Genomic DNA, 72,089 nt, shown 5'->3' on the forward strand with positions numbered 1-72,089 from the left:
GCAACCCCCAACACCCCCCATCGACCACCAACTTGAGCCCCATTTTTTTAGCCTATATTTGTTTACATTTTAGTAAATTATCACTATGAAAAGTATGCCGAATTAGCTATAGTATTAGTACTTCCTGATTGCAATGTAGCCATGGATGTACATACAACTATCACTGGACTACTTTGATACTGATGAAAACTTAGTAATGTTAATATTCTCAGGCAAGTTCTGCAGTTATAGAAGTGTCTTTTTTCTATGATTTCTAGGCTGATTTATAGACGTTTATTCACAATGCTTATCCTCTGGAGGCCATTTGATTTGTTTGTTTATTTGGTGTAAATACTGTAGTGACTATATATTTGTGAAGGTGTGTAACTTTATGCAAAAATGTAAAAAATGTGTGATGCAAACAACTGTAAACTCAGCACAATACTGTATGAGTCAACAGATAAAAGCAAAATGCATTTGAGCAGTGTAATTTATTAGATTAATTTGACATTGTTATGTTAGACCTACCAGAAAGTCACACTGAATCTAAAAATGTATGTATTATGTTTGTGTGTTTGGATTTTGCTAGGTTATGACTAAGAGTTTTGATGCAAACTGGGGCTCACATCTCTCTCTCTCTCCATGCCCCTCTGGGCAGGTATTCCTCATAGTTTGAAAACCTCTGCTCTATAATAAAATCACCTGATTTCTTCTGGCATTTGAAGATATGCATGTGTCATTTTGGGGTACTTGCTCAAACAACTGATTCTGTCATTTTATTTGGGAGGAAAGTCTCAAACTGGACTTCCTGAATTCTACTTCAAGTAAGTAGTGCTCTTTACAGTCTAATCATGGCCTGAACCCCAGGTTGAAGGTATACTATGCAGGATTTTCCTAAAAAACAATGTATAGACTAAAATAATCCCTCACAATCATCACTTATAACCCACTAGCAGTGTGTGGCGGTGTATGTATCTACAGAGACGCTGGCCTCTGTCTGTATTTTCTTAGTATTTTGCTGTGTTCAGGATGTTTCAATCTTTGGGCAGTGGGTGTGTAGCCCCCAGCCAGTGCAGGGTGTGAGGTTGGTACTCTATAAAAACGTAGTGACCAGGATCTCATTTATAACCGTTGAGTATGCACAAAACGGGGTGTGAAAGACACTTCCCAAGCAAAGGTTGTGATCTATAAAAACAAGCTTGACGGGAGAATGTGCGCACCTGTACGTGAACTCTGACCCATGCATACAAATATTTTGGAGACAGGGGAAATGGTGAGGTGATGAATTGAAGCCAGATTGTATAATGATCCTTTCACACATTTAATTTCACTTCACATCACACATACCTATTCCAACACCTTTCAGTTTGAAAAGATATAAGCCAACTCAAATCTCAAATCAAAGTCTGCTCAACATTTCATCAGCATTATCACACCCAGAGTGCAGAGGTGCGGGTCAGTTGCAGAGCAGCACAGTGCAGCTGAAATGAATGTTTGAAGGATTGTGGAAAGTCTTGTTTGCCTTTCCCCAATACTAACCCAGAATATACTGATTTCTGTTCACCTCAACCATGTTGACTAACTGACCTTGTCTTCGGTTGTATAAATCCAAGATGACATCAAATAACTTTAACATATATTGGCTGTGTAAATGAGAGAAACACCTGTATGCTGGATTTTATAGTAAATATAAATAAATACAGTGTTTATTGTATTTTAGATATTGAGTGTGTAGTGTAAAAGCTACTTAAAACTGGTTAACTGGAGACTGGTCTGCTGCAGGGTGTCCAGTAAGAACATAATCAGAGATGTGACTTTACGATCCACACAGTTTATTGAAGTTGTATATGGTTATTTTGGGTTACACACATAACTTCAAGAAGTCCAAAAAGAGGGAAATAAAACAGTACAAGTCCATTCATGGCTTTTGCGGTCCTTCCTCTTCAGCTGCCCGAGCACAAGTGGGCTAATACACTTGTCTTGATGAATCCAATTGAAGCCCTGTCCTCACAAGTAAATTCATGGAGCCAGAACCGCAGAGCAGACTTTAGGAAGGAGGAAGGTTGTTGCCTGCAGCTACAGCGACATTAACATTTCACCTCATGTTTCAATCATTTAGACTAAATATTCTCTGCTGTGCCGAGGACTGTCCTCATCCGTCATACTCAGAAAAACATATTAGCTTATGTTTTTGACTTGTGCCTCAGTATGAATTATTCAATGGGCTATTCATTATCCTGACTGGACCTGCACATGGAGGACAGATCCCATCTATGACACAAGCTCTTCTTCTTTCTCTAAGGAGTTGGGAAAGCACTCAGAATAATTGAATTGTGGTTTTAGGAAGCTCTTTCCATCTCACAGTATTAAGCACAAAGACTGCACTTGTCTACCATGACTGATTTAGACACAAGTTATCTTAGTTTGCTGCCAAAACCTGCTCAGGACCACACAAGGACGGAGGCAAGGCTACATGATTGTATATAAAAAAACTTTTTAAGAACCACTCACAAAAAGGGAAAAAAGCACCATCGGCTTTTTGATTTAAAACATAATTTGGCAAAGCAGGCCTCCCTTTTATTCACTATGTAAAAACTAAATGAGCACAAATATGTTGTTTTCAGCTTCCTGCCCACACAGGTCATACTTCAATTTACTGCTCCAGTATACAGACATTTTGTATTATCTACAACATTAAAAAAAAAAAAAAACCTGAGGTTGAGGTTGAGACTGAGGCTGAACTGAGGGGCTGCATAAAGGGCCAGAATAAGATAAAACAGGATTTTTTTTTTTTTAACTGTGACTCATGCAAAGCTACTCTAGTGGAGTCTCAGAATGAAAATAAAGAGCTGGAAATGAGCATAATCTGTCTCCTGTAAAACTTGCTTATACAGCTTCAAATAGCTGTAATGAAGCAGTAAAACAAGAAATGTTTGGTTTTCATCAGTGGTAACTTAACACAAATCTGATACAGCTGTCCCTCAGCAGGCCTCCAGAAAGCTGGCCAATCAGAACAGACAGGAGCTAAGACTGCCTGTTAGAGACAGAGGCTGAACTAAGGGGCTGCATAAGGGGCCAGTATTAGATAAATAAGGAGCTTTTTGAACTCTAGTGGAGTCCCAGAAGCATAATAGGTCCACTTTAACCATGTTGTTATTATTGTAACCATGATGACAAAGGTTGACTAATGTTGAGTAGTAATGTCAATCCAAACCACAATGTTTCTCTATTCTTAACAAAATGATCATTTTAACCCAAACCATGAACTTTTCCTAAATCTAACCAAGTCATGTTTGTGCCTAATAGCATTGTCATAAAATGAATTTTTCAACAGTGATATGAAACAGTTTTGGAAGGTAAAGACAAACGATGCTGTCCTGCCAGTAACTTCTCATGGTGTAAGATCAGTACATGAGCTGTGTACATGAACCAACATCATGTTTTGTTGTTTAATTTGACTTGAAATATTTTCCCATCTGAAACCTCTATAGGTAAAATATGTTCAAGTTTAGGCAACTGAAACATGGTGAAGTTTCAGGAAAGATCATTGGTCATGGTTAAAAGACACAAGTTAGACAGGGTGCAAATGGCGGTCACCAGTGTAAAAGTCACAAGCCAAGATTATCCAACTGACCACCCCAACCTCCTCCCAAATCATAGACTGATTGCTTGTTAAACCATGATACCTCATTTTCTCTTTCTACACGTTAAATAGAGGATATGTAAGATGTTGGTGAGGCGGCTTTGGAGTTGTTGGAAGACTGTGACAGAGTTGAGTGACAGAAATAATTCTACTTTAATAAGTAATGAATAATTGATTACACTTTCCAATTGGTCCAACACCGTCAATTTGCTTACAGTAACACCCCTTTAAAAACTGAATGTGTATTTGCTGCAGATTTGAAAGTACACAACACACAAGTAGTCATCTATCAGTCTTCTCTTCATCCACCCACACCACCCCTGTCCTTCCCTATGCCATCAACAACCTCCACAATCTTAAGGATGGCATCCTCTGATTTAATGTGAGTCAGTCTGCTACAGAAATCTGGATCACATTTAATGGACCAGGAATATTTAGACACAGACAGATGCACATAGAGTGCTGCTGCTCGAGGTTATTCAGCAATAAGACAGCCGCAGCAATGTCAGGATAAATAAAATTAGATTGTCACTACACTGAGTCTCATTCTGTGCCACATCTCTTTCTCCACTGTGGCAATGTCAGTCAGACAGGATGAAAATGAAAATCTTTGCTTCACAAATTGGTTTTGCACCGATGAAGGTCATTTCATTGGGAAACAAAGAGCAGACTAATTCATGAAATGAGGATTGATTCTGAACGTCCTGCAACTCATTTCTTCTACTTCAGTCTGTTGTCTTCCTGCTGCACAACCACCCAGGCTGATACTGTTTTTCTCATAACTCCCAGACAATATTTGACAGTTACTCTAGTTATGTTTAGCTGACAGACTTTCCCCTCAAGGCCCACAAATGGAGTGTCTGGCTTCAAAATTGGATCTTCAAAATAGTCTTTAGCATTCAAATAAAAGTATAAATAATTTAAACCTCATAGCTAATCTTTGACATCAAATAAGAAAATATTAAAACATGCCGGGCAAATGTGGAGTAATATTTTCTCAATCTTTGACATTATGTATGTGGAGATGACATGTGATGTATTCAACATTTAATTCTCTAACTTTAAGAGAGACTTTGCCAATGACAAGACCATCCAAGACCTCATCACCAACATCAATGAGACAGGGATATGGTTACAGCTGCACACAGACACCATAGTTGGAGCAGCACGCCAACATCTCTTCCTCACAGATGCACCACTGAGAGTCTCTTGACAGGTTGTATCCCAGTTTGGTATGGCAGATGCTCCACCCACGACCTCAAGGCTCTCCAAAGAGTCGTGAAGACAGCTGACGTCATCTCTGTTGGCACGCAAGATCACTGAGGACCATAGCCACCCTGCACAAAAACTGTTCACTATGCTACCATCTGGCAGGCCGTATATGAGCAGATGAGTGTGCACCTCCCGGCTACTTTCATCTGTATACACTCCATACTCATTGTATCTAATGATGTTGTTTTTTTACTATTATTTATTTTTACACTGGTTACTTTATATACTGCAAATTCCTTATCTGTAGTAGTTTTTCTTGTCTTTTGTTTTACCTTATATTTATTGTTTCTTTTTGTTATTTTGTATATTTACTTTTGCCTGTCCCAAGCTTCATCTTAAGCATTTTTTTGTACATATTACATATGTTACAGTATTCTGCACAAGTGACAAAGTTGAACTTTAATACAAGTGTCTGTTCTGAAGTTCAAGTTAAAACAAATTCTCTGATACATTTGATTTATTTTTCATCAGTAATGTTGGATACATTTCATATTACACATGAATTTGTGTGTGTTTTGTTAACAATTTATTTTTTTTGGTTCAACCATGTTACTATGCAAAGTTCAAATTGCAATGGGTCATGGCAATTTCCAGAATGACCATTAACATCCAGGTCTGAATTAGCAGCTTTCAGCTGTGGGTCATATTTGTAAATGGGGACTTTCATGCTTTTACGGTTAATTATAAAATGTCAGCAGGCAGCCACAGGAATATTTACTGGCTTTTATCTGGCTTGTTATACCTTTAAAAAATAAAAAGGTAATGAAAAGGAACATTGCAGGTTACCTTTCCTGCAATGTAATTTAATTGGTTTCATATCGTGTTTACATTTCTAAACAGCAAACATCCTCCTGAAATTCAGATGAATTCATTTGAAATGTTTACTATCTATAAGTGTCATATAGTTGAGTCTGATATGCTGCATTACTGTGACTAAACACTTAAAATTAAATTTGTGCCTAATTACTCCAATGTGGCAGGTTCATTTTACAAAAAGTAAATGTGTGAAGCTGCTAATTTTTTCCTCAAACAAATTATTCCACTGCTCCATTATAAAGCCTCTTATTCCCCTGCTGGGCCACCCTGCAATGATTTGAAGCAGCTTTTCTTTTCAAATGTCATTTTAAAAAAGGGGCAGTTGAGGGAGCATCTACAAGGATGATACAGGCTGATCTAAGAAGGATTTTAAAAAGGCCTCACTTCCCCTTCCTCCCATTCTCTCTCCATCTCTGTCTCTTTCACCCTCAGGGATTTAGTTCACCCAAGCCAGCGCTGGCACTGAATACACAAAACAGAGAACACAGCTCACAGGGTAAATAGTTACTGAGGCAGCAATAAGAGATATTACAGATCTGCTCAGGGCTTTGCAGCCACACTGTAAAATGATATAGCAAAGCAGCGCTATATGTGTGGCTTTTAAAACTGGAATGGGGTAAAGAAAAGGGGAAGAGGAGCTTGGAGAGACAGATACAGGAGGGAGGATAAAAAGAAGAGTAGGGTGTGTAAAAATAAAGTAGTGAGGACAGGTGGAAGGAGGAGGAGAAGAGGAAAAAGACGATTGCTGAAGCATGAAATGCAAAACAAATTTCTATGCATGCAACGGTAAAGTATTATGTTAATGAAAAAAGGAGAGGTGGTTGAGGGAGCATATCATTCCTGTGAGATCTCCTGGCCTGTGTACCCCAAACGCACCCACTATATTCACATTTTTCTTAATGCTCAGCAGCCTTATCAGCTGGCACCAGCAGGAAAACTCCACATGTACATAAATACAGCTTACATCACCCGAGCCTTTATTTATATAAAACCTCATATACAACATATGCAGCAAATTAAAACATTACAAAGATAACTGATTGAACATGAGAAACATGGAGGAATGTAATTCAAGAAATGTAGTAGATTAATTATAAAAGGATATAAATTGGAACTATTTATGATTTCATTGCAGAGCAACGCGTCTCTTAAGGACTACTTAGAGTTGGTCTGATTTAAATGTCATGTAAATGCTAAGATTGTGGCTGAAGCTGACTGGTACCCTCAGGTTATGCTGGCAGGCTGCTCCGGAGTTCGAGGACCACAGACACGCCCCACACTTTTCCAGTATTGGCACTGGGGGGATTGCATTCAACAATTTATGTAACTTTCTGAAACAGCCAGTCTGACAAGCACACCCATTTCACAAAAGGGTTTTAATTTCTGCCAACATCTTCCTTTTCCTTCTTAAATCAACTAGTTCATTCACCATGTCCTTTTTTACAACAGCACAAACGCCTTCGAGGAGAGACTGAACATATGTATTTGTTTGAGTCATCACGTCTCGCCCTTCTTCTTTGCCTTTAGACGTGGTTGAACAAATTAATTTGTCTCAAGCACACTGATCCTTTAAAGCCATCTGCAGCAAGTGTAGAATAGATCCATGTAGCCAATGTCAACCAAATAGCTGTATGCAATTATTTACTGCCTGCATATTTACTGGTCTGACTGCTAATAGTCTGCAATATGATTTTAAGACAGTATTGTATAGTTCTAGGACATCTGAAGCTCAGAGTGAGACTTTTTGTACATTGCACGTCACTTTCACATTGCGTCATGAACAGCTGTCATCTTGTTAGTTCTGCACTGAAAGGTCATCAACAAACAAGGTCAGGGTTGTGGAAATTGATCAACTTTGCAATCTAGGCGTCTCCTCACTCTCACCTTTGGAAAACAATTGCTCGCAAAGCCAAAAAGCAAAGCAATTCTGCTCATTCTGAGTTGGTCGAAAGCATTTGGGTCAACTTTGAAATATAGTAAATTTCCAGAGCAACACTTTTATTTCAAAGTACCATTTACCAATGCCTATTTAAAGAGGTGCTACAACATGCAGCTATATAGTACTAATAACCTATCAATGCTGGCTTTTTGGGTTACGGTCGCCTTGTATGTCCGTTGACTGTAGCGGTCTCTCCAGAGACAGAAGAAGAAGCTGGCTCCACAACAGGTTGAACAAAACTGACATAGAATATATTCAGCCTGGTTTTACTAACACTGAACACAAAATAATTAAAAAAAAATGTTTTTGCAGTGAATGTCTTATCATTTTCAGCTGCAACTGTTGTATTGACCTGTTCTTTGTATTAGGCCTGTTTTCACATTCTGCCACAAAAATTGTAGTTGAAGTAGTTTAAATAAACCTTAATCAGTTTTAACTGCTGTTGTAATGCTTCTAGTGTTTATTTAATATTGGTTTTTAGACCTAATTTCACTCTCTCGGTGCAATGCTTTATAAGCCTCAGTTGTGCTTGTATTATTTTAGGAGCAAGAAGGACGAGGGTTTTGAATCCATTGGCAAATGGATGGAAGGAAATATATGAAGTGTTAAGTCTGTCAATGTGTGGACCATGACCTGATGTCTAAGGGTGTTTTCAAATCTGTAGTTAGTTTGCTCTGCTCCAATGTGTGCAATAGTTGATTAACTGTGTGTTTTGCCCTTGGTTCAGTTATTTTTCATACTGAGAAAAATCCAAGCGAACCAAAGTGCATCACTACAAGCCATGTGATAACGTTCACTCTGCTTATTGGTCAGTTGTGCCTGCGGTGGGAGCAACATCATAAACACAGGAAGAAGGTCCTGTAGAAGGTCCTCTGGCCAAATACAACTTTTTTGCACTAGTCCAGGTTGGATCTCAATTAATTCTCCGGCTAGCTGCTAGCAACTGTTAAGTTGACTCATCTGCATCTCAATATGCAAAGCACACCTGGCTACAGGAGATGTTTAGCTCAAACTCGCAGAGTACGCCTAGTAGTTGGGTTGGATCGAGTTCAGATCACATTCTTGCCACAAATGAATGGCTCCTGTGTTTGTTTGGGACTAGACCAAGACTACCTCCACTAAAGGGTTTCGATACGGTTGTTTGGGTCCACACCCAAGTATGATTACTGTGTTCAGACCTGTCCAAACGAATGGACTAGTTGGGAACCATTGGTCTGAAGGATGCTTCTCTACTGGCCGTACAGGAAAAGCTACATAAGCTCATGTCAAAACCACATCAATTAAAAATAATATTAGCAACAAATAGAGGTGTATATGATGCATTGCACCAAAATGAATCACAAACCAGAACATGTATTTTCTCGCATTAGACAGTGACGGTGTCTAAACAGTGTCTAGACAGTGTGTGGTAACATAATTTTGAGGAGACAGGGTTGAACAGACAGGTGAGGTGGAGAAAAAAAGCGCAAATTTTTCAATATTCTCTGTATACAGATCAGACGCTGCATGCCTTTTTATTAAATGAAAAAGGACACAGTGTCAGAGACAGTGGTTCACTCCCTACACACATATATCCCTGCAGGCATGTGGTCTCTGAATAAAAAGTTCTGGAGCTCTACTTTGGAGTTCAGTTTGAATAATCAAATCCCTTTTGTTTATTCATTTTCCAAATATAATTTGCTGCTAAAAGAGGCGTATAACCATGAAATATGCATGATCTCCCCCCAAAAGTAGGAAGAGGCAGAGAAAGAAAACAAACACAAAGAAAGTGTGTGGTGGAGATGCACAGGCAGTGAGTATACCCTTCAGGATTTATTGGTAGCCTTGGAAATGAAAAATGGAGGAAAAAAAAGCTTGTAATGACTCACAAGTGATGATCTAATTTTACCAGAGACATCTTCTGTTTTCTTGTCCTTAAACCACTGACACTTTTGTATTCCTCCCTCCCTCCTTTTTTATTACATTCTCTTGAGAGGTTTAAGATTTGTTTTCCCTTTTTACTTCAGAGTAACAACTTGTAACTTATAATGGGGGGTCGATCCATTAGCCATCATTGCTAGAGTAGAGAAGTGGAATGGCTATTTGTGAAACATACATGTAAGCTCACAACAAAATAGAAAATTTTTGTAAAGAACATCATTTTTTTTTTCCTCTTTTCAACAGCAGATCACTTTCACTTTAAAGTTGCATTACCATCCTTTGCTAAGAATTGGTTTTCTTGAGCTATTCCCAAGCTGTTATGGAAAGCTTTCAACGCCAAATGCTCAGCGAGGCACCTACATTTAGAGGGAGAATGGGACAACCAAAGTGTTGACTTTCTTTTACTGCTATATAAAATATATTCCATTTCCTTATGATTTTAGAATAAAGACGAGGTCTATATTTTTAAAACACTGCATGTTTTTTTTTCTTGCACAGAATCATGAGGTGCACACAGGAGTAGGAAGAAAAATGAAAATGAATAGACACAGTCGCTAGTCTGAATCAAATATACAGAATTGCAGCGGTGAGTTTGACTATATGACATTATTGTTACCCAGCAGTGACTGAGACTGATTCCTGCATGCATGTCTACCAGCCTGTCAAGCATGCAACATTAGATCTTATCTGATCCACAGAACACATTTTAACTTGTTGATTATATTTTGCATGTACTTTCTAGTCCAGTTTCATGGTTTATATTCAAGGTGTGATTATTTAAGGACAGTGTGTATTTATTGTTTTTTTTTAAATGTTTGAGTTGTGGTGCGTTTTCCTTTTTTTCTTGTATGCATGAGATGGTCAGTGTTGAGAACTTACAGCTGTGCTTAATTGATGGATTCCACCTCCACCAGCAGGATAGCTCAGAAACTGAGACTTTGTCTACATTAAGCTGGCTTAATTTTAAAATGCAGTTTTCATACAAAATCAACATGTGTCCACAGCAGGAGTTTCCACTTGTTTCAACAAACACCTCTGTCCATATTAAAAGCACCAAAATGGGGAATTCTCAACCTACTGGGCATGTGCGGAGGACAGATGAGTAAGTCAGCCACAGAAAACCAGCAAAGAAGAAATGGTTTACTATTTCCGTTTCTGTGGCGGCTCCCTTGACATTCTGTTTATTGTGAGCAGATTACAATGATTGCAGTGAGAGAAAGGTGGCAGATAGCTTGTTCAGAGTTAAACGTAGCTATCAGGGCAGACAATAAGGAGAACAACACTCGCATGAAGCCGTCTGCAATTGTTATTGTCGTTGCGTTTCTTCTTCCTCTTCCAGTGAAATACAATGAAATGCTGCCACCATCTGTTTGATCACCGATATGGCAGCGTTTCTACAAAGCTCCGTTCTACACGAATACTCTACAGTGCCAAGCCGGTGTTTTCACATTTACACACTCTGGAGGCCATTTTGGAAAAACTCAGTTTTTTGGGGAGAAAAAAACAACAACACTGTTTTAGTCTGGATGGAGGGCCAAAAAGGAAAAAAAAAATGAAAGAAAATGTGTTTACAAATTTAGCCGGCGTAGCGTGGCCATGAGACCCCCGAAAGTGAACCCTGCCCCTTCCCAATGTCGAAAAAGGCAGAAAAAGGCTGAATTGCCGTTCGATAATATGAAAACAACCCACAACTGCTTCTGCAGAAACCGTATCCCAGTTCACCCCAAAGTTCAAGTTTGTGACTCAACCAGTGAAGGTAAACATCCCGAGGCAGAATCGATTCTGCACACACAACATGCTGCTCAGTCACGATTATCATTTGGTACCATTAACAAGTCAGAGTTACCACCTGAATGCAAGGACAGTTTGAATTTCTGTTGGAGCAGAAGGGAAAGTAAATGTGTCAGGACCAGAACTGAGGGGCCGCGATATGTCCGTCACTATGAGTCGACACCACCTACAGAGCAGGCGGAGAAAGCCGAGGGGGGTGGGGCCGCATCTGATTTGTAAAAGTGAAGGGAGAGTGATGCTTTTCTGACAGCCAGGTGTTAACCGTGTCACATCAAGTCCTCACTGGGTAGCACTGCTTCACCCTCTGTCATTCAGTGATTGAATAAAATGACGGAGTAAAGTGTGTGCGTGTGAGTCAGACAGACAGGCCTGAGAGAGAGATAATTACCATCTATAGCTTCTATTCAGACTCCTCAGGGAGAAAGAGAGATGGAGACTAAGAGAAAGAGACTGGAATAAATTGAAATAGATGAAAGAATTAAAAATGAGGGGAAGTGAGGAAGAAAAACGGAGAAGGACAGAGAGTATAAGATCAGTGCTAAGTGCTGAGGTGGTAAGTTTCATTACCCATTATTAAAAGAGCCACATATTATCCAGGTCAGGGCAGCAGAGAGCCCTACACAGACAGGCTGAGAGTCCTTTGGGCCCTTTTAAATTTAAATGGGCTACTTGTAGGTGGCAGGAGACGGAGAGAAAGAGGCATCAAAGGCGAAGAGGGGGAGAGAGTGTACATGACTCGGATCGCTAATGTCAGGAAACCAGGGAGGAGACTGATGGCTCAGGTCAGCAGGAAGAGGAAGACTGACAGCTGCTGATGTTGTTAATTTGTTTGTGGGAAGTTGAGGGGGTGGAGGACTTGGATGCTGTGCTGTAGCCCCCAGATTGTTTGTATAAGTTTTATAAGTTGATTTTACTGTAGTGGTATTATGATTGGCGTGAATGTCACAGGAAAAAAAACAAAACAAAAACAAAAGGATATAATCGTGATTGTGGTTTCCTTTTCATTTTGGGAAGACCTGTTCATTTGATGGAGGACAAAGCACACAACCTCCAACACCACAATCCTTTCATAAGTCTGGTCTGAGTGAATCAAACAAACTGGTCTACGGAGCCCCCAAAGTCCCAAAAGAGATATATATCTATATCTATATCTATATATATATAGATATAGATATATATATCTATATAGATATATAGATATATATATGGATCTTCTGCGCACAAGATATTAGCTCCTTCTTGTTCACACAAATTGTTATCTTGTGCACACAATATGTTATTAAAAAAAAAAAAGCTAAAATAGTTCCTGAGCTCCTCTGGAGGCAACAAAATAGAGTTCATCTGTCAGTAAAGTGTGTAATATGATAGATGGACATGTTCAGGGTGTTTTTTTATGCATCATGGCTCATGGGTTTATACGTAATAATTGTACATATTGTGTAGTGTGTATTTGGTGTCACGTCAACTATTCTCAGTGTTGCTACCGGAGTGCACATCCTGACTGTGCCTTCAGTCCAGCAGCCTCTCTCATCATTTCTGCTGCGCATTAAATTAGAGTGTCCCCTCTGTCTATCGGACTTTACTGCCGTGTCTGATCTCACACACACACAAACACACGCACAAACACCTTTGTGAAGCAGGTTTCTCTTTTACAAAAACTTCCCATATTTCTCACTAAGTGATGAATTTATTTTTCTTTGTAAGCATTAGAGATGGCAATAGCCTAATTAGCCAAGACACTCTGTCACTCACACTGAACTTGGACTTTTGTTATGGTCTCGATGGATCAGATTTTCCTTTGGAGTAAATCATCTCCATTGCTGTGAAATCCTTTCAGAAGACTAAAGCTCTTCTAAGCACATATTTCATATTTTTGACATCAGCAAAGAAACTATAAAGAAAAATGCAACAAAATACTTCACAAAGAAAGTCCAGCACAGGAACAAGGAAGTGCATACAGTAAGAGACAGACCTCTGCTTATCAAAACTGCTAAGAAATCCAATCAGCAGAAAGATGCCTACAGTGTCTAATATACAAAAGAAAAACAGAAATCACTCTGTCTGATTGCGGACACATGTTGATTCAGACGATAAAGAATAGCCCTCATGAGGGCTCTTTCTGATGTAGATCCAAATAGATATTAAAATGTGTAAACATTTTCTGTAATTAAAATAAATTCAGATAATTATGTAGCTCAGAAAGCACTGTTTGGGTTTCAATTATACAATCTTGCATCAAATGTCTTCTCTTTCTCCTGCGGTTCTTACAATTCCGACATTTGGAAGTTTTGCCGCAGTTATGGATTTCCATCCAAGGAATTAACATATCAGTGAACATCAACATGAAAACAAATTGTGATTGAAAAAGAAAAGAAAACAGACAAGAAGAAGCAACTTTGTTTGGATGTCAGTAAACAAATGTGGCAGGCTGATATATTGGTCTAAGGTTTTTACACCTACACACACACACACACACACACACACACACACACACACACACACACACACACACACACACACAAGCATAAGAGCTTTGTTCCATTAGCCAGAAATTATCTCCCTTTTCTGTGGAAAATTTCAGGGATAAACTCTTATTTAAAAAGGTTTGGAAAGAAGCAGATTTCCTTGAACAGAAGGTGGAATAATGTATATTGCAGCAGATTAGCTGTGTTTATTTATGACCACAGAGCTGCAATCAAAGCATTGATTCATACTGCTGCTGGAGAGCAAAACGAGAAACAGGAGGACGGTAAATTACAAGATGCAGTGTTTCGGCTTCTTTACTAATACTTATGGAGACCAACTTTTAACATCAAACTGGCTTGTGAAAATTTTGTGTCTGGAGCTCAGAGTGGTATTAAGGTTCAGGGTTACTGCACTAACACCAACTCTGATTACTAACATTTATGTAATACATGGAGGGAGTTTTTCTCATCTTAAATTGTAAAATGGTGACAGTTCATAAAGGGTGACAGTGTACAAGCCAACATGTTCATATACTTGTTGCCTTTGTGTTACTTGATCACAGAGATTTTGTGATTTTCGTTCACTACCTGACATAAAATGGGCAAATGAACATTTAGTGGGACCTTTTAGGGATCAGATTACAGTAATTTCTTTGTGGCTTTTTAGAAAAAATATAAGTAGATGGCAGAGACACACACAAACACTTGGATACACAAGATTGCTAACAGAAAATCTGAAAGATTATTGAAAAAAAAGATAGAAATCTCTAAATGTGCCCAATTCAGGATTCTCACCAACACTGATTTCAAAGTTAAACCGACTTAATCCAAAAATTCAAAACCCCAAAGCTGTTATGACACTGGTGTATAATAGCAAGAGAGAAATTCAAATCAAAACACTTCACAGCCCAGAATGGCCGACCAGCACAAACACACTGACAGGTGTCATATAAACTCACAGCAGCTGCAGCCAATGATGCATAACGACCTGCTCTGTCCACCAGCAGACTGCGATCAGTATCACAGTATCACACACAAGGTTATAAAGAGGACATGTTTATGAGGAACATGCAGTTATTTTCTCTTTTCTTTATACCACAAACTTTTTGGGCTGTCTCACCTTTGTTATGATAAATTATTAAATTGTTTCTGGTTGTTTTAAATACAATAGTTCTGTTGTAATTGTGCAAAAGGAAATATAAATTATTGTGAATACAAAAGGCAATATTAGAACTTTTTTTTTTTGGTAACAATCTATAATATTTCGTCTTAAACCATATCTACACTTAACATTTATGGACACAGTTGACCTCAGCACATCCCTGCATTAAATAAAATTCATATTAAAAGTGTGTATTTTATTTTTTTAGCAAACCGTGAAATCTGCTGAAATTTACAAAAGAGGTTTGAAGTCTAGCTCTTCACTCAAACCTTTAAGTACAATATGAACCAAACTGTCATTAAACCCTATAAATCATTAAACATTAATTATAATCATACACATACTTACCCACACAGAATGAATGACCCCTGCAGGCATTAATCCACTCAAAGCCTCATATTTTTGAAGAATAAAATGGATTTTTAAGATTCATTTCGATAAGTTTCCTGGAGTCATGTTTTTTTTTTTCTCTGAGGATTTTTCTCACTGTATTTTCTGTATTTGTTTCAGAAAATTGGAATTTGGAGTGTTGTGTGTTTGTGTGAATGAAGAGAGAGAGATGCAGAACATAATCTTTTTAAAACAAGATAAACAAAATCATTATGCATACCGGTGTTTGTATAATCCAACAAACAGACAGAAAAAAAACATCTAAATTCCTCTACATGCCGCTTTTAAGGACGCTCGTGTGTCTGTAAACTGACAACTCAGAATTGGTGGTGCTGGTGTTTAGCATCACAAAGCAGAGGTTTTTATTTCTTCCGCCTAGTCATTCTACACACTGAATGGCTTTCAGTGACTCAGCGACGTGAATTGCAGCATCACAGCACAATGGAGAAATAATTAGCTTGATGGGAGGAGGCAATTAGCAAAACATTTTAAATACAAATGGCACCACCGACTGCATGAAAGGAATTAATCATGAGGCTGCATGAATGAATCTACAAAATATCAAACAGAAATCATGGCGTGTGGCCAACATGGAGACTGGACATGAGGTTGTGAGTGTAGCAGTGTGATACAGAGATGCTCACCTACAATATACAAATGGTAAACTGTGTGTGCTGTGTATTTGCACATTAGTGAGTTCCTCCATTTACCAGACTGGCTTTGGAAAATTACCATAACAATAATACTTTTTTTTTTTTTTTTTGTCAATTAAAAAAAGGTGATATTTTGCAGTTATCAGGACCACAACAGATACAATTGTTTCTTCCGAATTTAAATAAAAAGCTGGATTTTTTTTTTAATCCATTTTCATGTATTTTGAGTCTTAAAAAAAGGGACACAGACAGCGTTTGTAGCTGCATTACATTCTGGTTTCCACCTTTTTGTGCTTGAAAAATCAGTATTTTTGCCTTGTCACTGGTGGGTTACTTCCTGTATATGACTACTGAGCCTTTGTGCAAAATGGTGAGATACTAAGTGACAAATACTAAAACCTGATGCTTAGTTTTTATGTTTGTTTAGATTCTTCTGCTGTTAAGACTCGATTTATAGCTGCACACATTTAACTTTGGGTAGGGAACTATTGCGATAAAATATTCCACAACCCAAAAAGTGGACTCCAAAGTACAAAGGCAGCTGTTTTTGCAAGTATTAAGTGATGAAAATTTTACTTTTTTAATAATCAAATGTGGGACTGTGTTCAGGCTGAATGCGAAGCAAATTTTTGAAGCGGTAAAGCCTAAAAAGTAAATGCAAAAGTGCAAACTGGATGCACACAGATGCAGATTTGCTCTGGGCTGCTCAAATCGAGGTGAAGATGTATGATGAAAATGTGCTTATCACAAAACTGTATGATCCACTTCATGAATGTACAGCAACAAGATGCAAAAAAAGGAGAAAACACTCAGTAGTCAAATTCACATCAATAACAAAGCAAAATACTGCACTTTTTTAAAAAAAAAATATGATTACAGCTGCGGATAATGACTAAGGGATTTATATTTTACAGTTTTCTGAGATAAAAGTCTACACCAACAGTTCTGCTGTATGTAATTAGGTGCTTTGAATTAGGCTTTGAGCTAAATACTACACTACCATGCTATCATTAGCTAATTTGCACTAAACACAAAGTGCAGCTGAGGCTACTGCTCAGTTGGATGAAGCATGATTGGACAACACTTGTGATTTGGACACATAAGATTATTAACAAAAAAAAGTTTATGAAAGATTACTGTAAAAAGTTACAAATCTCTAAATGTGCTCTCCTTGAGATTCTCACCAACACTGACTAAAACCCAGAAAGCAAAAATTCAAAGCCCAAATCAGTGACACTGGTGTATAATGGCAAGAAATAAATTAAATCAGAGACAGTATAAGTCAACACTTCACAACCCAGTATGGCCAACCAGCACAAACCCACTGACAGGTGTCATATAAACCAACAGCACCTGCAGCCAATGATGCATAACGACCTGCTCTGTCCACCAGCAGACTGCAATCAGTATCACACAGAAGGTTATAAAGATGACATGTTTATGCTGAGGAACATGCAGTATGAGTCCATCAAAATTAAGTCACACAGCTCTTCTCCAATTTTCTTTTCGTTTCATGCCTCAAACTTTTTGGGCAAAACTTCTTCCATGTGCTAATTTGCACTAAACACAAAGTGCAGCTGAGGCTGACTGGAATGTCATTACATTTGCACAAATCTGGTCATCAACCAAGGAATGAGGCAAACTGAAACTCTGACCTGCTACTGGCACTAGATGAAAAGTGTTGAATTTATGCACTAGAGATTTTGAATATGTGTATCAAATTTCACGGCAGTCCATCCAATAGTTGATATTTCAGTCTGGACCAAAGTGGTGAACTGACCGACAGACCAACATTGCCATCCGTAGAGCTGCATTACTTAAAATGACTAAATTTTAATTTTTAATTTAAATATGACATGTGTGTACTATGTGTCAGCATTGTTATAATTGCTCATAGCACCTGTTTTGCCCCTTGTCATTACTCTTCTCTTTGTTCCCCTGTGCATACTATACTCGGGGGTTGGAAATAAAAAGCAAAGAGATGATAAAACAAAGTGTGAAACAAGGATAAAACATGAAGAAAAAAGGAAACTCTCTCACTGTGGAGGCTTTCACACATAGCTGAGAACAAACAGCAGTGGCAATTTAACTCCCAGAAAAGCTGTCGTAGTCACTCAACACTAATAACCAGGAAATTAAACTGGACACCACATTAACCCAGCCCTGCAGTGGAACGTTCACTTGCTCTCTGTCAAATTACCACATTAGTCCTAATGGTCATGGAGCATTCTGCTTGGATTCAGCCCTCAACCTGGATTCAATATCACCAACACCTGTGGTGTGTTGTGATGGAATCCAACATATCAGCCCAACAATTACTATGGTTCATCACTATGGTTCCTCTATGGCTATAAGCATGTTGTCCATGTAGCAAAATGTCATGAGTATAATGGCAAAACCACAAAACAGTGAAGCTTCTTTATATTAAAAAAAAGGTGGAAATTGAATAAAATGATGCAGAAAGGGTAGATTAAAATTTTGCAGCACATCCTAATTAAACCATTAGCAGTTTATAGTATTACCTGAAGGATTTGGTGCAGTTTGATCTGGTTTTCAATCACAGGAAGCATCTTCTGAATTATTCAGGTCAAAACTAGTTGATATTGATTTTCTCCTTTTTTAAAACATCTAGATTTTTTTTTTTTTTTTTTTTTTGGTAAATGAAGCAATACTTATGGTTTTCTAGGGACGGCAATGACCAATCACTTTGTTCCTGACTGAAATCCCCCACAAACTATTGGATGGATTTCCCTGAAACTTTTGTACAGACATTTTGCAACAAAATATCCCCCCTGTGAGCTAAAAGGGGACTATCATGCACATTTCTTGGTCTATATTTTTCTGGGGCTCTACTGGAATATCTTTTATATAATTTACAATTCAAAAAACCTCTTATTTTTCTTATACTGGCCCTTAATGCAGCCCCTGAGTTCAGCTTCTCCTGTCTCTTTAAGGTCCCCCACCCGATGAGCCCACTCTGTTCTGATTGGTAATTTAGAGGAGCTTTACTTGAAATATAAACTTCCGAAATACATCTGTACATGTTCGAGCCAGAATCTGATCTGAAATACACAAGTGGGCAACATAACCAACCCATGGAAAAACTTTGGCTGCTAAGACTACAGAATGGAGGGGCATGCACGAATAATTAAGCATTTAGAGCAGGTTGAAGCCCACATAAAAAAACAGTGGAAACAGCAAGATATCGACATATTTGGAGGTATTTGTTCAGCAGATCAGTTAGAAATACTGCAGGGAGGAATAGTACAAACAAAAAGCCACAGTGATGATGATATTTGATGAAGAGCTGCAGACAACCAGCACACCTCCAACAGGTAAACAACTTATTTTATTTTGCCCTGCTGATGGAAATGGAAAAACACTCACAGCATGCCAGCTTGACTTGGCATGACCACCCCCAAAATAAATGGAAAAATGCCATAATATTAGCGGAGCAGAACAGTGTGTGTGGAGCAGATGAAGTTATAAAGAAATCCGGTCACAGGCCGACATTGGCTCAGGCTGAAAGTAGAAAAAATTTTTGGAAACAGAGCGTTCAGAGCCATCTGAAGCAGGTGCTTTTTGCTCACAGGGATTACTCCTACATATGTTTACCTCATTATTCGACACTTTGGCCATGTTTAATTTGAACATCCAACATTGTAACATGACTGAAAATAAGGAAAAGCATAGTAGGTCCCCTTTAAAAAGCCCTCTGACAACTTTCAAGTAGGCGAGTGGAGTGACATATTGGTTATTGTGCCATTTTAATTCCTTTTGACATTGTCAGAATGTCAACAGGGATTAAAAATGAAGACAACAAGAAGTGGGCATTTTGTAAACACTATCTTTGCATGTGCTGCTGCCCAGGCTGAAACAATCATGGTAGATGTCATCACTCAAAAGCCTGGATATATGTTTACTGCTCACTATATAAATTTTATCAGTTACTGAAGACAGAAAATTCAAATTTCATAATTTGAGTTGAGGAAGCATGTGTGGAGCTGAAGATGAACAGAGAAGTAGTAGACATCGTCTTTAGTGACAACAGTAAATTGATTTTTGTGTGTACATCCATGGTTACATTGAAAACAGCAGCTGCTACTCCATGGTATCAAATAATGGTCATAAATATTTTGAGCTTGTGAAATGGTTTGTGAATGTGTAAAGATTCTGTAGCTGTAGAAATATTTTGTGTATGTGTAATTAAAATTTCTGCAGGAATTTTTTTCAATAGTGAGGTTTCACAAAGTCTGAGAGATGGACACACAAATTTCCTACCTTTTTGTATGTGACACTGAAGTTACAACTACAAACTGCAAGTTACAAGTATGAATTTTGACCCTGTTTTTTTTTTTACATCTGAATCCGATTGGTCAAACGTAGAGGTAATCTGTCCAATCAGAGGGCAAATGGTTCTGTTGCGTTCATCCCCCTGCAGGTCTTGAAAGTTGAACAACAGTGCGGACTCTCTAATTGCACTTGAGGATGCTGTAGATATTAATGGTAACATTTAATGTGTTGTGTATTTAGCTTGCAGTTAGTTTGCTGTTTGAAAGGCAACGCAGTCGTCCAAATTCATATTTTCAAGTTAAGGAAGGATGCTTTATGTACCCAGAATAGAGCAGTAATGTAGCTTTCTGTTAGCAAATGTCTGCTAACCAAGTAGCAGCGTCAACACTGGCAGGAACTTTTCAAACCGAAGGCAAACCAAGAATGGAGACATGTACCGTAATAACACATACAGGAAATTTGTGTGTCCGTCTCTCAGACTTTACTGTTGAAAAAATTCCTGCAGAAATTTTAATTACACATACAAAATATTTCTACAGCTGCAAAACTTTCTTACACATTCACAAACCATTTCACAAGCTCAAAATATTTATGACCATTATGACTCCATACTACTGCAGCATGGGACAGATCTGGCAAAATGTCACACTAAAAATATGGGGTTCAGTAGATGTCACCCATTATCTGTGTATAGCCTGATAGCATAGCCTATACTTCCATACTATAAAACTCCCCTGCCAATGCAAAACTATTACAAACATGTTACAGGGCCGTACAACAGATAACAGACATATATAATATTTAACAGAAAGAAAATTGAGACACTTTGCCTTATAGAAACAATTCCTCCACAGCATTCCAAAATCTCTATAGTTACAAAAATGAAATTGTTTTCTGATCTCCCAACGCTATAAATAAGGTATAGGCACAAAAACGACTTAATTAGGGAAAAACCATAGTTTGCATCAAAATAAATGCTTGGTTAGTTGAAGGGCATGGTTAAAAGAAAACAACGCTGACTGTTTGGAAATGTGAGGTGACCTACGGACAAGAGTCATAATTCCAATGGTCATTTAACAGCATTTCCTGAAATGACTGATGCTGTTGTTGTTTTGTTCTTGGGAGGACAGTTTCCTTAGAAACTTTGGACATCTCTTTTCCAAACCATCAAATGCAAATTAAAGTCGCTCAAATGTAAGTTCAAGATGCAGAAATGTAACATTTAATCTCAATCTAAACTAGAATTTTTTAACAATAAATGGCAGCTCTAGGCTTATATCTCTTTTAATAGCTTTTAGCCATTAGTAGAGAGACACATAAGAGATTTGACAGGAAATGAGGGGAGAGATAAATGGGGATATAGGCCACCTGGGCACCCACAGGTCTAATTTTCCTCTGCTGTGGTAGCCAGAGCAAAAATAGAAGGACTATGTGTTGGACTGAGGCTGTATTTGAGGTCTGTTTCTCAGACTTATAGCACGCTTTGGCTACAACATCCATAATCATCATAACAATATCTTGGAGTGCTAAGTCAACACCCTTTTAGAGCCAAGTACAGGCTTTTTGCTGGTTTATGAACCACATTACACTCTCATATAGCAGGGTTTTACTCTCTAATCAGCAAACATGACCATCTGCATTTTGTCTCCATGTTGCATTGTATCGCCTGTCTCTACTTTGCTAATCACCTCTAATCAAGGCTCCATGCTGAAGCAAGCAAACTCATTCCACTCTGGGCACTTTTCGGCTCTATTAATATTCAGGATGCAACACAAACATCCTGATGGGACATCAGAGGCACCGCACAGCGAGCCTGGGTGTGTTTCCATCAGCCCAGCAATCACTAGCTGACGAGCGTTGTGATGTGTTGTAAGTGACAGACTACGATTGAAATTCATCTTTAATGAAGCAGAAAGATGTGGAGAAATTTTACCTGACTGACTGATCGTTAATTAACTTTAACGCAGTCTGTTAATGGTCTTTTCATGGGATGGCTGATAATTGCAAAACTGCCGCTCACAATTTTGGTCAGTCAGGTTGAGTGTGTGGGGTGATGGGGGGGGATTTCATAATCTAGTCATGACAATGGCTTTAAAAGTTCAGTTAACAAATAAATGAACTCCAAAAAAAAAAAGAGAGAGATTGATATTGGCTTATCAGAGATACACGGGTGCGACTAATATTTTCATTTAGTTATTATTTTAGTGATAAAATTTTATAAAATAAAGTTTATAAAATTTCAGAAAAATGAAAAATCCCCCTCACAACTTCCCAGAGACCGAAGTGATGTCTTCAAATTGCTTGTCTTGTCTGACCAGCAGTCCAAAACCCAAAGATATTCAATTTACAAAAGAAGCAGATACTCAACTTCATAATTTCTGCACTAGAGAGATCATAATAGATAATAATACATTTAATTTGTACTTTTTTTTTATTCATAGTGAATGTCAAAGTGCTACAGCATTAAAAAACATACACATACACACAACCTTAAGAAAATAATAAGAGCTAAGATGAAAAAGCCGCCCTGAATAGAAAGGCTTGTTGGCCTTTTTCAAAAGAGATTAAGGTCTGTGCTGCACTCAGATGGTTTGGAAGACTGTTCCACAAGCGTGGTGCAGCAGAGCAGGCTCGATCCCCATGGTGCGGAGCATAGTACTGGGGGCCTGGAGGAGCAAGATGCTGGCAGATCTGAGAGTGTGGGTGGAGGTTTGTGGTGTGATCAGTTCCTGTAGCTAGGGAGGCACATGTCCGTTTATGGATTTGTATGTGAGTAGCAGGACTTTGTAGTCAACCCTGAAGGAGAGAGGGAGCCAGTGCAATGAAAACAGAATTGGTGTTATATGTTCATTTCGCACTCTCTCACTGTTTTGAATGTACTGGAGCTTCTGGATGCTCCTGCCAGGGATCCCTGTGAAGAGCAAATTGCAGTAGTCAAGTCTTGAGGAGATAAAGGCACAGACAAGTTTCTCTGTATCTGACAGGATTACAAAGGGGCACAGTTTAGAGATGGTTTTTAAGATGATAGAAAGTGGTTTTGCATAGATGTCTCATATAGTCATCAAGTCAGGTGAAGGTCAAACCTAACACCCAGATTAGTGACTGAGGAGGAAAGGGGGATGTCCTGGCGGTCAAAGGTGAGATGAGGTATGGGGGATGACTGAATCTGGTGTGGAGTGCCAATAAGGAGAGATTCAGTTTTGCTGCTGTTTAACTGGAGGAAATTTGTGTTTATCCAGTCCTTTATCTCCTTAAGACAGGTGAGGCGTGACATGGCTGCCGAAGGGCTTGGGGCAATTTTGATGTACAGCTGGGTATCATCAGCATAGCAATGAAAAGACATCTCATATCTGCTGATGACATGTCCAAGGGGGAACCTGTAGAGGGTAAACAGGATGGGGCTGAGAACCAATCCTCACCACAGGTGACTGGGAACAATCTAGACCTGCATCCTCCCAGTGAGACACACTCAGTTGTACTGGAAAGGTAGGATTGAAACCATTTTATATCTCTGCACATTTGTTGGCAGAATAAGAATTGCAGCACATACACTTTCAGGTCATTTTAAAGCTGTGTTGGCCACTTTGGGGCCCTAGAACAAGCTGTAAACACAACATTGACATGGTATCACCTTTTTATAATGTTGATATGATAAACTTGTTAAGAAATAGTGGCCTATTTACACATCCAGCAGACAATGAGCAACATTATCTTTTTTTGGAGTCATGTTTATGGAGACGTGATAAATTTAAGTGCATATTCACTCTTTTAGCTCTTTTTGGTCTTCACCAACTCCTGAGGAAAATATCAGTCTCTTTATCTGTTAAATTATCTACTCTCTTTTTTCTGATTATTGAAGAGACTCAACCAAAACAGTAAAGTTGTTGGCCATGAAACCAAAACAATTAGCTGAAAGACACTAAAAAAGAGCTGTAGAACTGAGGGAAACTGCAGAGTTGAGAGATAATTCTCTGTGGGTTCATCACCACGAGCAATCCTTCCCACACTACGAATATTGTAAATACAAAAACATTGATTTGTGCAGCTTTCAGGTAGAATATCCCCAATGAGCTTTACTATTTTTAAGTTTACTGTCACTATATTTACTGTTACTGTCATTTTTTTAATAATACAGTTGATTTTTTTTTAATCATAAAAGATCCCTCAGGACAGATCTTTATCACAACTGTCTTACCTTGCATAAGGGGACAAAACACTGGTCCAAAACACACACATGCATGATATACTGTGTGTGTGTGTGTGTGTGGGGGGGGGGTGGGGGGGGGGGGTAGGTGTTCATGTTCATTTGCTCTCTCTTTACATCTCCTATCTGATTGCCTCAAAGGTGGAAGACTATATTGTGATGTAAACACAACACTGCGGTCTAATCTAAATAGTCTTATCTAGTTTGACAATAAGCAAGAAAATGATTTACTGACAAACTACAGTGTAGAGACACAAAGCCATACTGAGACCACATCCTCAAAGGGTCTCTGTGCGGTTGTTTTGGTCTGCACACCAGTACAATTGCTGTCCGAAAGAGTCCGATTCAACTGGATGAAACACAGCAGGTCTGGAAACGCCCTCAGTGACTGTTGTTGTTGTGGCAACCTCTCTCTAACCTTGAAACAAGTCATTTTAGTTGCCTAAGCTTAAACCAAGCCAGATCAGGAAATGATTTGTTTTTGGAAAGGTCATTTAGTCATTGACAAACAACCTATTCTGCTGTTAGGGTATGACAGCTTGTTGGTCAGAGCAAGTTCCATGTGACATGTGTTGTGTATAATATGTATAATATCCCGTTTTGACCCCAACAGATGCCTGACAGACAAACAGCTTCTTCACACACTCAGTCATAGCTGCGGTCTGTGTCAGGAACCTGGGAAGAAAACGATCTCCAACAAAGTCTGAATTACTCTCCTTTTCTCTCTTGAGGTGTTTTATCCCCGCCTCACTTTCTCTCTGGTGATGAAATGCAATTTTGGGCTTTTATAAATGACTGACTGAGCTTCTTATTGTAACTGGCTTTCACACTTTTCTCACTAAACCTACAGAAACTTAATCTAGTTTTCCATTCTGCAGACATAGCAGGGCTGTACACACACACACACACAGGCTTTTTTTGACTTTTTTATTTTTCCAGAAGCTCCGCTGAGCACAAAAATCTGTCAAAAGTGTCTTCTGTTGAGAATTTTATGGCCAAATTGGTATAATTTAGGAGAGTCATTCTTCAGCCAGAGAATATATACAAAACATGTGGGGGGAAATTGCTTTATTTGCTGGTTGAAAAGGGAATATGAGCCCTTGCCATCCATGTCACTATGTTGTTGTTGTTGTTGTTGTTGTTGTTGTCCTGTAACCCAGTGAGTTTGGGCCATTGGTACTACCAAAAGCTGGGCCCATATTTATTTGGTAGAAAGTAGTTCCGATGAAAACTACGTTCATAAAATCTGTGGATTATCTAGAGTGACAGGGACAATGTTTCTGGAAGGATATGTTACTGTCATTATTTTTATATTATTGTTTCAATGCTGGTAGCACCACAAATGAATTCAAGTTCTCCATTGTATGAACTGTACACTCTCATGACTTCTACTTGCTATGCTGACGACACCCAACTATTCTTCTCATTCCTCCAACCTGTCTAACATCACTGTTTACCTGGCAGATACCTTGAAGTGGATGTCGAGTCACCACCTAAAGCTCAATGTGGATAAGTGTGAGCTTGTGTTCCTTCAGGGGAAAGAATACCCGTGCAGAGGCCTATCATGACCATTGACAACATTGTTGTGGTGCCATCTCGGACAGCAAGGAACCCACAATGATCCTGCACAATACAGTCGTTCTCTGTAAACATTGCAGCAATGGCTGTTGATTCTTCGTCGACAACATTAGAAGGATTCAGCCCAGGTGCTCATCCAGGCCCTTGTCATCTCCCATCTCTCTGGACTGCTGTAACTCCCTTCACACTGGAGCCCCAGCATCTGTCACCAAACCTCTACAACTAGTCCAGAATCCTGCTGCCTGTCTGGTGTTCCTCAAGTTTTCCCTTCACGACCTGACTTTTCCATTTACTACACTTCCTTCCTGTTGCATCGACATTTAATGATTATGCAACACAATCTGTACATTTTCAAAAAACTGTGGTTTTAAACATGAGAGATTTTCATTTAAAATGAAGCTTTGTGCACAAAGTTCTTTCTGAGGAGCCAGTGCAGCGAAAGCTGGATCACCCTTTGACCTTAACTTGGATTCTGGAACAACTAACAGGTCTAACCCAGCAGATCTAAGACACTTTCCAATTCCCTGCATGTTTACCCTCAAGTGTATGAAAAGTTTCAAATTATAAGAGGAGGGAGTCATGTTATTGAGTCACTGATTTGACTGACCAATCAATTCCAGTTTCTAAATACCTCCATCCTCCCCACATACTTCTCTCCTCCCCAAAGCTTACAGACAGTCACAAACCCTGAGTTATTATTTCTTCTCTTTCACATAAATGTCAGCCAGGCAAAATGAGATTTTCTCAGACCCGAGGATGAACTCTTATTCAACCTTCTTGTTTATTTGAATATCAACAAGACAGAGAGAGTCGAGAAGGAAAGAAGGGAGCCAAGGTTTAAAGCTCAGAGAAAATGATTCTCAAACAACTTTGCTGGTAACTTCAGAATTACTTTTGAATGACAGTGTGTTTTGTCAAATTTCAGGATTCAAAAGAGAGATTTTATGGCTGATTACTACCCTGACTGACATTTTAGATGCTAAATGAAACTCTGTCTTCTTAAAAAAAGGTTAAACTAGGTGAAATCATTGATTTTGTGGTTCCTTGAACGATTAAAAGTAAGTTTTCTGCCTAGAATATTTTGTCTAGTTTCTGTTGTAATAGCTTGAAGTCTCAATGGCACAGGCTTCATGTTGCGGCTGAAGTAATTTTCTAATCTGACGGGTAACTCAGATGATCCTCCTCACTTCTGGGAAAGCTTTCCACGAGATTTTGGAACCTACCTGCTGGGATTTGCTCCCATTCAGCCATAAGAGCATTAGTGATGTTGGTGTTCCAGCTCATCCCAAACATGTTGGATGGGGTTGAGGTCAGGGCTCTGTGCAGGCCGATCAAGTTCTTCCACACTTAACTATGAAAACCATTTTATTTATATGCCTGGCTTTGTACCAAGCTATTTCCACAAAGGTGGAAGCACACTGTTGTCTAAAATACCATTGTATGCTGCAGCATTAAGATTTCCCATCATTGGAACTAAAGGACCCAAACAAGGAATAACCACCCCAGACCAAAAGTGGACCAGATTGAGGCAGTAATAGTCTAATACTTGCAAATATTGTGTCAAAATGATCTCTTATGGAAGATTTTGTGTCATTAAACACAAAGTGGTTGAAATTACTGTGATTAGAGACACTCTCCATGTCTGTTGTTGAGAAATGTCAATCAGCTTGTCGAGTCACACTTGTCCTTGCTAGGATGCATGTGTTGAAATTAACATATTTTTGCCAGACTTTCTTGGTAAAATCGATATTGAAATCAAAGTATGAATAGCGTTATCCACAAAGTGGAACAATAAGCATTCGCACAAGTTAGTGTGCTGTGGCATATATACACTTTAATCTGGTTTCCTTCTGTTTTTAAATCTTACAGCCAGTTTTTGACATCAGATATGCCTCAATTTTATCAAAACTAGCAATCCAAACAGACTCCTAGACCCCCTGCATCTTTTCACATGTACTTTTTTTTTCTCCTCTGGTGCATTTAGTGAACTGTTATCTCCAGACAGCTGTTTAAATCACAGAAGTCTCCTGCTGTTCATATGTTCTGAACTTGTTAACAGTATCAATATTGACTGATAAAGTCTCCTAGTGAGGCTATGTGAGCTTCCGCTCGCCCGCTGTGGTGGATGGGGAAATCAATGAATCAATAAATGAAAACGCTGTTGATTTCTTCCCCTGTAGCCTACATGAAAACTTTTTTGGTTCATTGTATTTCTCCTGTCAGTCAGTCTGGTGAAGACAGTTTGGCCGGCCACTGTCTTCCCAGCTCGTCAGGAGCTGCTGCTGACAGAAGGCTGGTTCTGTGGACAGAGACGGCCATCGCAGGCCGGAGTCGGTGTGGATTGAACAGACAGAATGCTTTAATAGTGCTTACGTGTTGCTCACATCTCACTTGGATTCCAAGGTAATGGAGTCAACCAGCAGTAGTGGAAAATATATTATTATGATATTTAATTATTAATGAAATATGTAACTTTTTACAACATAAATGGAGCCTTTGTATGTTTTTTTTTTTATGTTGAGTCTCTAGTAAGATGTTTAGACATTAACCTTCCACACAAAACAAATCATGTGACCTCATGTCATTGGGGAAATGTGCTGTTGTGAAACACACTGAAAATGACCTTGATGGCCTCATTATCAGGTTCTTAAAATAATCAGGTTGTAGTTTGCATATAAATATACTGATAGAAGCTAATATTTATTGAACCCCCACTGGCCGCCTTCATGTCTGCCTCTCTAATAAAAATGTAAGTGTAGGTCAAGGGTCACGCAGGAAAAAAAGAGCATTTATTCAGTGTGTAGTTCAGTGATTTATGGCATGTGGAATTAACTTCAGCTGGAGACAAATATCTAATGACAGCAAGGTCAAAAGTCAAAGCCATTAAGATTTTAGTCTGGTCTTCTCTCTCCCTTAAAGGGCACCTTTAATTGTATCTTTTTTTGTATCATTTCACTTCAGACTGATTGGATATTTATTGTATTTTAGATAATTAACAGTAACTCAAGAAAAACAGTAATGTGTGTTTTTGTAACACCATGAAAATAACTCCAAAAATCAAATATCAGTGCCACTGCTGTCATCGAGAGGCATTATCAAGGCGCAGAGCAAATTATTTGAATCACTGATACATCCCACCACCTCCATCACCTAACATTATCAATTTGCATATGTATATGCACCATCTGTGTGCAGTGTTGCCCTTTCCAAATGCCATGAAAGGTCAGAAAGCAAAAAGTCACAGTGGCGCTGTGCTTGGCGAGAGTGGCTGATTTTCTTTCTTATGCATCATTGTGTTTAGCAGAAAACAGTGAACATAACAGAGAAATTGATCTGGAATGAATCATTAAGTCACTAGGTGTTTCTTGTCACTGGTTTAATTTAAAAGCCCGAACATGTGCTGCTCCTGCACGCCTCCACATTTTAATGTACAGCTGCAAAGGGGTCAGACACAGTCGGGAAGGTTACACACAAATATTGATGCTTGTTTTTTTTTTTTTGTTTTTTTTTCTTGTGCGTGTGTGTTTTTTTTTATATGAATCAATACAAAAACTGTTTCTTTTTGAGTGATGAAGTCGGCAGTGAGGGCATGATCGCTTCCTAATGAAGCACCACAAGTCAAACTGAAGGCCTGGCTGCTGGACAACACGATGGAGCATTTTTTTTTTTTTTTATGAATTGTATCAGATTTTAATACATTTGGGTAGATTCCTCACATTTTGAGCATATCACAACATTAATCTGTATGATAATTGCAGATATAATCTGAAAGTAGCAGCACAGAAATTAAAAGAATTTGATTTTCTATTCATACACTGTATATATGGACACAGCGAGGTGTGACGTCACCCATTGGTTCGCATTGGAGCTGGTTTGAAGCCCAGAGTTGCTGCTTATAGTCGGTGCCATCTTTTCCGTTTGGAGCCAGGACCTTCCAAATAAGGAGTGCAAGGTGTCTCTCCTGCTCTGGAAACATGTCCTGCTACCTCAGACCAAAGCAAATGCTAGCTTACTGGGAACACCGAGTGGTGCACACTTGAGCAAACGTTAGTTTATATGGTTTAATAAAAATCTGAGATAGGATTTTAGATCGTCTCTCAACCTGAACTGAGGTATTTATGAAGAGAATCCAGAGACAGTACCTGCCCTGTTAGCTAAGTTGCGCTTACAGGGCAGGTATCGTAATCAGGTAACATTAATGTAACTGAAATATTGCAACAATAGTCCGACTCAGTGTGAGTCTCATAGCCAGGGAGAGCAGCAGGTGAGTGAACTGTCAATCACAGCAGTCAATCAACGCCCACACAGAAGAAATCAGAACTACTATAAGTCTTCACTGGGTGAAATGTTCCTTCATTATGAACAGTTAGTTTGTTTAGAAACGGCTCCAAAGAATAATAATAGTGATCATGTTTTCAGTCTCCAGAGAGTAGTTATGTATAAGGCAGATGCCGCTGTGCATGCACAGGAACACATTTCCATTTACAACTAGCTTGTTGTGCTATATATCACAACCTCTTTTTTTTATACCTAAGTTTTATAAAATGTACAGTGTAGTACAAAGTTAAGAGATTGTGATATTATACATCTCAGCACATTTTTGGGTAACAACAGAGGTTTACAGCACAGAAGAATAAGATATATCCGGCTTTGGGTACACACACAATACTTGTGTAGATCAATAGATGAAGTTGATCAGTTGGTTTGGCTCTGAGCATGAGATTCATTGACAGTAAGAGAAATACAGAAAATCACCTGTCATATCCTTTTAATAAATATTTGCAAACCGCAACCAAGACAGTAAGACAACATTGCACTTCAATAAAAAAAGTTACCCTTCTGGATGAGTGCATCCGACAAGTTTTGTCAGTTTCCGAAAACGACAATTCACAATCAAGCACTACAATCAGCGATTGGCCAGGTGTGACACGGTGAGAAAGTAGTTTTCACTCTTCACACAATTACTTCTGTCACTTTCATGTGTACAAACAAGTGCAACACTATCAACACCTTTGAAGAAACCTTGTCATTCTTTGCATCTCCCCTCTCTCTATCTCTACGACAGCAAGCTTTTTTTTTTTTTTTACCCTTCCTTTGAGTGAAGCCATTTTTAACAGCTCTAAACACTTTTGCCTTCAAGCAGATTCAGACAACACTTTGTACAAATCAATTTGTTTCAAGTATACACCAGCGTTAAGTCCTTAAGATTCTTGTTCTATATCATAGCTGACACAGTATGTACCTTCAAACTTGTAGCACTGGCTGTCAGGACTAGGTGTTATTGAAAGTGACTGTCATTGGCTGTTGTAACTGTAGGTAGCTTTGAGAGTAGGTGGTAAAAAAAAAAAACAGCAGGAGCCTCTTTTCCCCATTAAAAATGTCCAGAGGACCAAAAGTGAGGTTAAAATGTTGTCCTGCAGGAGCCCCAGACGAGCAAGCAGAAGCTGGAGCAAGAAACCAAATAGGATTCTGTTTTTACCATATTTGTTTCATTTTCCTTAAGATAATGGGCTAATTCTTTTGTCATTGCAGGAAGAGAAAAGATGAACCCCCTTACTGTGTGTGTGTGTCTGTGTGTGTGTGTGTTTGATGTGAACAAGGGGGCCCATTGGTTCCTTGGCATGTGCACCACAACTGGAACCAGATCTGCCAGAGGAGAGTTCATCTTCCAAAAGACAGATGGTCCATGGTGCAACTGTGTCGGCCTCTCTGTAGGCAATGAAGCTGTCGACATCAGACAACACAATTTAATTGCATCAAGAATTCTACAGAAAAACAGCAGTGTTTATGTACATGGCTGCCCATGTCATGTTTTACACAACACTTCAAAGCAAACAGGTCTTGCCTTTGCTGAGGTAAGTGCAGGTTGAATATATGTTTAATATTTAGGTGATGTGCAGGGGATGAATTTACTAAAAATGTTTAATTGCAGGTGTCAAATTTTGATATAGAGGACGTTGTGGTTGATGTGGGCTTTTGGTTTAAAGGCAGCACCAATCACAAGGGCTTTGTGGCAGGTATCCACTTTTCAGCCAGTTCTACATAAATGATACAAGTGACATTTTAAGCAGTTAACTGGTGTAACATGACTTACATAACACTGTCTGTGAGTTGTATCTTTGTTTTCCCTCACAGACAATCAACCAAGATTGAAGAGGCTACGGGGAGCCTTTGACTGAAGTGTACCTCCTCATAAACACAAACATGAATAAAAATCAGCATTCTGTATTTAGACTGTGTACTGTGTCCTGCTCAGAGGCACAAGAACCATGTCTACTCGCAGAATGCGTTTATATTATTTATTGATTATTTGCATCTGTATTTTTTGTTCTGATTATGACAAATAAAAACAAAGATACCTGTTCTGAACAACTACTTGTTTTCACCTAACCCTATATCTCATGGAGTGAGTAGAAGTTTATTACTCAACACTTGTTTCTCTTCAAAAAAGGTATGTGCACCGTCTCCCCAACCACAGCCCACAGGAATATGATGCATTGGAGAAGGAGTCCCTGGACTATCAGACAATGTCTAGCTTGGCAGCAGACCCAGACATTGAGGGCTTCTGGGCCAACATGGCAAATTTAAAACACAAGGTCAGAAATCTATGTCTTATTTGAAAACTTGTCTAAATGTATTAATGATGCATCTTATCCCTGTTGTTCATGTTTCACAGGTGACAGGGGTGGGCAGGTTTGAGAGACTCTCTGCCATTGCTAAACTGGTGTTAGTCCTGCCACACTCCAATGCTGATGCAGAGTGGGTATTTTCTTTGGTGAGATTGAACAAAACAAAAACTAGACACAACCTGGCCCTGGAGGGATCACTGACATCTTTAATGACATTTAAGACGGCAGACTTGGAGCCATACTTCAAGTGGAAGCCACCCCAATCAATGATCTGCAAAATCAGCCACAAGCACTTGCAACAGAGCAAATGAGAAATTGTTTTACACTGATGTTTCTATGTGTACTTGTGCTGCAGACGGCTGTTTTTCACCTAGTTAATATTCACAATAGCACTGTTTTTTGGTGTAAAAATACAAAAATTTCCAGCCGAAGATTTATGAAGATTGGTTCTAAATAGGCTTACATGATAGGCCTGTACCCTTGAGAGTGGTGAGGTTGCGTGTATTAAAGTAATTATACAAATTGACTGTTGCAGATTTATCCCTGCTGTGTTTGTTCTTGTTCATATTTAATTTTAATTTTTCTGTCATTATTTTCTCTGGTTCTGGATCTGTATTAAGATAATTCATTCAGATATCAGTTCCATTTGGATAGCCCTGAGAGACTAAAGTGGGGAGTATCGGATGATGGTGAGGAGCATAGATCTTTCTTATCCTATATTTAGAGGAAAAACAAATGTAATATCTGAAGTGTGTATCAAAAATGCTACCCAATAAACACAAATTAACAAAAAGAAACAGTCTTATGAAAAAGGTGTTGGTTCATAAGGAAAAAGAGGTTGAGTGGGTCAGTTTACCATGAATCATGCAATTATTGAATGGAAATCATTCAGTGGAGTGTGGCCAGGATTCTATAATGTTATAGAGAAATTTAAAATAAAAACACTTAAACACTCCTCTCACTCCTGTAGTCGGTGTTTTGAACTTTGGAACAGTTTAGTTTTTTCTTTTCTAGTCTTGAACTTCCCTCCAGAAAGCAACCATAATCTACTTTTGACTCTCTACTGAATTGTATCTTCTCCTTGCTGCACTACAATCTAGATGCAACTATTTGATAGCGTCTCTATCACTCTTTCACTTAAACGCAATTTTCTATTTCTTTATCATCCCGACTGTATATCTCTACTCCAGAAGATTTGCTCCTTTCTAAATAAATTCCTTCAGAACATTCCCTGCCCAGAGCTCTCTGATTTGCCTCCCTTGTCAACTCAAGTGGTTTTTATTTTAATACTTTAATTGTCTTTGTGACTGATGGTACTAAAACATACTTTTACTAAATGTTAATCTCATAATCATTTCATCTGACAACACACAAGCTTGGATAGCTTTTAGCCAGCAGTGATTTATTCATTCCAGAAGTAATATTGCTCTTCAGTGTGGCCCATTTCCTTCGGTCTCATGGGATGTCATATAACACTCAACTTGTCACATAAGCTCTGAGAGGGAGAGCGCAAGACGTGCAGGGATAACTTTGAATACATTGAGAGACCACTTTCCATGTTATTGCCTCTTAGAGGCATTTCCCCGATGATATAAACCCCGAAATTGCAAAGTGAAAAACCCGTTAATGTTTTGGCGCTCCATCATCTGCCACTTTTAAAGTCAGTCAGCACACAATCAGCATTCCCCTCCACTCATGAGCCATACATGGGTGAGGAGAGAGACCAGGCTATTACATTCCCACAGTCTCCTGTCAAAGATTTCCATTAAAGAGTCTTTATTGGGCTCAGGAACATTACCAACAGAAAAGGTAATCCTTTTTGTCTTTACTCTCCTTCGATACTTTTTATGGTGTCCTATCTTTCCACCTTTTTCTCCCTTCTGTATTACATCCACGTCCGCTCTCAGCTATTAGGCGAGCATGATGAGGCAGAGAGTTTGCACATGAGAGCAAATATCACATTAGACAAATGACAACAAACAAAGAGCATCATTAGTAAACCTGCATAATACAGACGGCTTCACATATAGGTGAGCTTTTAAAGCTCTCGCTCTCATTGTCTGGATTTGCTGACTGGCTGCTTCTCCAAATTAACTCTCACAACTCATAATGTGGCCAGTCCTGTCTGCTGGAACAGCCTTATGGGAACGCTTTGCACAAGATTGCGGCTGCAGAGATTTCCTCCCATTCAGACACAAAGGGAATTAGTGAGGTCAGCCACTGATGTTGGGCGATAAGGCCTGGCTTGTAATCAGCTTTCCATTTCATCCAAAGGTGTTGGATGAGGTTGAAGTCAGGGCTCTGTGCAAGCCAATCAGGTTCTTCTACACCAAACAAGGAAAAGCATTTCTTTTGGAGCTGGTTTTGTGCATGGGGGCACCAAGTTGAAACAGGAAAGGAGCTTCTGCAAACTGTTACCATAAAGTTGGGTTAGGGTTATTCCCTGAAATATCACTGCATGCTGTAGGATTATGAATTGATGCCCCATAAAACCTATATTGCACCTTTCCTGCTCTATAAATTTGCAACTTAATTCTGTTTGGAAACTTTTGAACAAACAACCGTCATCAAAACATAAATGCCCCAAAGTACAAGCATCACAATATGTTTTAAGGTGTTTTTTTTTTATTTGCTGCAAGGCGATTGTATTGAATTGTATTATAATGTAAAATTATGCCCATGTTTTTTATTACCAAAAGATGAAACATTTCTACTCCTCGCCACAATGGTTTAGAGGCAAATATTATACTTTTTTCTCCATTTAATGCTTTCTAGTTACTTTGGAGATTATAATTTTACATTTAAACCTATGATAAGTATATAGAACATATTGTTGTAGGTTAAACTACCAAACAATATAAACAATAGTTACAATCAACTGCACCACCACCAATGTTGCATACATTTGATATTAGTAATAAAAATCCAGTAATATGATATTCAATAATCTATCACAGACAGAGGCCATGTGTGTCTAGTGTGTAATGAGTAGTTTTACTTTTGATACTTAAGTATATTTTGCTAATAATACTTAATAATAAAATGTGAAATTTTGATTTTATAATGTGATATTGCTACTTTTACAAGGACCTGAACTTCTTCCTCTACTACACGGGTCCAATCCACATGATCTAATCCACTGCCAATTCGATCCAGCCCATTTCCAATGCAATAAAATTCACATGACATAAAGACATAATTCTGTTCTCATATACAAACTGTTATTTTGGGGATACGTACAATTAAAGGGTCACTCTAAGCCTGTGGAAACAGTTGTGTAAGGTGTTGAGTTGCTCTCAAGGGGGTTTTCTCAAAGATCCAATCCAGACATGTTTTCCTTTTCTTTCATTCAACAATACAAAATCTAAGAATATGCAAATATTTTTCATCTCAAAAGCTAAACTGCTGGAAGGCAAGATGTGTCCTACTTCACTGAAAAATATGTATATTGAACAATGATTGGCCCCAAACTAATTGTGATGTCACAAATCATGCTCATGGGTACATACCTTTACTCAGATTTAAAGTGATTGCAGAGAAACTTTTCCCCTTCAGCAAATGAATGTGAAAACAAATACTGCACATACATCATTCTGCACAGTGAAGCACAAACATTACAGTGAGGTAAATATACACAAAACACATTTTTGAGAGGAGGGGGACTTTAAGTTTATGAAAATAAACCTGATTATATAATTTCTGTCAAATATTTTTTTTTACAGAAAACTGTAAAATATTTCACCAAAAATCAAAGATTAGAGAAAAAGTTAAAAAACTGAAAACAGATTTGTGTATAAAAACTTCTTTCCTCTCCCATTAATCATCTCATGACCCCTCAGATTTATCTGCTGACCCTTTGGAGGTGCCCGACCCCTAGGTTGGGAACCACTGGACTAAACTAACTAACTGTATATAAAGTAGTTGAAACTAGCTCCACCTCCAGCAGCTACAACAGTAACATCCTGCTTACACACTGATGACTCAGTGTTAATAATCTAATGATGTCATATATAATAATATATCAGTCAGAGGGACCAAACCACTACTTTTACTGCAATACTTTAATTAATCTGTCTTAATGGGAGTGCAATACTAAATTCCTGGAATACCCCTTTAAATTATAATTACAGTGGATGAGATGAGATATAACTAAAATTGTTGGAGTACACTGTGCTTAAACCATTTGACTGACAGTATGCTCTGTGTGTGTGTGTGTGTGTGTGTGTGTGTGTGTGTGTGTGTGTGTGTGTGTGTGTGTGTGTGTGTGTGTGTGTGTGTGTGTGTGTGTGTGTGAAGGAATTTTAATGTCAGCCTTCCCCTGATTTATATTCATCTGTGAACCTCTGTCTCCCCCGTGCGGTTAAAGGTGCAATCACACCGTGGCGATGTCAACAGATGTGTCGTGTTAGTCAAAAATCCTGCAGTGAGAACACAAACCAATGCACCAATTCGTTGTTATGTAAGAGTCTTTAAAACAAGTAAATAAGTAACTTAAACATATTCATCTTGTATACGTCTACAATGTCTCTGTTGTGTCACCAGCCCGATAAAGAGCCACCCTCGCAGTGCAGTGTCAGACTCGTTAATCCATGTGCATTTAGATCAATTTATCAGGTGGCCGAGCTGTTATGATTCATTAAAACATATTTATTATGAAGCATTACAGCATCTTATACAACTTGTGTCTACAAACAGGGGAAACTAAAGGTTGTGATACAAATAAAAAATAAAATAGCTAAATATCTCGTAAAGCTTACAGTGGTTATACGTTTTAATGTTTTGTTGTTCTTACATTCAGATATTGAAGAAATGTAGTACAGTTAGCTCTGAAAAGTTTGTCTTTTTGCTTAAGAATCTGGATTTGTGAATATAAAATAGAAAGCAAATTGATTAAGTAATGTAAAGTGAGGGTGGACGTGACCAGCAACAACTCGTGGAAATTTACTCCACGGTTGTTTTGTGTGCGGCCAAGACCAGAGTAAATGTACCAGCGTGTCTCTAAACTCTTCACACAGCTTACATCAATGTCTTTCTTGAGTTTCTGCAAACAACCATAAGTTGGATAAAACCTGTGAAGCGTTTTAAAGGATATCTCTATGACTTTGTTGGTCAAAAAACTCGACTGCGACAATAGACAAAGTCTTTCCGAACAAATATCTCCGAGAAAGGTGGACCGATATGATTAGGGTGTACTTATGTCTTGTTGAAAAAGATGATGGGTTGCCTTAATTTTATTCTTAGGTTGCCATGAAAAACAAGTTTTCAGTTGCAGCTGACAGTGCAGGGTGATTTCCATTTCCCCTTAAAACATTTAAAAGACGCCACCTTTAACTTCTGCTCACAGTCGAAAACATGACGCCGGGTGATCCAGGAAGGAAACCATCAGATGATTGATGTTTCTTAACAGCCAATAGAATAGCTATGTTTGCATGCTACGACCGCTTTTATGTAAAATTGGCCAATCACCGTCTGGGACGGGAACTTCCGCCACACAGCCTGAGCATGTCCATTGTACCAACTGTTCCGAAAGTGTGCCGCGATTGTTGCGGTGTGGGTGTTAAGTACGTGACATCGTGAACGCAATTCCGTTTGTTATTGCCGGTTGTCTCCTTTTAGTTCGTAATCGTGTGAGATTGTTGTCATCTGTGACTCTTACGGAGTAGAAGCGGGCTGTTACAGGAGCGAGTATCACTGCAGGAATCTGCTCGTTTAGCTGCGGCTCAGCCACCCTGCGGTCCTGCTAGCTCTGGAGCTAGCAAACGGTAGCTGCTACTGTTGTGTTTGTGGCGTGAATCTGACGGAGATGTGCAGGAATATGTATTTAACGCAAAGCCATCACAGTTCGGAATAAGTCGCTAGAGTCTGGATCAAACAGCAACGGTTGTTAGCTCGCAAACTAGCCACTTAACTTAGCCGAGGAAGCTAGCTACTGGAGTGTCTTTCACAAAAGGGCACCGCGTGAACAACAGACTTGGTAGCCAACATAACGCTGGCTTTTTATTCTTTTTTATTGTATTGTGTGGGCTAATACACAAAGAGCATTACATCAGGGCAGAATGAATGGATTCAGCACAGAGGAAGACAGCCACGACGGACCGCCGGCTCCGCCGTTTTACGGTCAAAGCTGCTGTCTGATCGAGGACGGTGAGCGCTGCGGCCGCTCTGCTGGAAACGCCTCCTTCAGCAAGAGGATTCAGAAGAGCATATCACAGAAGAAGCTCAAACTGGACATTGACAAGAGTGTAAGTTAACTTTATAACACCGTGATATTCAGTTTTGACACTTAAATCAGTGATTGTGACTGCAAGGTGATGACTGGAAGTTAGCTGCTCGCTCTCCAGCTGTCAGCTAATGCTAGTTAGCCGGTTGGCGTCGGTTGACGTGAATAAACAAAAGAGCGGATTCAGAACTTCCCCCCCTCCTGTTGTTACTGGTGTAAACATGTCAGGGAATGGCTGTCGTGTTTGTGGCCATGTCTTGTTTTTACACCCCCTGTTTAAATAATCTCAGCTGTGTTGGCTGTCAGGAGGACGTGCAGGGCAGCAGGGTTCTTCCCACATCAACTTACAGCTTTCTCTCATTGCAACAGTTTCCTCAAAACACGCCTCCGCTGCTCTTTATAAAATGGCTGTTGCCAAGGAAGCTAGTTAACCGTGTTGCTTAACTTCTCTCACAGTCACCGGCCTCCTCATAAAGTGGTGGAAGAAGTATTCTGATACTTTACTCGAGTAAAATGCAACAATGTAAAAATACTGCAGTACAAGTAAAAGTCCCGCATGAAAAATCCTACTTAAGTAAAAGTACATAAGTATTATGAGCTTGATGTAGTTAAAGTATTGCAGTAAAAGTAGTGGTTTGGTCCCTCTGACTGATATATTTTTATATATGACATCAGTAGATTATTAATACTGAAGCATCAGTGTTAGAGATGGAGGAGGTGCTAGTTTCAACCACTTTTTATACAGTTAGCTAGTTTAGTCCAGTGGTTCCCAACCTAGAGGTCAGGCCCCTCCAAAAGGTCACCAAATAAATCTGAGGGTTCGTGAGACGGTTAATGGGAGAGGAAAGAAGAAGAAACAAAGTTATTATACATTTATCTGTTTTCAGTCTTTGGACTTTTTCTCTAATCTTTGATTTTTGGTGAAATATTGGATGATTTGAACATTTACTGAAATGAAAGCATGTGAGAGGTTTAGAGGGAAAAATCACTATTTGGTGAAGCTGTTAACAACTCATAGACATGTGAAATGTGACCCCGACTAGTACTTGAGTATATGTACTATGTTACTTTCCACCACTGCTCATCACAAAGTGGCAGAAACCACTAGCTGTTTAATAAAAATGCTGTTTAGCTTCTAGCTAACTAGCTTCTAGCTTCTTTTCAGTTACATATTGTATTTTTTAAATGACAGTCATATTTACATTTCACAGCGGCCTACTTACAGTGTCAGTATGCCTCGTTAGACCACAATGAGAGAAACTCACTCAGTTATACAATTAATAGAAACCAAAGCTGTATCACCAACCAGGCAGCCATTACTGTTAGGCCCCCAGAGTCCTTTTAGGTTCACCATGCGGCAATTAGTTTGTGATAATTTTATCTGTGCCAGTGTTGTTCAGGAATATGCACCGCTTAAGCACAATATACTAGGACTGCAACTAAAGAGGATTTTCATTATTGTTTTAATACTTTCTCAATGAATCAACTGTTTGGTCTATTAACTGTGAGAAAATGGCAAAAAAAAAAAAAAAAACTTCCATCACAGTTTCCTAAAGCCCAAAGTGACATCTTCAAACGTCTTGTTTAACCATCAATAAGCAATTTATCAATTTTAACAATAGTTTCAGATTAACTTTCTGTAGATTAACTATACAGTTTATGGACTCATCGTTTCAGCTCCACAACACACACTACAATGACAAGGGTCTTTGAGTGGTTCCTGTGTTTATTCTGTAGCGTTTGCAGTGCCCATCCTTAGGAAAGCCTTTATACAAATACACACATAACAATACAAAACACTGAAAATGAAGGACCATATGTAATAATCTAGTTGTGATGCCTTTTATTCAATTCAGTTATACTCACATGGTGCATATTCCCAAATAAAATCAGTTTACCACAAACACAGCAGACCTGGAGGCAGGGTAATATTCCCGCCATGTGTACTCTGCCGTGTCCCTTCACCTGATGAGCACCTTAAAGCAACAGGATGCAATGACAGTGCACTAAGAGAGAGGAGGGGGGGGGGGTCACCGTTAGGGCCCTGGGCCTCGTAGCGCACAGCAGTGTAATCCTCGAATGGAAGAATGTTAAACGAATGTGTTGTCGCTGCAGTAAGCCATCCAGGAAATTTCATCTCTTTCATGAAAAGCTCGATGTGTAGTGACTCAAGCAGTGCAGCCTGAGGAGCGAACTGACTATCCTTTAGTGTGTGTGTGTGTGTGTGCTCTGCTCTTTGCCCACTGGTTTCACTGTTTTCCAGGCTATAGTGACTCATGTGATAAGTCCCATGTTGTGAGCGTGGCTCAGAGGAATGACGTGCACAGGAGTTCACTAGAGGACAGAATTAATGCAGCGTTTTAGGCATTCAGCCGTGGCAGCACATGCACTAAAACAGCAAGCCTCGCTCATTTGGTTATTATTATTATTATTATTATTATTATTATTATTATTACCTCAGTACTTTCTGAGTTACAACCAAAATGTGTCTGCAGCATCAATTATCTAAAACAGCCAACTATCTATGTACTGTATGCAGTGTCTTTCATCGGATACTTCCTGATTTAAGTTATAATGTTGTCAGTTTCACATGTTTATTTTGGCGAGGGCTCTTGTATGACTACTTCTGCAAAGACAGCAGTAAACACTGCTGCGTTTGGTTTCAATTTGAACACTGCTGAAGTTTGGTTTATTTGATTTTTAAAGGTTAAAAGTTCTGGAAAAGGTGTTTTTTTTAATATTCCTCCTAGTAGCAGTGTAGTGAGTATAGGTAAGATCCTTAAACAGTCTAAACTAAACATATTTTGCACATGGTAAACTATTCCTTTTAATGCTCATCGATATTTTTTTTTGTAGGTGCGACACCTCTACATCTGCGACTTCCACAAGAACTTCATCCAGAGCGTCCGCAACAAGAGGAAGAGGAAGACCAGCGACGACGGAGGAGAGTCCCCGGATCATGACGTGGAGGTTCCTGAGGTAACGACATAACATTTGTTTAAAAAAGAAAGATTTGTAACAGGCTTAGTTGAGCAAGACGCGGAGAGTCCCAAACTGATGCTTCACGTTCTGTTTTATTTCTCACTATCAGTCATCATCTCATGCACCACGGAAAGCACCGTGAAGACTATAGAGAATATACAAAAATTAGAATCCACATTTATTTACAGTCATTAATATTGAAAATACAGAACAGAGAATGATAAATTAAATTAAACAACTATTAAAATTAGTCACTAAATGAGGACTGACAATAGCTTATCTCACTGATACTAATATCCAGTCAGCAAACATTATCTACTAAATTCAAAGCCTCATACAGAGCTGACTAAACTGCATTTAAATTCAATTCATACCACAAGCAGTGAATAAACAGACAAATCCTAAACATCATAGTACTAAATACATTACCCCCATTCAATCAAACTCCAAATAACCTTTCCCTCAAATAAACAAACACATTTAAATTCATGCAAACAACGAAACCACTGCTACTCTAATAATAATCTAACAAGATAGCGCTGCACGCTAATAATGTAAGCAAACAAAACGTTTCCCGCTGTACCTGCAGTAAAGGCAATTAACTACTTCACATACCTCACTCCGCTCACCGAGGGTGTTAACCGAGAATTTCAGATAGTTTTCGCTCGTCTCGACCCCGGATACATCTCCTTGTCTGGATATCATTAGCATCACTCCAACTCTTTCCGCGTGTGTCTCTGCAAGAGCACGCCGGGCTAATGAACGCTACCCAGCAGGTGAGTAGATCTAATATACGCGGGCTCACCTAGTCGACTTAGCGCGGGCAACTCAACGAGGGGATTGTCTGCCACCTTGAGGGAAATGCGGGTAACTACGCAGGATGAGCCGTCCGATTCAAAACACAAAACTATCAAATAAGGAACAAATGTAAATCAACTAGAAACAGGAGGCGACTTCAGACTTATAAACGGTCTGAATTAGCGATCAGTTACAAGATGTCCTTGTCACTCACAGCGTTGAACACAGACATCATAGTCGGGGCATTTTGGAGCAAGAAGCCCTTTCAGTCGCTTTGCAGACGAACACAAGAAAAAGACAAAAGCAGGACATAGAAACTATCAGCCTTAAATTAATAAAACCACTAAATTATGACACAGCTGCTATTAAAATTTTAAAGAAGAAAGTTTTGAGGACTGGCTGTTCTTGGACTCTGGAACATGTATAACACAAGATCCTATTATACATACTTTATTATATTCTCACAGAGGAACTGTTACAAGAATATGCTTTCATAGCCGCCATTACTCTGTTTGAAGAAATGTCCACCATCCTGTATTATTTAGTTGCGTATGTGTCCAATTTCTCCACAGAGATTCCTTTTCAGTGAAGTTTTAATTCTCTTTTAAAAGCTGAAGAAGAGACAGAAGCCTTGAGTTAATCGCTGAATTACGTCCAGGATGGAATCAGGTCGAGAAGGTACCGACTCTCATCCCTGCCTCTGTTGTTGTGTTTTCAGGTCGACCTTTTCCAGCTGCAGGTGAACACGTTGAGACGCTACAAGCGACATTACAAGCTGCAGACCAGACCCGGCCTCAACAAGGCCCAGCTGGCAGAGGTAACAACACACTGATAAGAGAATGACACGTTGTCCACTACATGCCGGGTGACTTGTACTTGGATTAACTGTACATCTTAGAGGAATTAGAAATCTATTTTTATAGATATTTGTATCCTTAACATCATTCCTATAGAAACAACATATAAAGCAGCACCTTGGGAGGAACTCTTTACTCCTTTTTATGGATTTCTTTTGGCATCATCAGCCTCGTAGTTGATGTTCAGTTACATTGTAGGCCATTGAGCTGCCCTCATTAGGTGTTCCTGACCTTTTTCTCCTCAACCCCCCGGATCCGTATTACTCATTTACCGTGATATACGTAGTGTTGCAGGTCCTATTCCACAGTAATTGGTCATGGAGAGATTGTTAGACTAATTCGCCAAATCGACAGGTGGACTTCATGCAGCTGGCTCGGCCCTCATCCTTACAAATACCTCCTGTATCTAGAGCCTCTCAGTCGGCTTGTGTTTGGGGAGGGGGGGGGGGGGTCGGATGTGAACAGTGGGAGTGACTGAAACCGGGCTGTAAGTTGAATGTTTCCCCAGACTTTTAGTCAGGTTCAAGCCCTCCTATTAATGAGCCTCCCACATCATTAATAAAGCACCAGTCAACAGCCCACAACCAGTCACAGCTGTCCCAGTGTTCAGCCTCATTCAGGAGATCCAGTGAGAGGAGGTTTGTTTTCTTCAGCGAATGGTGGATTTATTAATCTAAACTACCTTAAATTTGGCTTCAGGTGATGGTTAAATGCCCTCAAAGATTTTATGTTTATTTTAGTTGTCTTATGGACAGTAATAATATTGAGTTATAATCATCTTTTGGGCTACTTTTTAAAAACCAGACGAGTAACTACAAGATGGATTAAATTCATGTTCTTTTGTGTAAATTTTTGTTAACTGGCCATAACCAGCAAAAGATCCTTGAGAAATCCTTGATGGAGCAAAGTAGAATGAAAGATGTTTTTTAGCCTGAGTGTTTGATTCATATATTCACTCAGTGAGCAGAAAAATGGAAACCATGCCTGTGCAAACGGAGCCAGTCATCCGTCTCAATTTGCATCTATGTAATGGAAAGTGATACATACTGAATATGTGCTACTACATAAACTAGTCAATGAAGCGGCGCCTCGCACTTTGTACACAGATTACCAAGAATGGACCCGAAGCATGTGAAAGGAGATACTTTGGAAAAAGGAGCCGTCATCGGTGACAGATCTGAGCATCGACAAGTAGCGCCGAAACAAATGGTTTAGTCGCTAAACAGAAAATTTAATCAATGACAAATGTGATAATCTATTCAAAGTTCAATTGTTTTTGAAGTAGAAACACCAAACATTTTCAGGGTGCAGTCTCAAATGTGGATAACGCAGGTGCAATGAGTTTGTGTCGAGATGTTTTCAGTGCACATACAGGGTGAGACGGGACATATATGCTACATTACATTTGTTCGGCACGTTTAGTCCAAAGCATCTTACTTGTTTTCCATTCACCAAACACTGGGAGCAGTTTGGGATTCAGTGTGTTGCTCAAGCACACTTAGGATCCTATTTTTGTGGCGGTGTAGCAACAAGAGCACTGACTGTTGTGACAGTTGGGTATTTTCCCGACCGTGAAATATGATGTGCCTTTTAATAGCGTTGTATACAGCAGAATTAAAACTGATATTGTGTTGTATTGATGATATCAAAGAACAGCTTTTAGTTATTAATCTTTTATCTTTGTACCATAATAAACTGGGACACCACCTGCCTTTGGCTACAGACTTGTGATGCTGTGTGATCACATTATGCACCTTCCACCACAACAATATGATTTCTTGAAGAAGCATCTTTCCATTTGTTGAGCTGTTGTCATGATTCACTTGACACAACTTTGTCAGAGCTATGAAACAAGCGATGTGCTGAGAGTGTATTTATTCATCACCACACTCTCTGATTTATTTTCCATTTCATCTAGTCCGTATGGATTTTGTACTAAAGTAAAACAGCATGTTCTCTGCTCCCGAGACCTACTGCTTTGTGTTTGCACAATTTAAAACAGGGCCTCATAGATATGTGAACAGTCAGCTGGGGTTTGACCTCTCTACCATTTGAACCACAGCCACCCAGTCACTTGTTAGTTGCTGCCTTAATACCAGAACCACAAAGTTCTGGACAACTAACACATTCTGTGTAGATAAGTATGGGAGATGTTTACTACATCTTGTCTTTTCTCCTCTTCTGCAGACGGTGAGTCGTCACTTCAGAAATATTCCAGTAAACGAGAAGGAAACACTGACCTACTTTATTTACATGGTGAAGAGCAGCAAGAGCCGTTTGGACCAGAAAGGAGACGGTGGCAAACCACTGGACTAGACTTCTAAACGACCACCACCGCGGCAGTAGCTACAACAAAATCAACAATAATCCACAGTGACAAACGGCACCATTTACAGCAACAGCAACCCTTCACAAAACCTGGACGCCACTAACAACAACAACAACAACAACAACCAAAAGCAACTCCTCCCGCAACCCGTCACCGTCCCGCTCCTCTGCAAAACCAAAACACACACACACACACACACTTACTCTGGCTGTCCTCGGAGGGACACTGAACGGAAAACTGGAGAGAATTCAGGTTGGGATGAGTTTACTCAGTCTCTGAGCATGTAGTAATCACAATCTTTCTCCAAGGCATTTCCTCTTCCTGTCCTCTGCAAAAGCCAAGTCCTCAAAGACTGTGAAGGACCAGGACTCGCTCCCCAGGGTTTTTACGTCGTCATGCTGTAACGTAACTGTCGATATGTACAAAAGGAACAGCGTATTTGGTTGAATGCAATGTACAATATAGCTGCCTTAAGAGTAAAAACAACATTTTTGGTAATTTGGGTTTTTTTTTTTCTTTGCCGAGTCGACTGTTAACATATTCACCATGAGGAATACATGTGCCAAAACTGATATTGAATGCTGAATGGGGTTTTTTCTTTACTTTTTTTGTGAATGAATGAATTGTTGGAAAGGGGCGTCGCCTTTGCTGAAGTCTCCTTTCTCCTTTCAAAACTATAAATGGCACAAAATTCACACATAGGAAGAAACCCGAATTCTCAATAATGTTTAAAAACTCACCCCGTTGCCCTTTTTTTTTTTTTTTTTTTTTTTTTTTTTTTCATTTGGATTTGATGCATGTAAAGACTGGTGGCGGTGAATGATGTAGCATTTGGCTATGAAGCAAACTTTTCCCTCTTGCTAGTTGTTTTATGTACACACAAACACACATACAGATTTATTTTCTCAGTGCTTCACAGGTGTGGTAGCTACTTTCATTTTTTTTTCTTTGTAATCCTTTCTTTCTCTTTAGTTCAGCCTTAACAAGTTGTATAAAGTTTTGTCTGTTGATTTTAGATTTCTCAGTTTTTTTTTCTTGTGTGTGTGAGATAGAGGGGTGTAAGAGTAATTATTAGCGTCATTTTAATATTTAAGAGCAGTGTTTATAGTGGACAACATCTCAATTCTCGATTTGACACTTACTACACCTTTCAACTTTAGTGAATGTTGGCTAATGAAGTCTTAAAAGTTTTACATTTATATGCCCAATTGAAACAGTCCAGCTCCTTTATGTACTAGAATGTCGTAAAAGGTCCAACATGAATCTTAATTTGGCACCAAAAGTGGCATCACTGGATTTGTTTTGTATTTTATAGCATTTTATTTTTTACACTCAGATTGAACTCATGTCCATCTTCACTCTTTTAAAGGTTCAGTGTGATGAATTTAGTGGCATCTAGCGGAACAGACTTGGCAGAAATGGAATATAATATTCATAAATATGTTTGTGTTACCTTAGAATGAGCCCTTTATATCTACATAGGGGTCCTCTTTACAGGGGCCACCATGTTTCTACAGTAGCCCAGAACAGACAAACCAAACACTGGTTCTAGCGAGGGGCTAGAACCGGTGTGTAGGTTCTCCTACACACTTGGAAGGGAGGGGTATTCAGTTTGTTGCAATCTGCAACCTCACCACCAGATGTCACTAAATCCAACACGCTGCACCTTTAAAATGATTTACATTTGTATGTAAACACATTGAAGCACGGTGATTTCCTTTTTTGTCATTTGTTAATCGATTTACGCTCGATTGATTTTGTGGTCTAGTTTGTGAAATGTATGACGTGACTGCAGCTCCCAGAGTCCAAAGTGAAGTCTGCAAACAGCTTATTTTATCTGACTAACGGTTTTCAGTTTACAGTGATGCGAAGCAGAATTGAAGATGTCATTTCTTTGATCAGGTTCTTTTTTATATTTCAGTGTTAAGCCACAAGCTGTGTCGACCTGTAGCCCTTTTGGAAGGTATCCACCAGCAACACCTCTTAAATATGACACATGTAATATGATGAATCCAACACTGCTGAAAAACATAAGTTTATTCAAATTCTTAATGCACTGCCAGAAAAACTCACAGTTCCCAAAACCATACTCCTCTTCAACTCTTATTCTGTGTTTTTATGGTGGTGACTACATGGATTGTAGGCTACACACAGTTTTGGGTTTTTGTTGTTGTTGTTTTTTTTAATCTCTGCATTTTCTGTCACATGTCATATTTAAGTTTGTCCACCACACTGAGTTTGTCTTGACAGGGTTTTTGTTTTTTTTTTCTTTCTATTGTCTGACATATTTTCAGTTTTGCTTGTAGGTTTGTTAGTGTCATGTAGATAACATCCATCTTTATTAACATATAGGCCACGCCACATTAACCTAATTGTTGTATTAGAAAATACATATTTAAATACAGCTGCTTATTGCTCCTAATAAGAATAAAAATAATAATAAATGTATTGTACAGGCAGAAGCAACCGTCTCGTCTCCTCCGTTCATTCACAGGTGGTTCACATATGTTGTGGTCTTTTTTCACTGTACGAGGAAACACGTTAAAATAAAGGTTCACAATTTTACAAGTCAGGTGCCCAAAATGAACACTGACATGTTTTTCTTGCTGTAATCATTCCTCCTGTTCATACTGACCATTAGAAGATCTCCTCATAATGCATCCACAGTCCTTCTTCCACACAAAATGTATTTAAAAGTTAATCTGAAGCTAATATGAAGTCAAATCCACCCAATTCTTGGAAAGTTACTGTATTTCAGTGCCAAATTCCCTCTTTTTGTTATGATCCTTCCACTGTGGCTGAACAGGAAAATACCGTCTGTCGAGACACAAAGAAAATTTTATGCTAAAAAGATTAGATATCCACTTTATGTGACTAACACAGACAGCTGAAGCCTCCTATTATATTCATACTGACTTCTAAACACTTTATATGCCTCCGTGCCGGTGACAGCTGTGCCCGGAGGCATCGTGTTTTGTTTTTTTTTTGAACGCGTTATCTCAGGAACGCCTGGAGGGAATTAAATTTCATCTGGCACAACTGTCTACTTGGACTCAAGGATGGACTGATTAAAATTTGGTAGTCAGAGGTAAAGGTCACTGTCACTGACCTTACAAAAGTTCCACACAAATGTCTAACAGGATAAAAATGATTTTATATCTAAAAGGTCAAAGGTCAACTTGACCGTGCCATCATAATGTTCTGCAAAAACCCTTTTCTGGCCATTATTCAACACCATAACTCAGGAACAGACGGGGGGGATTGTGACCGTATTTCACATTTTGACACTAATGTTGGGTTCCCACCTTGAAACTGTGGCGATTGTTTAGATCTTCTGTGCTGCCGGGTTGAAGACGTGTGTGAAGCGTCCACGTTTTAGAATTTGTAGCTTCTTTGCGGCAACATCCGTATCTTAAGCATCGTCTACTGTCATGGCTATAACTTTGTGTTGTGGCCGAGCATGTGAACTCATACGGGGAAAATACACTTAATAGCTTTTATTAAATCCCTTCAAAGTCTTCACTACAAATATTAAGAGTCTGGACAGACGTGGATGTAAATCGACTGGTTGGCGGAGGCGTACGACTGAGAGGCGGTGTTTTTGGTTTCCCTTGTTTGACTGTGGATTTTAGCTCCATCACTTACATTGAAAGCACATTTGATGGGAATATTTCAACCGCCAGTATGAACAGTAGGAATGTTTACAGCGAACAAAACCTCCTCCAGTTTTCATCTGGGCACCTGACTGTTGTTTTAAGAAACCTGTCCTTAAACAAAATCACAGATGCGATCAAAAGACTTGATTACCAACCAGGTAAAGAGGGCAACTGCCTCTGATTCACTGTGTGTCCGTTTATTTTGTGGAAAATTGATTAATCTTCACCAGTGAATCAGTTAAGTGTAATATCAACTCAGGTGGGGCCTCCGTTAATCTTGTGGCTCTGTCCTGTAGAAGCTTCTGTGTCAAAAACTAGCCTCAGTCAGTTAAACATTTTGGGAAACATCAAATAAAGACGCACCTGAACTCCATCAAATGTATGCTGGAGCTTGTAGATTTTAAATAAAGAAGAAGTTGATGAAATGAGCTAGTCTGTGTGCGGTCAATGTTCAGCTTATGCCTTTATCAGGAGCCAAACAGGAATAATGGATTGAAAACCCCCTTTTTATACAATTTCAAACATCATGCAAGACATCCTATAGGATAATTACATCATTCAGTAGTCAAACCATCACTGTGTCACATGTATTGTTACCTATATTTGCTTTACAAATTAAAAAAAACACATCAATCCAACCAAAATAACAAACAAAAATCAAATTCTAGCATAATTTTCCAACAAACTGTATCAAAGCTAAGTAATAACGGTTAGGCCACTCTCATGTCTGGGTGCTTAATAGAGCCAAGAGACTGTTAGCTTAGCATAGAGACTGGAAACAGGTAGAAACAGTTAGTTGATTGCATCAATTTTGTCTTTTAAAATGGTCCCTCACAGGTCCTCTAACTCTCCTAACTACTCCTTTAAAACCGTGTTGTTGCAGTTGTAGCTTTCAACCACTAGATGTCACCACAGATTCTCCTTTTGAATGGAGGTCAGTCAGCATGTGTGGTGTGTTTTACCCTCCTGGAGACTGTTCACAGAGAGTTGCCCCACACTTTTTAAAACGTTTCCTCCAACAAGCATTTAAATATATTACAAGATTTTGTTGAGATGGCACTTTTTCACTGGGCTGAATTGTTATTTTTTAAGCCAAACTTTTTTTTTTTTTTTCAATGCTATCACTAACTCTTGTCAAAAAACTTTTAGTGGAGCCTACTGGAGGTGATTGAGCCAATGAAAGAGTTACGTTAAGAGTCATTCAAGAGTCAATGAAATGTTTGCATGATTAATCAACACAGAATGATTAGAAATGATTGATTATTATAATTATTTTTATGTATAGGATTTAAAAAGCAAACAAGTCTTCTGACCTTCTGACTATTTTAATGCTCTGAATATAGTAAGAGGGATATTGAATAACGTGACATCCATTTTAAATTAACATTCAACTTTAATCTTAGAAATGTGTAAAGAAATTAAAGTTATAAATCTGAATTTGAAAAAAGTTTCCTGGAAATAATTAGAATTGTCCAGAAATTGTGAAAAAAAGCCATATGTTCGGATTAAATTTTTTAATAAAAAGACAAAAACAATCTTAATGAACTGCTTCTAAAATTATTATTAAATTATGTGAGTCTTCTTGGATTAATTTCAGAACTATTTTTCCTTTTCCATTGATTATAACCGCTATTCTCCCCAAAAAACATGTAAAACAAAACGTCTTTAAAAAAAAAAAAAAAAAAAAAAAAAAAAAAATGAAGACATCCTGATTTCTGGGCAATAATATCTGTTTAATAAGACGTTGATTTCCTGTTGAAGAAAGACATTTACACAAGCAAAAACACCTTCACTACGGCTGGAGTGTCTTAAAATAATTCATTTATTTACGGAACTATATATAACTTCACATCTATACACTTCTATCAACATTTCGCACAGTAATAAACATTTTTTATCCCTTTTTTTTTCCTTTTTGTGTTTTACATGTGGGAGTGAAAGCTGTGCGTTAACTGAACATTCGGTGTCTTCTCAAACGGACAGTGACAATTTTGAGGTAGATTCAGTATATTTAATTCATTTTTCTACAAGAAACATCAACAACAGCCTGAAGAGTTTACAGTCAGGGCTCCATCTGAGTTTGTTGTAAGATATCTGACAAAGAATACTGGATTAATAAGAGTTTAAATATTCTGACTGCGCCAAAATCCATCAGGCGGAAACTGTGACATTAACATTACTAACATTTGTTTCCCCCAGAAAACGTGTTTCGTCTGGTCTCGGCTTCCCACCAGCTCACAGAAATCATTACTGAATCTAGTTCGTATATTTGTTTTATTTCCTATTTTTCCCAGCAATTTTTTTTTTTTACAAAACATGATATTAAATCACAAAGATATAAGCAATCCAGAAATACAAATCCCAAATTACCAGGCTATAAATGAAGCTTCTTGTCAATTATAACTTGATATGTTGCTTGATTGATTCATGTTTTAAAATTACAATATTAGCTTTAATTAAATTTAACATGATGTGATGCTTATTTTATGTTTCGTTACGTTTTTGCAGTTGAAAATGTGCAAATTGATAGAAGATAATAAACACTTCCGAGCCTGAGTGATAAAATAAAACATAGTATCACTATTTCTGCATCAAACGTTTCTCTTTATGATAATCTAATATCAGTTCTGTGTTTAACCGGAGCTGTTTCTCAACGCAGTCACGACTTCACGTAATTGAGCGTCATAACTGCTTTGTGATTGGATGAAAATATATCAATCCATACCTGTCACGTCCAGGTAGCTCACACTCAAAATCCCACACTGAAAATAAATACTTAAATATGTTGTAGCTACCGCCTGCATGACTGTGATTTGGCTTCATATCGAAATCATTCCGCGCCAAAAAAAAGAGAGAAGAAAACACAGTTTTAGAAGATAAAAATTCAGTTAATATAATAAAAAAAATCCAAAATCATTGTATCTTTTGCCATTTCTTCTCACTCTACATTTACTCATCTCATTATGTGTCGTAATTTATTTATTTTCCGTTTCAGCGCCATTATAAGTGGAAAACGCAGCAGATAAACCCATTTTTTAGGGGAGACAGATGTTTTTCTTGACACCATGGCAACATCTGCAGTAATGGAGGGGTGGAAACATCAAAAAAAGAAAAGAAAAAAAACACCACAAATATCAAACACATAGAGCCAGATGTGTGTGTGTGTGTGTGTGTGTGTGTGTGTGTGTGTGTGTGTGTGTGTGTGTGTGTGTGTGTGTGTGTGTGTGTGGAGTTAGAAACCACATCAGGAGGAAAGGAGCTCAACAAAGTGTTCATGTTGGTGTTTTCCCCCTCCGCGCGTTCACTGTGTTTACATGTTGTCCTTTCATTCTCTCTTTTTTTGCGCATCACTGCACGTGCACAGCGGTGTGCGCACGTTCAATCAGTCAGTGGCTTTTTGAATCCAGAGTCTGTGAGAAAGTTTTTTGGTTTTTGTTGTTTTTTTTTTCTTTTTGGCTGGCAGGGGGGCGAGGGTTTAGGGGGTGGGGGGAGGAGGGTCACTGGTTGAGCTCCAGAGCCCAGACCTGCTGCGGCCAACCGGTCCGGCCTTTCACCTTCTTCTCGGCTCCTAAAGACTCCGGCAGGCCGTCAGTCTGTAAGAGGAGGGAGACCAAAACACCAAAAACACCACATCATAATCATCATCATCATCATCATCATTATCAGCAGAGGAAGCTGAAACACAGGGACATAAACCTCAGTTTGCTCAGCTCAGCTTAGTGAGAGGACCTGGACTTTAAAATAGTGTCACTGCATCTTTTCCTGGGATATTATTACTACGAGTGTATTCGTCTCTATAGTCTGAGAGTCTGATTACACGGGAAGGTCCTGGGAACATGTGGCGCATGCTGGTTTTCGTCACTCTACAGCCATAATGCGAAAATTTGGGGGCCTCGACGCAATCAGGGCCATGACATCACAGGCTTTCATTTAGTGAAAGTAAGTGAAACCATGACCAAAACATAACAAACAAACAAAACAATTCACCAAATATTAAACACAATATAGCCTCTCTTACATATTGTCATATAAATATAATTGCTGCTATATTTTAAACACGTGGTGCTAACTTCAGTATTGACTAAAACAGCATTTCTTTGGTGCATTTATGAGTAAACACGAGACCTTTATAGGTGTTGTGTATTGTGTATTACACCAAGCATAAACGTTATGAACCTCTATAGTGTGTGAAGTGATGTTTCAAAGTGAAAAAAATAATACTAATAACTGATGAAAGCTAGTTGTCATTACGGTGATCAGCAGCTGGAGATATTTTAAGCATGCACCGTTTTACTGATACAAAACAAACATATTAATAACGTGACTGAACTCGGTGTGTATAAAGATATAAAGGGTCTAAATATTATCTGGATCATAATATAACTGTCAAAGGCCATATTTTTTTAAAATAAAGTGTTGTTTTTCATGGGGAACTGTGAGAGTCCCGCTATGAATTGTCGTTACTGTGGACCATAACTGACATAAAATACCATTAAATATAACAGACTGACTATTAAACCTCAGATCTGTCAGCTAAAAATATTTTTTAACCACATTTTGTTGGGAATTGTTGTCATAATTCACATGGGTTATTTACAGACTGAAAACAAGTAAAACCGGAAATCATGTTTCATATTTACGCTTTATATTTAAATGTAAACTATATTTAACGTTGTTGCAGTTTGATAAATCACATCAAATGGTTTAATGCCGCCTCATAATATAATCTTTCCGTTTTAACTTAGTTCCCAGGCCTTCAGTTAATTTTAGAGTGACTCAAACTTAAATGAATGAGCTGCTGAATTATAGAAAACTATTTTACTCAACATGAAGCAACAGGAGGCTCCTACAGACAGTCTGAACTTACCAGATCCCGTTTCCTTTTCAGATCTCGGCTTTCAAATTTCTTAATTTCGGCCTTAAAGCCTTCTGTCTCCCCGGAGTCTTTGGCCAGGACGTCCATCAGGTAGGCGATGTAACTGGTCGCCAGGCGTAACGTTTTAATTTTAGACAGTTTTGTGTCTGCGGGGACGTTGGGGATGCACTCCCGCAACTCGGCGAAAGCTGTGTTGATGCTCTCCGTCCTCCGGCGCTCCTTTTTCGGCCCCGACGCTCTCCTCTTCCCCATCCCCACTTGAAGGCTCTCCAGCCGGGCATCGTGCGTCGCTCCAGGCGCGAGGTCCACGGCCGGGTAGGGCGCTTGGATCTGGAAGTCCGGGGGCACCTCGCCGTGGTTCACCACCCAGCTCTGGAAGTACGGCGCATCCTGATGACATCGCTGGACGAACGGGAAGGGTTCGTGCATCAGGTGGTGGTGATGCTGGTAGCCCCCGATGAGGTTCATGTTGAGCGGGATAGCAAATACGGTAGTTGGGGTGTTTTCCGTCGCCCTCTGTCTCGCTCTGCTGCTGCCCCAAAACGGTCTCTGCTCGGGGATCTACAGCCAACAGAACTCATTCAAGACTTAAGCACTTAAGCATGTATTCCCTTGAATGCGTTAACGACTCAAGCAAAAACGTAGCCACGAACTTTTACATCGTTCTCATTCTGGAAGTGACTTCAGCCGAGGTGAAACAGGCCGGAAAAAAGTTTATAATTCCAGAAAACAAATCTCGGTGATCTGTTGAGCTCCACTTTCTTTCTTGCGATCGTTTCCCGAAGAGGCTGCTCTGATTTGCCCAAGAAATTTGACCCCAGTGAAGGTGTGAGGCCCCCAGGTTTATATGATTTGGATGTCAGCGTGGAAAGGAAGCAGCCAATAGAGGAGAGCGCCTGGATGGGAGGAGAGTCTGGAGAGGTTCGCAATAACATGCGCCATGGTGCCACAATCTCACAGCACTACACAAGGAGCAACAATCTGCTTGTTGGAATTGGTTGCTGGCTACGCAGACGAGCACATATGAGGAAAAAAAAAGTTGCTCAGCTCTCTCAGGTTTTGTAAAAATAAGGGTTTTGTCAGTTAGAATGTCCTCATTAGTTTTGGAGAGGTTTACGCACAGAATTTACGCACCCTCTGTTAGACTAGGCCTGCTGATAAGATGTGATTTATCTGTGTAATTCAGTGGAAAAATAATTATTCTGTGTTATTTCATTTACAAACTCGTGTTCTATCATGTCTGGGATGAACACAGCAGGGATTTAAAATCAGGAACATCGTTTGATTCTAAAGATGCGCACATGAAATTCAAAGAGAAAGATAAAAAAGATGAACTATCTTCAGCTTTAACTGACAACTCAAATACTTTTTTAATCCACACACATTATAGGACATCTTATATATTGAGATTAAGCCCCCCCCCCCCCCCCCCGGCTTTAAAAACTTCACTTTTCAGGGGATTAGTTGTCTCTTTTGGCATAAAACAAATTTATTTTCAAAAAATGAACGATAATGGAGGCCAACATGTTGTTCCTATTAAAATATTTCATTTTTATCTCATTAAATCTTCATCATACTTCAATATGCTGCCACATGCCATTATTTAACTCCAGAAATATTAAATTATTTGTCAGATTCAACCTGTTATTTTCTGTCTCCTGAGGTCAGTGCTTGTTTTCTACGATTTTTCATATTTTCTTAAAAGCGTAATGGTCTTTTTTTGTGCGTCAAATGACCGCATTTAGACATTATCAGAGTGAATAGGCCTGAGGAGATTTTATCCACCTCTCCCTTTCCAGTAATAACATGAGGTATATTTCAGAGCGCTTTGAGAAGACGAAAAGTTTGATGAATTATCTGATACTTTTGGGACAGACACAGTCTGTGCCCTGTTGTCATACCTCAGCAGTATAAGGAACTCCCAGGCCTGTAGCGCCTCTTTATCTCCGAATTAATTCCCCACAGCTCCTCACACACTAAACACACCATCTTATCTCTATCGCCTAAAAACATTATCCCATTACATTACATGACCTTGACGCTATTTAGAAACCATTTACGGCCGCGTCTTATCTAAATACAGCCATAAATCAAGAGGTGTCACCCTCCAGAAGGGTTACATGTATTCCATAAAAGCTCTCCTGGCCTGCTCACTGTTTACAGCACGGCGGTTTGCAGCATATTTCACCGTCCCCCCGTGTTACAATAAATAATCATCAGTCACAACTTTATGTCCCTTATTTTACACGGATGTACAGAAGTATGCGGTGAAATATTCCAAAGATATTCTTATATGCGCATAAAGTGCTGCGTGTAGTTTTAAACATCTTGCAATACGTTGTTCTTTTTTAAATTCATTTACTACTTCTATAATATTTCATATAGGTTTCTTATGATATTACTCAAATATTCCCTTAATATTCAACAAATAAAATCCGTTACACTTTGCTGTAGTTATTTCTTACAATCTTCTATGCCAGTCCAGTCTACACTGTCTATGTTTTCATGTAAATATAAAGTACATGGTTGTAAATTATGTGCTATTAATTATAGTTTATTTCCACTATCAGAGATCAAAAGGAAAAATTCTCCTCTACATTCATCTGAGTCAGATCTCGCATCCAAACTTATCGATCAGCTCACAAAATGCGTTGTTGTGCTGCAATGTTTAAACTACCCAACAGTACAACACTTAAACACCTCACTGGACACCACTAATGCTAATGCACTAAATGCTGCTTTCACTTGAATGTGTCATTAATTTAACACTCTGAAGGGAGCCATTCTTCATAATGAGGACTTTTACTTTTTGATGCTGAAATCCACATGCAAGGCTTTTAGTTCAGTAAAAATGTTGCTGCTTTTATTTGTAATGGAGTGTTTTGTAATGGACTGTTATTATAATAGCTGTTTATTGATAGTCTTTATTTGATTAGGACTTTAAAAGAAAGTTACAAAGTGTTGCACAGAGGAACTGAACAAAAATAAAAAGCCCCAAACTAAAAAAAAAAACAGAAATGATGAGACACAGAAAGGCCAAATAGTGCAGAAATGTGTTTTGGTGGAGATGTATTAACCATCTCTACTTCTTAAAGGAGATGATCTGAAAATATCTGGGCTACATATAGTATTTCTACAATATCCATTAAGTGATGTACAGTTTGTTTGTGGTGCTTTAACAGCTTTTGGTTTTATTAATCTTATCAGTGGTTATTCTCTAGTATAATTTTCCTATAAAACACCATAATGAAGAGATTTTTATAAGACTGGAAACCAAATGTGCAAAACTGTAATATAGTACAAAATGTTTTACATTTTAATTTATTTATTTACCAGGGACAGTGCATGTGAATCCACATTTCAGTTTCCACATCAATGTAAATGTAAATTTTTTCATCTGTAGTCCCTGGACGGGTTAAACCAAATTATTGACATAATAGCATCAATACAATGCTTCAACAAGTGCTACAATACAATACAATTCAATGCTATACATACATAGATTAAAGAGGTAACAGAGATATATAAAAACAATGAAAGTATGTAAATGTAATGCCAGAAATGAGTTAGTATGATTACACATGATTGCAAGTTTGGTTTGCTTTAAGCCATATCTTAAGTTTATGTTTAAAGGTTATGCAATTAGTGCTGTCTCTTAAATCAATATGCAGGCTGTTCTAGTGGTGGGTGGCTCTGACTGAGAAGACCGTTTGCCTAAACATGCTACATCTGTATTGTACAACACAATCCTATCTGGTAGTTGCCCTCGTTGCCCTGCTGTTACTATCCTTCTGCATTATGAAGTGGTTCAGTGGGGGGAGGTGCAAGCTCATGTAAGATCTTCAAGTTGAGGCAAGCATCTGCAAAATCTAAATTAAATAAATTGTACTTTTGCACTACAGCGTATGGCAACGGTGATAGCTATTGGCCTTCCGGTCAAGTGTTTTTAGTGTCTGTTTGTAAAAGGACTCAGTCGGTTTTAGAGTTGTCATGCTTGCTTGTGACCAGCTTGTGAGTCAGTATGTTATGTGAGAGAAGATCATAGCATGCATAAAGAGGTTGGCTGCATCTATTGTTAGGTATGAGTCTTATATGTCTAAAATTAGCCAGGTTGAATTTGATAGCAGTGGCCACCTTTTTATAACACGCTTTTTAAACGACTGGTTTGAATCTCGAATGATTGCAAGGTATTTAAAACCAAAAAAATCACCTTGAGCTTTTCTCCTTTAACAAACACATCAGGTTGGTGAGTTTCTGCGGGTTTCTGTGAGAAAAACATGCAAAAAGTTTCATTTATGTTTACGTAAACATGAATTGCTTAATCAATCAGATAGGAGCTAATAAGACAGGAGGACAAATCTGAGAAAACCCCAGTAGATCTACAATCAATCAAACTCTTTATATAGTAAACTTCATACAGGTTATTGCAGTTTAAGGTGCTTTACAGGTGACTGACACCAACTTCAACACAAGAATAACTGCACAAAGCAATTATACTTTTTTTTTCTTACGTATTTTTATGCAAAAGCTGGTGCTGCTTATGAGCAGAATGAAGGTACATCCTCCTCTCTGTCCTGTTTGCCACTCACATGTTACCTCCGCTGTCAGCATGAAAAACACCATGCAACCTCCAGAAAGAAAACCTGACACTGTTGATTAAGACGTCCACTACACAGAGATGAAATACAATACTGGTCATACTCCCACCACCCCCCTCTCTTACTCTTTTTCTCCATCTTTCTCCTTTTTCTGTATCACTTTCTCCTCTCCTTCTAATTTACTTCTACTCTTTTCTTTTCTTTTTTTTTTTAAATCTGTCTCTATTCTTTGTCTCAATGCATCACTTCCCCCCCAAAACCTTTAACCAGAACCTTTCCTCTTTTTGATCTCCTTTTCCCCCCTTTTTTTCTCTTTACTTGATATCGCTGGAGGTGCTGAAGGACTTGGGCAGCGGTAATAGTCTCTTCATATTTTGCTTTCAACCCCAATAGACTTCAGTCATCTCTCTCTCTCGCTCTCTCTCTCTTCTTGCTGCTTTGCCAGGGGAAACATCCAAAATAGGTCATAAGGAGCCATCTTGGCCGTGTTATGAATTCTCTTCATAATTGTTTGTGTCATCATGTAGATTTTTCAATAGACACTGCTTCCCTCCTCTTCAGAGTGCTTACCCTCAACTCTACATTTCCAAACAAATATTCCCCCTGATTCAAAGCCGAGCACGCTCTGCATGGAAAACGCTGCGGAGCACGCTCAGCTCTTAGTGTTTATCATACAGGGGGCTCTTACAGTATCTCCACCTCTGGCGTGCATGGACGGCGACACGCAAAGCTAATTAAACCCAATGGGTACAATTAGACATCATTCTGGGAAATGTGGGCAAACTGGGTCATGTCGTGACAGTTTGAGAGTCCCTCGGAGGCCCAACGCCCTCATGGGAGAAGAAACTCCCTCCTTAGTGACCGAGTTTCCAAATGTAGCACAAATTTTAACTGAACTTTGCAGAACATTTGAAAAACAAGAATGTGAATTAATGCGCGTCTGCATCCATCGCAAGGCCGTTGGTGATGCTAATTCTCCAGTCCAGGGCAGGGATGTATTTTAGGAACTGGGACTCAAAGATGGCGCCTGTTTACTTGATTGAAAATTACTCACCTAGCACATGTGCCAAAGATGTTTTCTAGTTTCTGTGTTGTGTGACCGACTGAATATGTGCAGAAAAGTTTTTCTCAAGTCCAAATTAAACAACCAAATAGGTCTTTTGATCATACCCTCCCAGTGTCTCCCCAGGTTGACTGCTTGGAGGGGGGCCAAAACTTGGAAGAGACTCAGCAGCCAGATGTTTCTCCGTTCTCTCTTTAGTTCTGGTTGATATTGACACTAAAATGAAAATAGCTGGTCCACCTTAAAGGTCAGTCCACCATCAGTGAGCTTGTTCAGGCTAGGCTAACCCATTGTCGCTAACGTCTGGGCTAACCCTCTTCATTTTTCCAGCGATTGGGGAAACAACAGATGAGACTTTTCTTGGTCTTGAGAAGCTGCAGCATTTATTAACTGACACAGCGTAGTCTGTACTGTACGTTAACTGCCAGAATGACAACACACTGCTAATCTTACGCTCGCTCAACCACACACTTGCTACACACACACATTACGCACTGCTCTATTCCTTAAAGCAGCTGTGCTACTCTTATAGCTGTACCTTTCATGTAGAAGTCATCTGAAGAATGATGAGAGGATTCTGAGGATTCTGGGATTTGATGCACTAGTCGATGTCTTACACATTTCCACGATAACTAGGGTGTTATCGTGCATTTGTAGCCCATTGATATTAAAAATTGCGTGACATTTTAGCAGCAGTGCTCATAATTCTGCAGCATGAATATAGGGGAAACTCTGCACACCAGAACGACACATAAGAGCGTTGGCGTCCCTCTTGGCAGTAATCGACAAGACAGCGTCTTCTGTCCGTGCTTTCCAAAGCTATTACAAATCACCGTTTAAAAATGATGATGTGTTATAAAGTGACAGCGCTGTGGTTAACGTCCGGTTAGGTTTAGACACAAAAAACACTTGGTTAGGGTTAGGGAAAGATCATGGTTTCTCAACCCAACCGGTCAAGGCAGATGGCCGCCCACCTAAAGCCCGGTCCTGCTTGAGGTTTCTTCCTGTTAAAGGGGAGTTTTTCCTTGCCGCTGTTGCCAAGTGCTTGCTCATGGGGGAATTGTTGGGTCTCTCTAAATTAAAGAGTACGGTCTTAACATGCTCTGTGTGAAAAGTGCCCTGAGATGACTTTTGTTGTGATTTGGCGCTATATAAATAAAATTGAAATGACTTGAATAGTTTGAGTTAAAATGATCGCTTTGTTAAGGTTAGAGAAACACGTAGTGTGGGTTAAAGTTAGGTGACTTTTGTCATCATGGCAACAATAATAACCGCGGGGGTTAAGGTTAGGGGATGATCGTAGTTACGTTCTTTAAAGAACTGTCCCAACTCGAGGTTGGAAACGGAAAATGAGCAGCGGCTTCCTGTTGCAAAGTCCCCTGTTTGGGTTAAGTCATCCACCCAACCCGCCACCCCCAAATGAGGAAATTTGTCAACTTATATAGACGTCATCTGAACTACACCACCTCTCTGTCATAATTTCTACGGCCGCTAAATGGCATCTGCCACTTAAACGTAACTATAGGTCATTTTTGGATGACTGACATTACAACCTATTGACTGATTATATTGTTTTTCTTGGGAGGACAGTCTTGTTTTTCTCACTGGTCCACCCACGTGTTCTTGCTCAGACTAGACTTCACATTGAGATTACACCACAGACTTTAAAGGATGTGGCTAGCGAGCCATTTCTAAAGCTAACATGACCATAATCTTTCGTGGCAAAGGAACATGTCATATGACACCCAACTGTGCGGCTCATGTTTTTAATAGTCTTTGGATAACAATGGAGGTAATAAGATATAGTGTCTGTGGATACACACACAATACTTGTAACTAGATCAGTTCATTGTTGGTTTGGCTCTGCTCATGAGATTTGTTGACATTAAGAAAAATATTGAAAATTGCCAGCCATTATGTTTTAAAACCACTTTTCTATTCCCTGGGAAAGTTTTACAAATATAAAGCCTTCATCGATTAAAAACTCATTATACAAAGAGAAACAATTGGCTTTGTCTGCAGTCAGAGGTGTCCCATCAACAGTTCCTCAGCCGAGTGTAAAAACTTTTTTTGTGATTAAATTTCCTGTGTTTCCTCTTCTCTATGCACAAATTGAAAATTGAAAATTCTCATAAAAAAAAAAAACAAAAAAAAATTCTCGTAAAAACAGGTGGATGGAAACACACTCAGTGTCCTTTTGTGGGCCCGGCTTAAGCGAAGTAAGATACAGTAAAAAACATGTTAAATATGACCATTTCTGCTTTATTCTAATTGAGGTCATATTGAGATCAGATCTCGTCAAGCAAACACAGCACAGTTGGAAAAAATCTAATCAAAAATTGAGATGATAGGATCAATCCTTGGAAAAGCAGCTCACCCTCACCCACATCTGACTTGGAGAGAAATTTAAACTCTCAAACAGCACCGACTGGAGTTTTGCTGGTTGTGAAACTCAGTAAACCACACATGTGCAGTCCTCATTCACACATTCCTAGAGTTAAAGGTTTGGTTCACCCAAATTACAAAAACAACAAATATATTTCTAAATTTCTGTCTAGTGGTATGTAACCATGCAAACATAGTTTGGGTTTATGTTCCCACGTTCTGACTTATCTGTCACTGATATTTTTGCCTTCACCACAATTTAATGTAGGTAAGTAAAGCACTGAAAACGGGCACATAAAACATTCAACTGAGTCTGGATAAATGAAAGAAGACACTGTTAACAGTTTTTATAGCAACTATTTTCCCAATGAAAACTGTCAACTGTAGATTAATCAGTTCAAATAGGGCATTGTCCCTGGAAAGAGACATTTTTGTTGTAAAGTGGTGATTTTTTTAATGCTGTGAGCACATATATTATACATTTTGATATAAATTTACAATATACCATGAAGTAAAGTGAGAAGTGAGTGAATCAGGTCTGTTTGGGTGAACCAGCCCTTTAAAATTACCTTCAGGAAATCAGTTTTTAATTACTTTGCACCTTAAATAAAAGGTATAAATAAATGAAATAACCTTCAGAATTCTTTCATTTTTAATGTTTGTATATTTATATAATAACTTTCAGCTGCAATATTGTGTTTTATCATGTAAAAATTACTTGTTTACATTTTGTTTTTTCTGGATCTGTCTGTAAAATTGGCTTTAATCAATCAATCAATCACTGACAGGCTCTCAGATTCAAGCTAATATCCCTCTGCAGAAGTCTGCTCCTCTGATGTTAATAAGCTCTTGAGCTCTTATGCAGCTGATGATGTTAAAATAATGCAATAAACACTGATTTTTTTTTTCCTTCGTGAGCCGTGTCTGTTTTTTGCAAATATGTTTTGGTGAAATATGATCTAATTGCTCTTGATGTCATATAAACGGCTCACATCCAGCGATCAGCCTGATGGACGGTATTATATGCCAAACACTAACTAGAATATACATAATATGATGTGGTTAGTGAGAAAAAACTGCTCAGACATCAGTATTTTGTCCATTTTTGGTAAATAATTCTGGTTAAGGCTCATGTAAGTTATTGCGGTTTAAGGCAGAATAATGTTTTAGTGGTTTGGATTAGTTTTTAATTAAAAAAAAAAAAAATCTTAAGTTTCATGCACAGATGTTTTCTTTGACTCTCCTCAAGCTCAGATTAAAGACACTTAAATGATTGTCACTGGGGAGCTTTACCAGACCATTTACTTTTACTACAGCCACTCCACAACTGTTTTTTTCCAGTTGTCTCTCACTTTCTAGTCCTCCTCATTATCTCCACACAGGAAATTCTCCAGTGGAAAAAGTCTCCTCAGTGGCAGAAGCTGCTCTCTTCTGCTCATCTCTGTCCATTGATAAGTAATTATCGTCTCCGTTGAACGTCTGCTCTCTGGTCTGTTTGGTCATCTGTGTCTCAAAGCTCCAGAAATTGTCCTTTAACTCCCGTAATTCTGCCCGTCCTCAGCCAATAAAGATAAGAGCAGGACGGCTGGAATGTGGAGCGGAAAGGTGACAGTGACGGGCTGAAGGGACGTAAACTCACATAAACACTTTCTGTAACTACCTTTTACCCTTTTTTTGTTTGTTTGTCAAGTCATTTGTGCACTGTATTTAACCAGCTGTGAAATAAGTACACTTACTCAATTATTATACCTAAAGACATATTCGAGGTACTTCACTTATTTTCATTTCTTACCACTTTGTACTTCTACTCCGCTACAGTTCAGAGGCAAATATTGTACTTTTTACTACATTAATTTGACAGTTATAGTTACTACTTACAAATTAAGAGTTTATGTATAATAAGATTATAAAATATGATCTATAATCCAGACAGTATTTAAAATACTTAAAACAAGCTCTACATTGACAAACCACTGGAGTAAAATCCTATTCACAAGCCTTTTTCCTGCATTAAATACTTTTACTTTTATACTTAAAGTGTATTTTGCTAATGATACTTGCATACTTTTACTTAAGTAGCATTTTTTTGATACAGGACTTTTACTTTGGAGTATTTTTATTGTATTGTATTGCTACTTTTAAGTAGTAAAAGAGTAAACAATCTGAATAGTTCCTCCACCACTGATTTTAACAGTAATGATCAGGAATGTTTTATATAAATTAATGTCAGTTGTACTTAGACTGTTATATCTCAACCTATAAACAGTTCATGGTAGCTTGTCAAGTCATTTTTATATCACAAATTACAAATTTATCTCAGGGGGCTTTACAGTTTGTACAGCAATACAACATCCTCTGTCCTTAGACTCTCGATTCAAATGAGGAAAAACTCCCCAAAAACCCACTAACGGGGGAAAAAATGCAGCAACAGAGGAGGGATCACTATTTGGCAGGTCTTTCCTGGGAAGAAAATGTCCTTTACTGCACAGAAAGTGTCTTACTTTGTCAGCAGCGGCAGAAATAAAAGAATCGAATACTTAAACATCATCAACAGAAAATCAAAGAGAAAAGACAACATGCTGTTTGACTAACAGGTGATTTTTGGGAAAGTGATGCTGAGAAACAAAGTTCACACATAAACAAGCAACCTCATCACATAGGGCTACAACTAACAAATATTTTCATTATCAATGAATCTGCTGATACTTTTCTTAAATTAGTCAATCAGTCGTACATCAGAATTTCCTAATGAAAATCCTTATATTTGAGGAACTGGAATAAGTTTCGTTTTGTTCTGTTTTTTTAATTTTCTGACAATTAACAAATTCATAAACGGACTGATTGTTTCAACTCTACAAAAATAGATCTCCATTCATACCATGTCAAGATGATCATTTAAGAAGAAGAAGAAACATTAACAGTCTGATTGATGTTTTGGCCTTATGGTTTCATTTTTTATTGTATTGAGCCAGAATAAATGGTAAAATGTCTAATTATTAAGTCATACATCAAGTTAAAGTCAAAGTGCCAGTTACAAGTCAAATGTGAGGATTTGCTTGCTTTACTATGAATTACAATATGCAAAATATCTCCAATTTAAATCCTTTTTGGGTTTTTGTATATTTGTTCAAAGAAAATAAATGAAGAATTTTAACTTTAACTTGACTTGTGAGCACATGCTATTGCTAATAAAAGAATAAATGATCAAATAATGAATTGAAATAAATAACAATAGGTATTGAATAATGAAAAGATTAATGCTGCAACTATTGATTGTTTTCATTATCATTTCATCTGTGTATTTTTCTCTTGTTTAATTGATTAATTGTGTGGTCTATAGACCAAAGGTCAGAAAATGTTGACAACAACAGATCACTGTTTCCCAAAAGCCCAAAACGCAACATAAAGACTGTTTGTCCCGACCAACAGTCCACAACACAAAGATATTCAGTTTACTGTCAGAGAAGACTAAAGAAACCTGAAAATATTCACATTTAAGAAGCTGGAACCAGATAATTTTTGCATTTTTTCTTAAGAAATTACTCAAAATAGTCAATCAGTTATCAAAATAGTTGACAATCAATTATCTCTTAATGACAGTGATCTGTTGTTGCAGATGATTATTTATAAAGTATGAGTTGTTCCAGCAGAACACATGTCGGTTACATGCTGCACTTATCCACGCTGGTCCTTATTTTATACTTACAATGATCAGAACCATTAAACCAAGCCTCCCCCTCCAGACACACATGCACACACACGCACACACACACACACACACACTTACACGCACACACACACACATCCAGGTCCTGAGCTCTGGGCTTGTGGACCACCGGCAGGTCGGCTCTAATGATTTCACAGCAGCAGATTTAACAGAGGGTGGCTGCTCTGTGTCAGACGACCCCAGAGGGTTTAGAGAGGCTGACAGTCAAAATATCAGCATAAAAGCTTGACCCTGAGAAATCTAGAGGTGGAGACGGTTCAGGGACCAACTTCTCTGAAAGCATTTTAACACTTAAGAGGCTGCAGTACTCCACTGACTATTTAACAGAGAGGGAAATCAGTTTCATAGCATGAATGAGTTCCTGTCAGACGAACAGCATCGTGAGACAGTGAGTTTTATGTAGTTTAATGAGCTTATATGAATATACGTATATGCAGATTTTTAAACCATGAACATTGCTATTAATCAATATTGTTCCCTTTTCAAGTTTAATTTAATATTCCTGATCTTATTGACTTATTTGTTTGGTTAAATCTTACTGTTTTAGTTGCTCATTTTCAATGTTAAATCAGTTTCTTTCCTACTGAATTCCAAGAACATCTTTTTTTTTATCTTATATTTTCTTTTTTCTTTTATTTTCTATTTCTTTTCTTAATATTTTCGACAGTTGCAGAACGAGGTCAGTTGAATTATTGTAAGGGCCTTTGGATAAACATTCCCATCAAATGACTGATGTTTTTTTTTCATTAATTTATATGAAAGACTTAAATTAGCATCCAGACGATGCTAATTTAATACAATATCTCAATGCTCTCATTGTCTTACAAAATGTTGAAACCCACATTTAAATTCTACTGTATATCCCAAAGTTTGCAAAGATTTGTATAAAATTATGAACAAATCATCTGCAGTATTTGTTGGTGCAGCCATAAAAACACTAAATATTTCTCACAGTAAAAAAAAAACATCATGTATTAAAGTACACAAAAAGCTGATACAGAACATACACGCTGATCTCGTCATACAATTATGGAAACATTTTTTGGGATTTCTCAATAACAAAGTATCCTGGTTTTAGAGAAGATTGTCTCTCTTAATGTTCCCTCACATAGTCTACATGTCTGAAATAAAGTGAATTCAACTAAATAAATTAAAGGAGGATTTATGAGGAAGCTTAGTGTCCTCACAGTTATTAAATTGATAAAGTAGGACATCTTTTAATCCTTTAATCATCATAAAAATATAAAGAAATGCATCAGACGGAGCTGTTGTTTGTAGTAACACTGTAGTGGTGTTGAGGTCATTGTGCTTGCTAACATAATTGCCCCACAGGCTCTTAATGGCAGAGACAGCTAGTTAAAGTCCCTGCTTGTCCATTCATACTCCGCTCTCTCCACGTCGTTCTCCCACTCATTAAAAACAGTGAATGGGCCACAGATGTGGAGTCGCCCATTAGTTTCACCTGGACGGAGCTTTGGGAGAGGTGAGGCTAGGAAGTGAAGTTAAACACTAGGGTGAGGGTTTCGTTTCCCCAACGGGGCCACCCAAGCTAAAAATGTCTGCTTGTAAGGCTGGTTGGAGACGTGTTGGTCCACTGACAGATGTGATGTTACCTGCTGTATGGTATAGAGACAAGAGAGCTCAAGATGCCCTCAAAGACAGGCTTGAGGGAATTTTTACGACACACTAAAATAATTACTCGAATCTGGAGCATCCGCTGGTTCTGTTTCCAAAGTCTTGCATCAATCTTTGGCTGACAAACTGATCCTCTAAACGTGGTTCTGCTTACAGGTTCAATATGAAGAGCATCGTCTTCAGTCCTAATCCTCAGCGGAGGTTATTCATTGTTTTAACAGGTTTTTTGGCCAAAGAACCACAAATCCTTAAAGAAAGTAGTTACTGGATGTTGGTAAAGTCATTTTATCCATACCAAAGTTTATACACTATACAGCCCTCCCGTCCAAATACCTCTTTTGGTCTGGGTCTGTTTTTCGTGGTTTGTTCCTCCGACTTTGTGGCAACAGTTTGTGTTTGAACCTTTCCTTTTTCAACGTGACAATGCCCCCCCTGCACAAAGCCAGCTCTGTAAAGAAATGCTTTTCCCAAATTGGTGTGAAAGAAGTGGACTGGCACAGAGTCCTGACCCCCACCTCATCCAAAACCTTTGGTATGAGTTGAACGCCGACCGTGAGCCAGGCCTTTATTTCCCTACATCGGTGTTGGACCTCGCTAATGCTGTCGTGGCTGAATAGCAGCAAATCTCTGCAGCCAGGATCTAAAATCTGATGGAAAGCCTGAAACCAGAAGAGCGGAGGCTGTTATAGCAGCAGACTAATGCTCGTGGCTGTAATGTCCGGGTGTCCACATACCTTTAGGCATGTGATGTATATTGAAGGAAGACACAAAATCACAATACGTCTTAAAGATACACTACCAGATTTTGTTTTAAATAGTCCCATACACCCATACAACTGAATGCCAAAACGTCTTTGAACCTCACTGCTGAACCTGCATTAATCATTCAACATTTTTGATATCAATCAAATGAGTCTCTGTAATGCTGAAAGGTTATTCATAGTGACACACTCACAAAGAATTATCTCCAACTTACTACATCAGCTTTTTGGAACTTTTTAGCTTCTTATTGCTTTTACGGCACATTTACTGTTTGGTTCAGTCTTAGCACTCTCATCAATCTTGTTTCCAGGCAGCTGTTTTCAGCCCAAAAAAGGCTTTGATAAACCCACTGTGCTCTACCTGCCAGGCACCAAACAGCAATCAGACAAACTTAGCTGGTGAAGAAAACATCTTGCAGCTAAAGAGACAGGTTTCTTCCTCCAAAGATGATGGAAACCAAACTAGTAGTAAAAGGTGAGTGAATATTGGACTTTCAATTATCAGGTGAACACAAACACGATTCATGCCTGATACGTAAACTAATACATTAACCTTATAAGCCAGTGACTTGGCTGTGGATGTGTTTCTGCCCCCTAGTGGCCAAAAAGGGATTCAAACAGCTTTAACATTTTGAAAATCAACACGGTTTACAGTCATGGATTTAGTTCTTTTTCATGATAAAGAAGTATGAATCTTCTGTAAGATCAAGTGAGAATATTGAATATTGATTATTTACTAATGACTCCATTAGAGAGTGTATCTTTAAAGCATCCGTAATCAGTATTTTTAAACTAATGAATCAAATGGCAGGGTAATGTTTTGGTCGTGGCTCGTAGTGATGATAGAGAATTATCAGCAACTCTGCGGCTCCCCTCGGCCTTTACAGAGTTTTATAGCGAGTGTCAGCTCATTGTTTAGCTGTGCAGCTCCAAATGTTCTGTTTTGGTTCACTCTCAGTGCTCACATAGCATCGTTTTTGGCCAGACAAATATTTAGCTGATGCGTTTAGCGGCTAAATAGCCAGATATTTTCCTTCAGGAGTTGGATGATAACGTTGCTCCGTAACTGCTGGATGTCGAAAATAAGCAACTGTTTGCTAACAAGTTCAACATATCAACTTCATTGGTGGTGATATGTCAGTGTGTTGTTTCTGCTGCCCCATTTAAATAGGATTTAAGAGAGTTAAATAAAATAGTAACTACAAATAACAGTGTAGAATAAGACAGATAAAAGAAGAGAATAAAAATTGCAGTGCAGTGTGATATATAAACAAGTCCCAAACTTGATTTAATAAATTTAATCAAATCTTGTTTTCCTACCAGGACATGATTACACAAAAGAAATACAAAAGATTAGAATGCAGTGGAGTGTAACTGGATGTGGATGATGCATTAACAAGAATGTTTATAACCTCAGTGAAGGTTTAATTTTCTGTCAAAGTGGTTTTATGAATTAAAAATAGCTCAAATTACTCATGAGCTAATTTCAACCTTCACCTGTCAGTTTATTAATGTGAATATGCGATGAAAAATCTCTCTTATTGTCTTATTGCTGTCACATAATCCCTTAACAGTAGAGAACTGGTCATGTAAAAAAGTCTCAAACAGGTTAGTTCTGGGGCTTAAAGGAACATATTTGTTTCGAGTCAGTCGAGCTTAGTCAGTCAGATTTCTTTCCGTTTGTGTGAGCCGTGTTGGAACTCCCTCCTATCTTAAAAGACCCTTAAAATAGCCTCGCAGCTCAGTGTCCCTGCCAGCATCAGGCCTCATGATAGAGTCAGATCAGCCTCTGGAATGCAGTGACAAGCTCTCAGACTCAGATTGGATGCTTATCACAGCAACGTGAGCTCTGATTGGATGCTTATCATAACTATATCCTGTTGTTGGCTGATGACCTTTACAGTATCAGGCATGGGATGCCATCGCGGGGCGAGGCGGCAGCGACTGGACTTTCCCTGACATTTTCCTCACAAGGTTTCTCACACCTTTAGTCTCCTTCTGCAGACCTGCCTGCTGTGCACTGAAAGATAATATCAAGTGTGAAGAAAAGGCTTTGCAGCTGCATCACATCACGGACATTTGACTGGAGATTTGCATGCAAATGACAGAAAAATAGGAAGTGATCGGTTGCAGCTAAAATATTAAAATGTCTTTTTCTATTTTTGCTGAGGACGTGTCAGAGATTTGAAACAAGCCTGCTTTATAAGTCCTCTATGGCTGCAACTACTTGATTATTTTCTTCATCGATTAATCCGTCAATCAGAGTGTCAATTAATAGATTAGTTGTGTGGTCTTTAAAATTGTGAAAAAAGCCCAAGCAACCCTAAAATGTTTTGTTCTGACCAACAGTCCACAGCTTAAAAAGATATTCAGGTTAATGTCATAGAGGACTAAATAAATTAAAACATACTCACATTTAAGAAGCTGGAAAAAGAGAATTTTAACATTCTTTCTTTAAAATAAATGTCTCAAAACAATTAACGGATTATCAAAATAGTTGATGAATTTTCTGCAGATCGACTAATTGATTAATACACTACTCATTGCAACTCTGTAGTCCTCACTATGTTGTGCTTTCGGTCTAGAAAAATGTATAATTGATTGATGCAAGATGATCTTGATGACGAAATGGATGGCGTATTTCATTTTCATCTAAGAAGCAATTGTTGTGGAGGTTATTTAAGCTCTTTATTATCTTCTCTCCATGTACCTGAGGGCTGATATTTTTTCCACAATGTGGCACCTAAATAAACACCTTTCATTTGTCACTGGCATGGTTAGCTGTTTACATCTGCTCTCAAATACACTTACAAATACACTGGTTGAAAGCAACAGATATAAACACCTTTTTATGAAACATGCAAAACATAGGCATGGATCCAGGAGAAGTGGATTATGCTCCAGGACTGATTAATGGAGTTCATAGGTTTAAGCTCAATTAATATTGGGCCACTCGGGGGATAAAGAACTCCAAAACAAAGCGACAGACACACAATCTGAACAAATTATCACATTATAAAGTTGTTATCGCCTATCAACACATTTAGCAGATGCAGAGCAAAACTATCTTTCATTTGGGGTTATGTTTTTAGCCACCTAGTGAATGTAAGTCCAATATTCATTCTGCTTTTTTCTCTGGTTTGGTTTTCATCAACTCCTGAGAAAAACATCTGGCTCTTTAGCTGCAAGATGTTCCACTTTCTTGACCAGCTATTCGCTAATTTCGTCTACTGTTTGGGGTAATCAGAGCTTGTTTGCTGAAAACAGCTGCCTGCTGCTTCTGGAAACATAGTTGATGAGAAAACAGACACTGAACCATACGGCACATGTGGATTAAACCAAAACAATCATCTAAGAGAGACTAAAAAGCTCTGTAGAGTCATTTTCTGTGGGTTCATTCATTGCAGTCATTTTATTCATTGTTTAAATGAAAAATAATGATTCCTAACACTTTAAAGATTGGACAGT

At 38.6% G+C, this 72,089-nt stretch overlaps 2 protein-coding genes and 1 long non-coding RNA gene across 3 annotated transcripts; 2 read left to right on the plus strand and 1 right to left on the minus strand.

Annotated features, from left to right (window-relative positions):
• Positions 1 to 31,584: 31,584 nt before the first annotated feature.
• On the plus strand, positions 31,585 to 32,695 carry LOC122995267. Its single transcript, XR_006406771.1, has 3 exons — positions 31,585 to 32,122; positions 32,241 to 32,287; positions 32,557 to 32,695. It is a non-coding gene; the product is annotated as an uncharacterized LOC122995267 (long non-coding RNA).
• Positions 32,696 to 38,198: 5,503 nt separating this feature from the next.
• On the plus strand, positions 38,199 to 47,157 carry sap30l (sap30-like). The gene is made up of 4 exons (XM_044370343.1): positions 38,199 to 38,976; positions 41,811 to 41,933; positions 43,453 to 43,551; positions 45,779 to 47,157. Exons 1-4 carry the CDS (start codon positions 38,791 to 38,793, stop codon positions 45,905 to 45,907), a joined length of 537 nt encoding a protein of 178 aa, XP_044226278.1. The 5' UTR covers positions 38,199 to 38,790; the 3' UTR covers positions 45,908 to 47,157.
• Positions 47,158 to 51,380: 4,223 nt separating this feature from the next.
• Positions 51,381 to 55,285, minus strand: LOC122995260 (heart- and neural crest derivatives-expressed protein 1-like). The gene is made up of 2 exons (XM_044370342.1): positions 54,444 to 55,285; positions 51,381 to 53,169 (listed from the first exon to the last, which is right to left on the minus strand). Exons 1-2 carry the CDS (start codon positions 54,918 to 54,920, stop codon positions 53,074 to 53,076), a joined length of 573 nt encoding a protein of 190 aa, XP_044226277.1. The 5' UTR covers positions 54,921 to 55,285; the 3' UTR covers positions 51,381 to 53,073.
• Between the last annotated feature and the right edge of the window lie 16,804 nt (positions 55,286 to 72,089).

The sequence above is a fragment of the Thunnus albacares genome, chromosome 13, assembly GCF_914725855.1.
Source record: "Thunnus albacares chromosome 13, fThuAlb1.1, whole genome shotgun sequence".
Lineage (NCBI taxonomy): Eukaryota > Metazoa > Chordata > Actinopteri > Scombriformes > Scombridae > Thunnus > Thunnus albacares.

Excerpts from the sequence above, each read along its gene's own strand:
- sap30l (XM_044370343.1), top strand. The coding sequence starts at position 38,791 with ATGAATGGATTCAGCACAGAGGAAGACAGCCACGACGGACCGCCGGCT. Across the intron at positions 38,977-41,810 it reads AACTGGACATTGACAAGAGT|GTGCGACACCTCTACATCTG; the intron begins GTAAGTTAACTT and ends TTTTTTTTGTAG. Across the intron at positions 43,552-45,778 it reads ACAAGGCCCAGCTGGCAGAG|ACGGTGAGTCGTCACTTCAG; the intron begins GTAACAACACAC and ends CCTCTTCTGCAG.
- LOC122995260 (XM_044370342.1), bottom strand. The coding sequence starts at position 54,920 with ATGAACCTCATCGGGGGCTACCAGCATCACCACCACCTGATGCACGAA. Across the intron at positions 53,170-54,443 it reads TGAAAAGGAAACGGGATCTG|ACTGACGGCCTGCCGGAGTC; the intron begins GTAAGTTCAGAC and ends CTCCTCTTACAG.